A 60,948-nucleotide genomic window follows, 5' to 3' on the forward strand; every position below is an offset into this window, starting at 1 on the left:
AATAATATAATCGATAATATTTATTAAAATTATAATAATAATATTTTATTAATAATGATCAATTGATTATATTTACAATTTAAAAGTTTAAGGACATAAATCTCAATAGTTTAAACTCACTCTTTCATACTGTGTAGTTATTCTTTTATACCTCTTAATTGAAGAGTACACTATAAAACTAAGTTTTGATATCAATTCTCTGTATTCGACCTTGGATCATCCAAGAAAACATATTGTTTCACTTACACTTGGCCAAACAATAGAAAAACTTGTACACAACAAGAACTTAGAAGTATGTGAAAAAGAAAGACATCGAGAGCATTTTGCATACAATGATCATGTCCACTCGCATGATGAAGATAATCAAAGGGAGCATTTTGCATGCAATGATCTTGATCAATGACACATCATGTGAAATTAAATATACACATACATTTCATGAACATAAGCAACATCACTATTTCCCAACTTGCATTATCTTTGTTGCTTAGAATTAGATATGCATGCATGACACTGCATCTTATCTCACCAAGTTCATAGAGTTAACCAATCAGATCAAGTTGTAGGCACGGTTGATTGGAATTGACCCACAACAAGCGTTGACTCCAAACCACTAAGTAGTATTTCACCATTCAAGAAAAGGTTGTTATATTCTTATTAATCATATCACATAATGAAAGCAATGATATAGCAGCAGAAAAATTTCAACATTCAGATCATACTATTTCTCTAGCTTTTAACCTTGTTTTGAGGAATGTTTACAAGCTTGAACTATAAATTATTAGCCCACCCAATATGGATAGTGTACTAATGGAGATCGTATCAAATTCAAAATACTACCATTTCTTTAAGGTAATGTGTTAATGTTTTGAAATATTACCCTCTCTTGTACGGAGTTCATATTAATTCAAAGTATATTCATGTGTTATTAATATCCTTTAGGATTGTATTGGTGCTATTGATGACACTCACGTTGCTGCAAGTATTTTCCAAAATGAACAAATATTGTTTCATGAAAGAAAAATTAACACAACATGGAATATAATGTGTGTATGTTTATTTGATATGTTATTCACATATGTCATGTCTGGTTGGGAAGGATCGACCAATGATTCTCGCATACTTTTTGAATGTATCAAGAATACCGAAAATAAATTTTCTATACCTAAGAGAGGTAAAAAAATTTATGTGTTTTAGATCTTTAAATGAAATAGATGACTTTATAATAATTTTTTAGTTGCTTTATTATAAGCATATCAACATTATCTTATCGATTCAGAATATTCAAATATGCCAAAATTTTTAGCACCATTTCGTGGTCAAAGATATCATTTACGAGATTTTAGAAAAATGAGATATTGCCCTCGAAGTAAAGAAGAAGTGTTTAACTATTAACATTCTTCACTGTAAAATGTCATTGAATATTGTTTTAGTGTGGTGAAGGCTCGATTTTCTATTCTTAAGCAAATACCTCCATACTCGATCAAGACACGAAAGTACATATCGATAGCATGTTGCACAATTCACAAGGTCGTTAATATATCTATTCAATGACTTTAACAAGAAATCAACGATGGTTGAAGCTAAACAAAATTTGTGAGTCAATTTGGGGAGTAATACCAAAGGGCCGTTATAGTATATCCGAGAGGAACTCACATTTAAAGACCGAATAATATTTTTTTTCTAAAATTTGTTTAAAAATGTTCTCAGTAAAATAGTTGATTTCAAATACTAGTTTCTTAAAAAGTTGATTTAAATAGTTAGGAAAGACCTCAATTTCTGATGAAATAGTAATTAAACACTTCAAAATTTATAAGTCCACCTTGCGAAGATATTTTCAGCCATTGGTTAGCGGGTAGCTGAAGAAGAAGAAGAAGAAGATGGGCCAGGACTGTACTATGGAGAACTGAATCTTCATCTTCAATTACCACAAATCGTCTTTGCTCCGGCCATTTCTCCGAAGCTCCGATTTCTATTTGAGTTCTCAAAAGTATTCTCTTTATCCCGCTCCACTCATCGTCATCCATCGATGATGTCTCACAAACTCTTTGCCGCCTCTTCTCCGTTAGTACTCTTCATCTTCCATTTTTAAATCTTATCCTTCTTAGTTTTTTCAATTTTCTTTTCTCTGATTTTCAGTTGAGTTTTTTTTTTTTTTTGGAATTTGATTGTGTAACTGTGTTCGTTGCTTAATTTCTTCGTCTAGTTGTATGATTCGTTTAGCTGCTTTATTTAAAATGTTGCAGATGCCAAGTTGTTCTGTTGGATTGTAACTCTAATGGGTCGAAGTCGTTATTGGTTCCTCGGAATCTCATGAATTACGGCCTCACTAGAGGTATTATCCCTGGATTAACCCTTTTTTAGGTGCTGGTAGTAAGTTGGAAATGGTTTAAGTCTGAAATTCCCTTTTATCATTTTTGGTTATTGTCCGTTTCTCTTGTGTCTTTAGTGGTTGAATGAATCTCTATTGTTCCTAACCTAGGTCAATTTTGGATTTTGCTGCACTTTTTCATTCAATTGAGCTCTGTTAAAACGTGTCGCTCTTTTTTGTTCTTCCTTTGGGATATTGTGTATTTAAAAGGAGATTTTGAAGTATTGGTTTCAGATTTACGTTTTTTGTATACCCACTGTGTCTATGTCCCTTTACATACTAACGGTGGAAGTAAGATTGAAATGATTAAAATCATTTTGAAATATGTTTTTAATCCTTCAAAATTCTAATTAATTTAATATTTGATTTCACTCTTTTAAATGAATTTTCATACCATCAAAATTAATTTCGAATGACAAAAGTAATTTTAAATATTTAGAAATGACTTTCAAACATGTCCTAATTTTGCATCCTTGCAAATCATTTTGCAGTAAGCAGAAGGCTGAAGGTATGTCGACTCAGGGCTGGCTTCTGGGAGTCCATCAAATCCGGGTAATTGGAGATATGGCTATTGTGGTGTCCCTTTTGCACACACTGGAATTTTATTGTAAGCATGCTTGGACAGATTTCTTGGTAACACCATTTTAAATGCTCTTTTAGTATGTTAGACATAGGGTTTAGATTTTCTTTCGTTTTGTTTTATTAACCACTTGTAATTATCGACATTAGATAATCCCTTTTTTTTATGATGAGAAATTTCATGACTCCACATGCACCATTTGCTACTTTTCTTTAATCAATACCGGCTTTTTTATTTGGAGGGGGATAAAAACAAAAAGGGTTTGTATGCATATGCATACCACCTATGTTGATTAATATGTATTTTATGCTGATCAACCAATGAAAATATGATTAAAACAGTTCCTTAATAGGGAACATCTTAGGAGGACCTTATCAGATGACGCTTGTTATGTAAACAAGAACAATGAAAACTTCAATAAGAAAGCAAGTAAGCAGTGGAGAAATTAAAACCCTGAAAGGATCATCCTAGAAAGTCTGTCACGTGCAGTGGACATGAAAAAATTGTATAACAATGACTTGATGAGCAAGTTTATTTACCTTTAAACAAATAAAATTTTAAAATATTTGAGTATGATTATGGGTCTCTCTTTTCTAAACTTCAGTTTCATTGAAATCTCTTGGTGTTTATCTTTCACATCCTGAGTCACTGACAAGTGTGACCTACCTGTTCTATTTAAAATGGAGTTTCTGCTTCTTATTCCAGGATCTTGAATAATAATAATACCCAAGTGGTTGAACCTCCTTCCACGCTTCAGGAAGAGGAAGAAGAACCCTTGCCTGAAGAGTTTGTTCTAACTGAGACAACATTACCAGATGGAAATATTGAACAAATAATATTCACGTCAGGTGGAGATGTTGATATATATGATCTTCAAGCTCTTTGTGATAAGGTCAGTCATCAGATGTAGCAACCCAATAAGAAATCTTATTTTCGATGACCACTCTTCATTTATGTGCCGATCTGGCTTTTATTATTATTATTATTTTCATTTAGTTAAATTTGACGTTCTATATGTAAAACAATGTGTGTGCTACTTCATTTCATCCATCCTCTTAGGCCTGATGTTATTGCAATTTTGTGATGCTCGTTAGTACGAAGGACCAATCTATGAGTAAATGATATATTTTTGTTGACAGGTAGGTTGGCCACGTAGACCACTGCCAAAGTTAGCTGCAGCCCTTAGAAACAGTTATATGGTAGCTGCACTGCATTCAACACTTAAGTCCCCTGTTTCAGGTATTTTGTTATGATTTTTCATTCCTTTTCATTACTTCTGCGTCTGAAATATTTATGAACATCTTATTGTATTTTGAGAAGTTATTTGACAGAGGAGAATACACAAAAGAAGTTAATTGGTATGGCTCGTGCCACATCAGATCATGCATTCAACGCCACAATTTGGGATGTTCTTGTGGATCCTTCTTATCAGGTTATCATTTTTCCATACTAAAGTCTGACAAGTTACATGTATTTTTTTGGGGATATGTAATTAGTTAGCCTTGTGTGCCAAGATGATATACCCACATTATGAATTGAACTTTATCTGTAGATTCATGTTGGTTTGTATCTTTTACTACCATGTCCAGTGATCCAAAGTTGGCATTGGACTTGTGTGATGTATCCCAAGTAGGTATTGAGCGTGTGTAACAAGAAAAAGTTAATGTATTACATTAGGCTATATCTTTTCTTTGGTGAATGTGATATAATCTAGGAATTCGGGTGTATCAGGCATCTTCCTTACGATTTGTAATATAGATGGAAAAGGTAAAATGTCCCAGGGCAGTTCAAAAGTTCTCAGCCTGTTCAAGAGGGCTGGTAATCTCTCCCATTTTTTGGAACTTTCTACAGACAAAAAGCATAAAGGTTCCTACACTCCTCATTTTCTCATATAAATGTCACTCCCACACATTCCATTTGTGGCCTCTTGACCTCTAATTAATTTCCCCCTTGAATTATTTCTCTTACTCCTCCTCTTATATTGAATTAGGATCAGGGCCTAACATAGGGTAGGGTTTCATACACACACAATATGGCTATTGGTGGTCAAGATCATATTTTGTTCCTTTCAAGTCTAATAATAGCTTTCAGCTAGACGCATTAATTAGAATAATCAAGTGGCCATGAAAAAAGGAGTTTGGGTATTATATATTATATGCTTAGAAGAAACTGAGTATTGACATCAAAAGATTTGGGGCAGAAGTCCACTCTCCTGGTTGTACTAATCAGATAATTGGGGGCATAAATTTGATATAAAACCCATTCTCTTGGACTATCTTGTAATATTAGAACCTGAATTGATGTTATCTCTTATGTTGTACATATGCTAAAGACACTAATATCACTGATGATGCTTTTGAGATTCAGGGTCAAGGCCTTGGCAGGGCCCTAATTGAAAAGCTTATAAGGGCACTTTTGCAAAGGGATATTGGCAATATAACACTCTTTGCAGATAGTCAAGGTATAGTACTCTCTCTTAAGTGCTTCCGTAGAAAACCATTATTGCATAGATTTCTTTTAATATTCTTAGAATATTGCCTGGGCGAGGGTATCCATACTTGGACGTCTGACTAGCTATGTTTATGTTGGCTACTATCATAGATCTGTTGCACCATATCAAATGTTTTTTTTTTATGGTTTTTGGGTAAAATACTTTTCCCCCACCCCGATATCACAATTTTAGGACTTTGAACTTATTATGATTCCAGTTTTACCTTCTTCAACAATTAAGTTTGGATTTAGATTCAGCTAAAAGTTTGAAACCATGCGCTTGTTTCAGTGGTAGAGTTTTATCGGAATCTAGGTTTCGAACCCGACCCTGAAGGAATTAAAGGCATGTTCTGGTACCCACGACATTAGAATCTTTGCTTGGACAAGGTCATATTTCTTTCTCCATATATTCTGTTGTATAACGTAGGATCTTATATTGAAAATAGAAGACAAATGAGTTTTATTTGTATGATTATCGTGGAAGTTTGTATATACACTTCATATTATTTAGGAATAATATCCTATTTCTTGTGTGCCAACTTCTTTTAATGTTCAATATGGCCTCCTCTCCCATCATATTACTATTTTCCTTGGGCAAACGTATACATTGTTTAGATTATGTATTTTTGACACCATCTCTTCCCTATCTTTCTCCCTATGTTCCCTTCATTCCATTCCAGGATTATTTAGCTCATACATAACATTTATATGATCCAACATTCAGAAGTTTGATTCAAGGATTTGTTGATTCTACTGACTAATAAACTCATATTTATGAAGTTGATTTCTGTTTTTTTGTTTTGTATTTGTTAAGTTTTGTAATTGTGGCGTTCAAGCCAGTGTACTTAAAAAGTTCTAAGATGGTGGGACATGATAAATGTCAACTTCAGTTGTGTTTTCGAAAATAGCATTAGACTAATGAGGTGTCATTTGTTAGTGTTCTATACGGTCCCCTCTCTCAAAGAGATTATTTATCTTCCTAACTTAGGTCAATATAGCAGTAGAAGTAGGGATGAAAGTCGTTTTGGGGCCTAGGAAGAACTAAACTAAACCCATTCCCTTTTATAAAGGATGGATCCAACCAATAGATTGATTTTGTTTCGGTTGCATTTTCCTTTCTTTTCTTTAAAATCTTTATTCCTGCCTTTGTTTTGAATGAGTCCTTAAACTATTTTCAAATTGAAAACGGGTCAAATTATTTTCTTTATTTTTCTTCCAACTACAAGTATATATTTGGTATATAATAATGAAAATACTAAATGATAGCTAACGTTAGATTTATTTTTAAGGGTATATATATATATATATCCTTGATTTGGTTCGGTTTTGATTGCTTCTTTTTTTTTTAATTAAAAATCAAACCAAACCAAAATTTCCCCTCCAAGTACAAATTAAGATGTTCAATTACATACTAAGAAACAAGCCAATTTGCCAATCCAAATGGTGAATCAATTTGGTTTTTGACTTTTTTTTACACTCTAATGGGCAGTTTTATGGAAAATGGGAAAAATATTTACAGGCAATAGCTGAATTGTATGTAAATCATATCATTCTTGTACTTAGGTGATAATTTGTTATTATGTTTATATTTAATTGGTAAGTTTAAGTCAGACTAAACATAGCTTTTCTTGGACGCATGTTTGATTAGTTTCTTTTTCTAAGCTTAACATATTGTTAAATAACTTAAAAGTTTAACCTATAAAAGTTATTAAAAAAATATGAGATATGATTAACTTCACATGAGGAGGTATTCTTTGATAACAATTTAGGTGGATTTTTTAAATAATAACTGAGGAAGTATTCTTCTTAAAAGAAAACATCATGATTCATTTTCTTTTACTATTCAAACAAAATCCATTAACTCTATATTTTTGGATTTATTAGAATTGTGAGTCAAATATATACCTCATTCTTTGGATTTACACAAACCTCCAAATTTTATTATTATTCATTCAAATACCTATTTTTTCTTGATTTTCAAACACTAAATTTAATTTAAATAATTGTTTAAAATGTGTTTGATACTAACAAAAGAAAATTAGTCATTAGTTGAAGTTATTTGTTAATATTAAATTAACAGTAAACTATAACGATTTATGTTTTAAAATAAAGTATATGATTATTATTTTGAAATATCATATAATTATAATATTATTATCTAACACATTTTATATCTTTAGAATGATGAACTCAATCCACGAAAACGTCAAAGATAATAAATTTGATAAAATATTTAGCATGATTTTAGATTCTATTGAACGTACAAAAATAACCATTTTTTATGACAATGACCAAATTACCCTTAGATTTTGTTGGGTATATTATTTTATTTTTTTGTTGGATAAAAGAAAGCAATTAGTGAATGGGACCCTCTTTTTTTGGCCTTTCCCATTTCTTCTAAAAGATAACAATAATCACTAAATGATTATGAAATTAGGGTAAAGTGAAGATTTAGAAGACTTTTTAAGCACTCTCTTCATTATTATTCATATAATATAAAGTAAAAAGAATGTTTCATAATTTTCCTCCCACGTTCAAGACATCTTTTTTCTTTAAAACCTTTATATTGTCCCCCACGCGCCTTCTTCTTCTTCTTCTTCTTCAAATCCTCACCCCCATTGACCTACTTTCAACATTTGCTTCGAGTTTTACTTTACAAGTGTTCGTGGGTTCGGTTAGCTTTAGTTTTCCCTAAAATTGACTATACGAGTGTACATGAGTTGGGGGTAAGATATAGTTTATTAGACCCTATAAATTATTTCTTTTTAATCCATGATGAACAATAAAATCTTGTTTGGTGACACTTTTGTTTTTCTGAAAATTTTGCATAGCAAGTGATTTGCATCTTTCTAAAATGTAGTAGTTGGACGTTTGGCTAAATTCTCCAATCTTAAAAACTGCTTTTTTAAAATGTAAATAAACAAAGTAATAAATCTAAAAATGGTAGAAATGTTTATTGGCTTAATTTTAATAAACTAAAAATAAAAAGGCGAACACGATTACCACAAGAAGACTTAAATATTTGGGTTCAGTTGCATTGGAAAAACTTTTAATTTATAAAATAAATATGTATAAAAATGTTTTGTAAAAGTAAAATTTTCATTTATTTGAATGATAATGAAGTAAGATCAGTTGATAATGTAATTGGATGATTAAATTCTTATTCTTTTGAACACTCTAATTAATGATATGATGATCAAAAATTAATTAATCCAATGAATGGTTTAGCTAAAATTAATACAGATGTTGTTATTATTTGAAAAAACAGACGAACTAAATTGATTGTACTCATTTGTTGACCTTTTTTTAGAAAAAGTTAAATATCAACTTTTGTATTAACATGTTTTTGTTTTAGTTCTAAAATTTTATATTAAAAATATAATTGATTTTTAGTTCTTGTTTTCAACTTTTTTTTTCCCGTAAATTATTTAACTTATTAATTTATTTTCTCCATGCAAAAAAGGACTAAAATATAATATTGGAAAGTCAAAGGACTCAATCAAAATAAAAGAAAGCGCATGCAACAGTGTCGAAGTTGTTTGGACTCTTTAAAATAAAAGTTTTTTTTTAATGTAAAATCTATTCTTTCTAGTTGTTTATATTTTTGTTAGTGAAGAATTTGTACAAAAGTAAATTGTTAAGAATTATTGATATCTTTCTTAGTGGTTCCATTGTATTCAGGATAAAGAGATTTAAAAAAGACTTTTCTATTGGAGAAGTCTGACTATCTTCGTTAGATTTAAATACAATTAAGGGAGAGCTTGATTATTTTTAGTTTTTGTTTATAACTAAAAAGAATACTAGATCTAAGGGAAGCGTATGTATTATACTCAGTTTGAATCTTAATAAAATCTGTTTATTTGAGTTAGAAAAGCTCTCTAGATGATTGGTATAGGTGGGATTCGCCGAACTGGGTTAACAAAGCGTGTTCTCTTTTTTATCTTCTTCCTCCTCTAAATATTTCTCTAGTCATTAACTATAGTAACAACTACAGAAAAATTATTTCACCTTTTCAAATAGCAACAAAGACAAAAAAGAGTCGAATTCTTCAGTTCTTCAACTAAAATATTTTATGACAAAATAGTTTAATAAAAAATATGAATTTTAAATAAATAATATAATTTCATTAGTTCAACAATTAATATTGACCTTCTAAACGATAATAAATGCTTAGTGAGTTAATCTTCGAGGGAATATGTTGTTTTAAGAGAGGATATTGATATAGAAAGATGACTAGTAGTGTCCATCAATAAAAGAGAACTTGATCCTTTCACTAACTGAGTATTAATTACAAAAAGATATTTCTATATTACGGTACGATAAAGCAAAATCAAATTGGATTTTACATCTAAAGTGTGAATCCAATCAAAGTCTCACCTTGGTTAGATAATGAGATGATATTGGGTTTATAAGCAAGGACAACTATTTACATTGATACGAGGTCTTTTGGAATGATACTCAAAAGCAAAATCATAAGAGTGTCCAAAATGGACAATACCATATTCTTCTGGAGATATCAAAGGGTTGTTGTCCTAACATAAAGTACTCTTTGAAAGAATAAAAAAGTTTACGTAAATGGTAAAACGGTTAGAAAATATTTACAAAATTTAAAATTCTATCTTATTAGAAGTCTATCAATATTTATTAGTAATAAAAATTGAAATTTGGTAACATTTTATAAATATTTTAGTCATTTTTCTATATTTGAAAATGTCTAAAAAGAAATTAAAGGGTTGAAAATATTTAGAAAAGAAAATTAGTGTTTGAATGCTAAAAATAGGACAAATTACAAAAGAAACAAATAAAGAAAGAAGAAGAAGAAATCAACCCTAAAGTAAGTCAAACTTTACAATCATAAAATTTGATTTCTTAGTGACTAATAAATGTTTGAAAAAGAACCCAAAAAATATATATATATAATAACCACCAAATGTACTTATAAGTTATATATATACATACACATATATATCCTTATAAAATATAGAGGCTAATAGCTTGAGAACTAAAATAGTATATACAATTTGGAAACCAAGAAAGTAAAAAATGTATATTTATTTTTTGAAATGTCAACAAACAATAAATTTTGATACTATTTTTTTAATTCAAAAGTGTGACCATTTTCTCTCTAATTTAATACCAAATTGTTTTAACACATAAACTACTTTATATATATTTAGATTTAACGACTAATTTAAAACGTTGAAAACTAAAAATTCGTAAAATACTTCATTTTTTAATATTGAAAGGTTGAATTATAGAAAAAATAAAAAATTGTAAAAAACACTCAATCATATAAGAGATTATTATTATTATTTAGTTAAAATACTATTTTAATCATAATATTTTAAGGTTTATTGTATTTTCAATTATCTAATTTTAATTTACACACTTTAATCAATGGTATGTTATCTATTATCATTTTTGTTTATTACTTTTTAATAATAATAAAAATTAACTTTGAATGAGTAAAAATATAAGATTTATTTAAATATTTGGACTAAAATTAGACAATTTGATCATGATAGTAATTTTTTTTTTATGTTTAAACCATATTGTTATTATTTTATTTTCTAAACTTACAAAATTATTGCAACTTAAGTCTTAAATATTGCACAATACACAACTATCCATTGTTTACATTTTTCTTAAACTAAGATACCACACCTATCATTAGAACATCATAAATATTATTGTTAAAACATTTTCTACCCTATTATAATTTCCAATTATTTCTTTTGTATTCTTAAATCCAAATAATTGCTTAACATGCATGTGATAATCAAATACTTTATAGTAGTCAGAATTATGTTTTTCAAATGTATAGATTAAAAAAAAGTATGAATTATCCGATATTATACTTCATGACAACAAGTCTATGAATTTTGTATCAATTTTATGTTTGAAAAAAATTGATTATTTTCATCTACAATGTTATTGGAGATACAAAATTGAAAGTTATTAAACCTAGAATAAAAAATTTATGAAAGTTCATGAACGGATATAAAATAGTTTTCAAAATTTTAAAAACTTATAAGATTCATTACAAAATAGTAACCCTAACCTAGATATAAAATAGTTTTCTTTTGTAATGAGGACGTATTCAAATGTATGTTTAAAAGATTTATTGATTTTCATTTTTTAAAAATATTAAATATACTAGTGTTGTATTCAACACAATGATAATATTTATTAATCAAAATGATATTTTTTTTAAAGTTCATCGACCTATCACACCTAAACATGAAAATTCAAGACCAAACTTCTAATTTACTGTAAATTGATATATTAACTAAAAGTTGTGCGAAAATATAATTCTACTTAGATTTCTGGTAGGAAAGTTATATAACTAATTTTCAATTATTTTCATTCTTGTTTTATTTATGTCTTAAAATTGTTTCTTCTACCAAAATAAATATGTGACTACGTCAACAACGAATTCAACTTTTTTCAAACGCCATACAAAATAAACTAAGTGGAGAAGGTAATGAACTGGAAAGCAAGTTAAAACGAAAGGAACATTGTCCGAGAAATGACGGTGAAATTCACCTAACAAAAAAGGAAAGAAAGGAAAAGAAAAGGTTTTGTTAGTAAAAACTAAAAAAAAAAAAAGTTGTTGGAAATATAATTGTAAAATAAAAAAGAATGAAGGTTGGATTATATACCAAAATGGTTTGATATTTGAGCTAAAAATGGTTTAATAAAAAGGCACTTGGGTAAGAGCGCGTGGAGTTTACATCATCGTTTAGATAAAGAGAAAAGTCAACAACTTCCGCCGGTTCAATTTTCAAACTTCACTGAGAGAGAGAGAATCTGTGATGGTTTTGGTTGTTGCTGTCAATGGCTGAGGTCTGTTGTGAAGCAAAATCTCAAAATTATTAGTAAATTGGAAGCGCCAACCAAACCCTCCACAATGCTTTTTCTTTCTTTCTCGTCGCTTTCCCCTTTCATCATTTACCCTCATCTTCAAATTCACTATCTTCTTCTTCTTCTTCTTCTTCTTCCATTTTTCTTCTACTCCATCTTCAAATTCACTCTCTTCTTCCTGTTTACCAACAGGGTTTCTGACGAACACTTTGATTTGGGTTTCATTCTGCTTCCTTCTCCCACAGGTATTGCTTGTTTGTGGTTTGATTCTTTCAATCCGATGGATTTTGTAGATGGGTTTGGTGTTGAATTTCTAGAATGTGATTGGGTTTTTCTGATTTTTGGTTTGATATTGGGTAGGAGTTCGTTTGTTTGATTGTGATGCTGTTTGGGAGCTAATTGCTAGATGCCGTCGATGTGGAGGGATTGTGTGTGCGTGTTTCTGCTCTTGTGCTGTTCATCCATACTTCTTACTGGTGCTGCTCAAACAGAGCCATCTGATGGTAAAGTTTTCTCGGCTGTATGGTCTTTCATGAATTTGCTTCTATGGTCTTGGGTGGTTTAAGTGGATATGGCTGGTTTTACTTTTGCTATGGTCTCAATTTTTGTGATTTCATTATTGTAATTGTCATTTTTTGTTTTGGGATGTGATGGGGGTGCTATCGGTGTGTAAACATAGCCGGTTGCATCTATTGATCCTAGTTCTTGTTATTTATTGATCCTAGTTCTTGTTATTTAATAGTTTCTTTGTAATTTGAGTATTAGTCTCCTTTCATTTCATCAATTAATAGTGTTGTTTCCATTTCAAAAATAAAAAAGGGTTCTTGGTAGCATGGTATGTGGGATGGAATTCCGTGTATCAACTTTGGGAGCTTTTGAGCGTTTGACTTATATTAAGTTGCTTATGAATAATATTTTTGAGTTTGAATGGTTTATTCATCACCGAGTGCTCAATAAGGACTACTGTAAGTCGCAAAGGACGTGGAGGAAATAAATTAAAGTTGCGATGACCACATATGTACGTACAGATTTTCTTGGCAACCAAATGGACTCGGGTTGTGGTTGTCTTGAAGGAATAGTTGAGTGCATTGGTGTCCAGGAAACTCATTGATCAAAAGAAAAAAACTCTTATTATATGGTCTACTAAACAACGATATGCATCTTCCTTCATATACAATTTTTATGCATATGGTACAATTATTTTTAATATGAAATCAGTTCTCGGATGATCAAGCATCTGAACAATTTGATCTGGGAAGTTGACTACCCTCCAATTGGGCTCTCTCTCTCTCTCTTTCGGTTCTGGTGCAAATTTTTGTTCTCCTAACCATTATATAGAAAGGCCATGTAATGGGGGAAATATCATATAGAGTCTTTTTAAGTCTCCTCATCCTATCTTATGATTTATATATCCGCAGTTAAAGCATTGCTAGCAGTTAAGAGGAGTCTAATTGATCCTATGGACCAGCTTATCAGTTGGAGTAAAGGAGATCCTTGCAAAGATAATTGGATTGGAGTAGTATGTTCTGGTGGAGCTGTCGGGAACTTACGTGTCAAAGAAATGTATGTTTCTCCAGCACTCTATCCCCTTCCTTTATGCTGTATTTTCCTCCTTTCCTAAATTGAAACATAAGGAGGAACTCACAAGTCACGGATTTTCGAGAAATATCTTCTATTTTGTTGCACATTTTATTTTTGGAAAACAAAACAACGATAATTGGGAAAGTACAGCAGTTTAAATAATTTTCTTTGTTCTAATGTCACTCATAATATTTAGAAATCAATATAATGGCTTAAACAATCCTCATTTTTCTCCTTCATCTGTTGCAGCCAGCTATTGAATAAAAACCTATCTGGCAATTTAGCTCCTGAGATCAGTCAATTGTCAGCGCTTGAGAAGTTGTAAGTAGTTGACAAGAAGGTTCCATTATTCTATTTATACTCTCATAAACATTCTTTCTGTTATTGATTTTTTCCCCTTTTGGTTTGTCCCGAAAGAAATTTCATGTGGAATGACCTAACTGGTTCAATTCCAAAGGAGATTGGCAGTATGGTGTCGCTGAAACTTTTGTAAGTTAAATCTCACTGATTTCTTCTTGTTTATTTCTATCTCCTGCTTGGGTACCCCTTTCTTTCCTTCACAGTTCATGATTGGAATCTTATAATTTGACTATTTTAAATTACTTCTGCTTATTATTGAATATTGTTGCCACAAGAGAATCTGTCTCAACTTAATTATCCATTTTTTTCTGATCACCAACACCTGGGAATTGTTTCTGTTGTTTTTTCGTTGAGAGACTTGGTTTTGTTCATTGTGTGAGAGAGATCATTCATGAACTTGGGATTCAATTCGTATTAGTAAAAGATTATAGCAAGTTAAGTTACTTAGTTTGTTGTTTGAGAGAGAGATCATTCATGAATTCAGGATTGATTGAGTTAGCAAAACAGGATAGAGAAGTATTACTCAAGTACTAGTTTTTTTAATCTTAGTGTTTTCTGACAGTGAATTTTTATGATGCACAGACTCCTAAATGGAAATAAGCTATCTGGTTCTCTTCCGGATGAGCTTGGTAATCTTGTAAAACTCATCCGGTTCCAAATAGACGAGAATCGAATTTCAGGGCCTATCCCAAAATCATATGCTAACTTGGCCAGTCTGAAGCACCTGTGAGTGAATCTCTTCATCTCCTTGTGGTTTCAAGTTGACCCAAAACACTGTTTTGTTTCTTTAAATAAACTATATCTTTTTTCCTATTTCTTCATTTACTTTGCAGCCACTTCAATAACAACACACTAAGTGGTGAAATTCCATCTGAGCTTTCCAAATTACCCAAGCTTATTCACATGTGAGTATTTATGTTTGTATCTTGTATGAAGATGATCAGTAAAATATTTCTTATCCACAAATTCGTCTCTATGGAAGTGATGAGAAGGCATAATTCCTTTGAATTTTTATGTTCGTTACAGGCTTGTAGATAACAATAATTTGTCGGGTTCTCTGCCACCAGAACTTTCGACCATGCCAATGCTACTTATTCTGTAAGTTCATTTTTGTCATACAGGCAAGTTGCTTATTGCATATTCAAAACTTTATGTTCTCTTTCACTGTTTATCTGCTTTCTCAACAATTATATTATAAGACTGCAAAAGCCCACTGCTTGGAGACCACCTGGAGGTGTCAATATTGAAAAAGAAACAACTTCCATGGTTTACAATTATAAATAACCAAAAATCGCAAAGACCCTATACACTAAGATTCACATAGACGCAATCAAGTGCACAGGGCTCCTAACCTCCTAGGACACCTCAACATCATCAAACATCCTCTTGTTGAGAAAATGGCCCGTGACAAATGCTTGCCTTTTCCATGAAAATAAAATACAAAGGGACCTCCTCCATTGTGGCTCTACAATCCCTTTGAATAACCTAAGACAACCCACAAGAGCACAATTCATATTGAACAGACGCCTCCAATTTTTTTTATCGATATCCTTATAGACCCGTTGCAAAATGCACATAAAGAAAGGTCAAGCACCAAGGAAGAACGGTTTTGGGTGAAATCAATGGGAAAATAGTGTAAAACAAAAGTCTATTTTTTTTATCAAATGATTATTCTTCTCAAATGAGAGAAGAAGTGTTGTGTTTATAGGAAAATATGAGTACAAGGTCTCAAGGGATACTCAAAACTACCCTTCTAACTAACTTTCTTAACCAATCCCTTTTGTCAATTACAAATAACTCTCTCGTTACTAACTCTTAACTCTTGAGTACACCATATTCCACCCCCCTAAAATCAAACTCGTCCTCGAGGATGATTATTTAGGATGCCAATTGTGTAACATTTTGAAAAGCTCCAGCTGTCCATCTTCAATTTGTTGTAAGTGCTTGTAGGAAATCTAGCTTTGCATGGGTAAATTATTACAAGGTTCCCTTTCAAAGTTAACCACCCTTCAAGATTGTCCCAAGCCAAGGAATGGGTCATTTTACTAAATCGATGTACCACAACCATCACAACATCACACTCTCGCTGAGACTTTTGGAAACTCATCAAACAACTGCATTTTTTGATGAACTTCACTGTTTTTTGTACTTTCTACATTTTCAACTACTACAAGGCCCAATATATCAACCTCCCTTTCTTTATCAAACATTTTGTCATAAATTGTGCACATTGTCTTGAAAAGACGATATCTTTGTCACTTTGTGGATTAGACTTTCCCTTGGGAGTGATTAGCGCTCTTTGGAGGATGCAAGAAACTCTATCTTCTCCATTTGGCTCAATGCAATCAGTTTCTTCTATGTCATTTTCATTGTCTTGAGCCATCGAATTCATATTTTCATCAACGTATGCTACTGTTTTACATTGTCGATATTCATTGGACAAGTGTCCCCCTTGGTCACATTTAAAGCATTTGCCTAAGGTAGGTTGATTGTAAGGATCTTGAGCTCTCTTTTTGTAGGTAGTCTCTACTTTCTGCTTTCTCGTCTCTTCTTGCTTCTCTTTCTCCTTTAACAGCTTCTTTCCACTTATTGTGGTAAACGAATGATTGCTCCTCTTCGCTGTTGAATTAACACCTTCTTCATCCTTCTTGGTTAAAGGTAATAATACTATCTTCTCATCCATCCACTAAAATTCATAAATATTCTCTCTTCCCTTATGCAACACACAAGTATCATATTGCCGGTCTCCCCAACAGAATGTGACATACATCCATCTCCAAGACGTCACAAATATTTGATCTTTGTAGCTAGTTCCAATTGTCAATGGAACGGTGTAAATTTTATTAACTTGGACTTCTCCTCCTTTCTTCACCCACCCAATCTTGTAAGCACTTGGATGATGCTCAGTTTTTAAATTCAAGGCTGCCACTAACTTCTTGGAAACAAAATTCTCGCTACTGCCACTATCTATGATGACATTGCAAACTTTGTTGTTGATTGTGCATCTTCTCTCCCTCTCTCTCTTTTAATTGTTTACTTTTTTTTAGTACAAATTGGGGGCGGGGGATTTGAATCCGGGTCCTCTTGTCCTTAGGTAGATACAGATGCCAGAGGAGCTAAGCTCTTGTTGGTGATTGTGCATCTTGTTTTGAAAAGAAAAATGTCGTTGAGGGTGTGATTTTCCCTTTAGTGTGATCAAGATTCTTTGAAGAACACAAAAAACTAGATCTCCATCATCCAGTTCAATAATCTCTGCTGCTTCTTCGCTTTCTTCAATGTTCTCAAACGATTCTTCGTCTTCTTTATCAATAAATGCCACTGTTTTGCGTTAAGGACAAGCATGGAAGGGTGCTCTGTTTGGCCACACGTATAGAAAATGCCTCTGAAGGGTTGAACATAAGGATTTTGGTCATTCTTCATGCCATTTGCTTATGTTTTCTTCTCTACCACAACTTCTTGATTATCTTTCTCCACTTCCTTGCCTTTATTTGTGGCTGGTGGATTGACAATATCCTTGTTCTTGCTACTAAAGTTGGTTCTTCTACTTGTGCATGCTGCCTTTCTTGATTCATTCTTGGAATGAATCTCATTCAATTCCTCCACTATCTCGGCAAAAGCAATAGCATCAGTTAAAAAATGAAAAGCTTGGAGTTTACCTTTTCTTTGATATATGTTGGTGATATATGATTAAATTTACCTTCAACCACCAGCTTAAGCTTTTGGGTGAATTGGTGGTTTAATAATATCCATTTGAATGCTGCCGATTAAATGATGATCATTTTCCACCAAATTAGTTCATGCTCCCAACTGGTGGAATTCTTCTACTTAATCAACTACCGTCTTTTGATCCTTGTTGTCAATTTTGATATTGGCTGTGTTCATAGTTGGGAGGAAGAAATCTCTTCTTCATCAATTTCTTCATCTTGTCCCGAGAACGAATGGACCTCTTCTCTTGTCTTCCACGGTTCACTTCTAATTGGTCCCACCATACCGAGGCTCCTCCTTTCAACTTGAGAGTTACCAACTTCACCTTCTTATGATCCGCAGTATTCACGTCAAAGAAATTCTCCACATTTTTGATTCAATGAAGAAACACTTCAATATCTCTCTTTCCACTAAAAACCGTCAAATAAATCTTCGTTTTGTAAGCTTGAGCTTCAAATCTTTCTTCTCTTCTTCTTCTTAGAGTGTAAAAATCTTCTTCTTGATCATCTTCAGTTGATGAATTTGAATCTTGGGATTCTTGGGTGCCTTTCTTGATTTAGTTGTCTTCTTAGATTTTCTTGGACTTGTCTTTGAATTCTTGCCTCCAAAAGAGTGTGGGACATTAAAGAGTGAAAGAAGGCTATTTGCCTGAGAGATCGCTTGAGGCGCTCCCCTCTTCTCTTGGGCGAGAAATTGAGTCTGTCTTAGACTATTAGTTCTTTGGTATTCTTCCTGATTTCTTCCAATCCTTATCGGTCCACTGCCTTGTCTTCTCCTTCCTCTCCATTCTTGCTCAAATGGTTGATCATGCTCTCGAAAATTGCTGCCATTCTTTCAATCCTCCAGGCAAGAGTGTCCATGCTTTTTTGAAGATTGGTTAACGTAAATGAATTCCCTCCAAAGAAGTCTCAATGGACAGCAAGCGTCGTGTTGAAGTTCTTGGAGAGAGGAGTTTCTTCCACCTCTTGTTCTTCCTCACGATGAGCTTCCTCAATGGGCTGATTAGCTCTTCTATCGGTCATCGGTCTCGAATCTTGGAGTTGTTCTTATACCAATTTTAGTGTAAACCAAAAATCTAATTTTTTATCCAATTATTATTCTTCTCAAATGAGAGGAGTGTTGTATTTATAGGAAAATATGAGTCAAGGTCCTAAGGAATTCAAAACTACCCTTCTAACTAAATGTCTTATCCAACCCCTTTTCTCAATTGCAATTAGCTCTCTCATTACTAACTCTTAACTCTCGGGTAGACAAGAAAAGGAAGATCTTTGGATTGAAGTAAATGAAGGAGCAGCTTTCTTATTTGAAAGAGCAATCTATTTGGTTTGAGCGTTTTAGATAATATTCTTTGTATGTTGTTATGGGCACTCAGTAGTGCATTCCTAATAAATTAGTGTTGGAAGACATCAATCACATGCACGAAGATTTGGGATAGAATTTGAGACTTTTTGTGTTAAAATGACTCTGAATAGGGGATGTTGCTTTATGATGGACATGGTACTTCAGCATTTGTTGTTTCATGGTAGACTAGCGGAAGAGATTTTTCTGGAAGCATTTCCTTTTTTTTTTTTTTTTTTTTGTGAATATTTGGTTGGAAAGCAAGATAGGTTTTTCTACAAGGATGTCAGTGGGCTTCGTGTAGTTTCGTTGGAGCACCTTCTTGTAGTTTGGTTGTTTTTTGTGGTCTTTTTGCTTGTCAATGTATTTACTTTTTCCCTCAATGAAATCAAGTTTTTCTCGTAATATTTTATTTTTAAAAGTAGATGGGTGAGGAGGTTTGGGGTTTGACTTGCTTTAATGCTTCCCTTTAGCCATGTACAATTAATCTACTTTCTTTGTATTTTTATTCTCCTTTGTTGATTCTTAACTGTGGGAAAATTTCTTCAAATTTTCAGTTTCTTATTGACTGGACCTTCTGCGGAGAAATTTAACCGAAATTTAAATGAGATTTGTATTTTATGTTTAACTTCAAAGGCGTGGCATTGGAATAATTTTATTTGTTTATTATTATTTTACTTGATCACCTTGTCATAGGTTGTCGTCTGCTCTTTAACTTCGTTGTATTGTATTTGGTATGCAAGGAAAAATTATTGAGATGTATCTACAACTACATCAATATTTTACCCTTGCTGGCTGCATGTGTTTTTTCTTGGATGGGAAAAAAATGATGACATATGGTTTCCATAATGTTTTGTTTTTCAATACACACACACACACACATATGTATGTATATGTTTACTCACCTCTATGCTGGCTTTGGCAGGCAACTTGATAGCAACAACTTCGATGGGGAAATTCCAGCATCTTATGAAAATTTTCCTGAATTAGTGAAATTGTAAGTGTTCCTTTCGGTTTGCACCTTCCACACTATTCATTTCTATATTTCTACGATAGAACGGCTCTAAAATCTAATGATGTTCATACTCCTCTTTTTGAAAAAGGATATATGTTAAGGTGATCCATTAGGATTTTAATATTTTATTATCGTATTTTACACTTACATATTTGCTTTGGAATGTAAACCATGAAGATAGTATGCTTTTGAAGACATCCCAAGTTCTTTTCTTTAAACAAAAATATGTAAAACCAATAAGCGATTTGCTTCATGAATCTTCTCAATGGGCGCTAACGTTTTTCTCTTCCACCATTATGGTTCTCCCAGAAGTCTAAGGAATTGCAGTTTGAAGGGGCCGATTCCTAATTTTAGCAAGTTAGCAAACCTCAGTTACTTGTAAGTTACCCTCTGTAGGTTTTTACTTTTGTTCCAGTAAATTTTGCATTCTCTTTCTTTTTCTGGCTAATGATAATAGTTATGGTATTTGTTACCTTGCTTGTTCTACAGAGATCTTAGCTGGAACCATTTTACTGGACTCATACCCCCTTACAACCTCTCTTCTAGAATGACAACAATGTATGTGAATGCCTTGTGTTGATTATCAATTAACTTGCATTTGTAGGCTTTCATTTTAGACTTTCACTTAACTTTCGTGAAAAATTATGTTTTGTCTGGAAATTTTCTGACAGTTTCTTTCATGCTTAATATATCTGTTGATTTTGTAGAATTTTGTCAAACAACCAGCTGAATGGATCAATACCCAGAAGTTTCTCCAATCTCCCTATCCTCCAGAAACTGTAAGATTCAAGATTGTATCTGGTTTTTATGCATGGTCTTATAAATTCTTGTATGAAATAATGGCTACGTTTGTTAAAGCATCTTAGTTACATTTTTTTCATCTCAGCGATTTAATAATGTAGCATTTTCTTTATGCGGTCACTTAATATAATTCAGCATTATCAATTTCTCTTCCTTGCAGGTCACTTGAGAATAACTTTCTGAATGGTTCTGTACCTTCTGCTCTATGGGAGAAAATGTCCTTCGATTCAAGTGACCGACTTACACTGTAAATCCTTTATCCAAAAAAATAGGACACAAACTTTCAACTTTCTTGGAGTTTCATTTCTTTTTTAAGCATTAAAAGCTGCACTTCATGGAGTGAAATCTGAGGAGGGTAAATTTCTTCATGATTTATGAATGATGATCTCTCTTTTATTGAATCCAGCGATCTTCGGAACAATTCGTTTTCTGACATTTCTGGAAGCACAAACCCTCCTGCTAATGTCACCCTAAGGTATTCATTTTATTCATTTCTGGTTCTTTAATTGTTACTGATGTCTGTCGGAGAAGTTGAGAGTCCCACATTGGAAAAACCAAGGAGACTCATACTCCATATAATATAGATGGACTACTCCTCTCATTGCCAATTGGTTTTGAGATGGAATCAGAACCCATTAAACCCAAACGGGTATTTGGTCTAAGATAGGTGAACCCAAAGAGGCACCATCTTGAGGGGGCATATTGGAGAAGTTGAGAGTCCCACATTGGAAAAACCAAGGGGACTCATACTCCATATAATATAGATACTCCTCTCATTGCCAATTGGTGATGGAACCCCATACTATCAAATTTAACAATGTCCAATGAAAGCCCATGGAATTACTCATGTTTTTTTAATAACAACTTCCACTGAGAAAAAATGAACGAATACAAGGCATAAAAAGAACCAAGCCCAAAAAAATTCCAAAAGACACCAATGAAATTTCTCATGTATCCTACTCCACAGTCGCTAATCTAAGACTTTCACTAACAAAATCGTCACTTTGGTTAGCAGTGGTCTCTCGTAGGTGCATCCTCAGCTTTTGTTACCTTCACTCTCTATTTTTGCAGTTACAAATATTTTCATGCCCTATAGTGATGAAAGCTTTTTCCTTGATTTTATATTTTATTTTTTAGGTAGGAATTTATGTGTCAAACTGACAGTTTCTATCATAGGAAAGTACCGTTTAGATGCCCTACACAGATGAGTTTATCTTTGTCATTAGAAATATTGCTGATGTCTAATATACCCACTTAAATATTTATTGTAGATTGATGGCTGTATTTGTTTTTTAATAATGTCTCTTGTCCACAAAATTTAAGTTATTACTGAATTATATGTATGCATGGAATTCAGAATTTCAGATGTCTGAGTTGTCTTTTTTCCTCATTGGTAATCATCATGTTTGCTCTGTTAGGACTTGAAAGAGTTATTTGGCTTATTATTTTCAGAAACCTGCTTTCTATTGTTCTCATTCAACCATCTTTCATTCTTAAGGCTTGGAGGGAATCCAATCTGCAAAATTTTGAGCGGACAAAACACTGACAAGTTCTGTAAGTCAAAAAATGTAGAGGATGGGCTTCATAGAAGTTCAAGGAGTTCCAGTAAAACATGTCCAGTTAGCAGTTGTCCAACTGACAGTTTCTTTGAATTAGTGCCAGACACTCCTGACCCATGTTTTTGTGCATCACCCCTTGGGATTGGATATAGGCTGAAAAGTCCAAGTTTTTCCTACTTTCCTCCATATGTGAATTCATTTGAAGCGTATCTGTCTAAGGAACTCAGTTTGGTGAAGCATCAATTGTTAATTGATTCGTACGATTGGGAGGGTTCTCGCTTGAGGATGTATCTGAAGATTTTTCCATCATTCGATAGTGGTACTCATAAATTGGATGTAAATGAGACATTTCTAATTACAGAGCAATTTATGTCGTGGAGTTTTACCCGTAATAACGTGTTTGGCCCATACGAGCTTCTCAACTTCACATTCCCTGACCATTTTCAGACTGGTATGTATTTTGTTTTGCGATTTTCCTTTTAAATAATGGTGAGTACACCAATTAATATGTTGTTTAACTGTTCTTGTGAGCTAGTATTAGTCAAAAGTGAACATTTATTCTTTTGTATACTAGAGTCCTTAATTAGTAGTTGATCATCTTTTGTATACGTTGATATAATCTTTTGAAATCTTCATCAAGTGTTGAAGCCATCTGGTATACTTTAGACAAATTTGACACATCCTTTACATCTAACGGTTAGATCCTTTTAAGTTCACAAGTTTTATTTAACAAGTAATAAGAATCTAATTTTTATTTCACTGATAAATGTTGTAGGGTCAAGCGGGTTATTCCGTGAGATTAGTCGAGGTATGCGTAAGCTGGCTCGGACACTCACGGATATAAGAAAATAAAAAAAATAAAAAAAATAATAAGAATCTAACTTTAAAAAAGTCATTTGTATAAAAATAGAGGTCCACAATATTTAAGGACATCTGTGACTTAGTGTTGTGTCCCATTAGCTTTGATGAACCTATTTATGCTCAACGTATTTTGCCATAACAGAATCTTATCTAAGAAGAATTATATCCAGATATTTGTTGGCGTCACCGTCTCTATAATGCTGACTGAGTTTTGTTTAATGTGTATGTTTATTTCCAAATTTGTGTCCTTATTTGCTTGAAAATATGAGTTTCAATTATTATTATTTTTTTTTTTATTCTTTGATTTTCTGTTGCAGTATTCTACAAATCTAACCTTACAAGTTTATCAGTGCAGTCATTTTCCAGACAGAGAAGATGGGCATTAGTACGGGCGCTACAGTTGGCATTATAGTTGGATCTGTTTTTTGTATTCTTGCGATCGTTGCAGTTACTGTACTTCTGTTCACTAGGCATTCTAGATACCGTCACAACTTGTCAAGGAAAAATCTCTGTAAGTATGGTAGAACGGACGATCAAATTAAACTCTGATAATGGTGGCATAAAGTGCATTGAAAATTTCTTTTTATTGCAGCTTCAACTATTAATCTGAAAATTGATGGTGTAAAAGCATTTTCATTCAAGGACCTGCAATTGGCTACTGGAAATTTCAACCAATCAAGTCAAGTTGGCCGAGGAGGTTATGGCAAGGTCTATAAAGGCATACTATCAGATAATTCCGTTGTAGCCATCAAGCGTGCAGAAAAAGGATCCTTACAAGGCCAAAAAGAATTTTTGACTGAGATAAAACTCTTATCACGGTTGCATCACCGAAACTTAGTATCCCTAATAGGATATTGTGATGAAGAAGGGGAACAAGTATGTTGCTCGCTTTATTTTTCTTTATTTAGGTCTTATGATAGGCGTTGAGCTTATCATGTATCAAATAATATCTTGTTCTTTTATGGTTTCTATGAAGTGAAGGCAAGGTAGTAAGTTGGTTTCAGAAAAGTAATTCATTCTGGGAAGTAATTCTAATAGGGCATGTATCAGGAAGATGTTGCTATGCTTTTCATTGATTTCTGCTGATTTATTTTTTGCTGTCTTTCTACAGATGCTGGTGTATGAGTTTATGCCGAATGGAACTTTGCGGGACTGGCTTTCTAGTTTTGAATTTTCAGGTATTGGCCTTAGCAATTATTTTATTTGTTCTGAACCCTAATCTATGCCCAATTCCCCATGGGCCCCCATTGTACTTGATTAAAAGTGCTCTTGGGACTAGACATATCTGGTATCCCGTGTTGCCTCTTAGATCCGTAAATAGTATTGGTTCACTTCAAATTACCTTTTTTGGATAAGAAACAATTTCATGTATTAGTCCAATGGATGTACAAAGGCTCCCTATCAAAGGGAGTACAAAAGATGAGACCAATTTGCAACAAAAGAAATTCTAGGTTGTGGTCTTTTAGGGGTTGATAATGTTTACACCCAAAGAGAGCTATAAAATTAGAAGATTCAAGAATATGATCATTCCTCTCTTCCTACATCTTTGACAAAACCACACAAATGAAGCTAGTCATAGTTAATTATGACGTTCATTTTTCCTCAAGGTCACCGTGCATGGGGGTTATCTTTTTGGTTTCTAGATGGGATGTGATGGAAGCTTTTTTTGTAATTATTCCGTTTTTTTTAAAGAAAACCTATTCCTTGGTGATGAATGTCTTTACCCTTATTTCATATTCTTTTGGTCAAATGAAATTACTAATTTTCTGATAAAATACACACTTGTTTTCAAAACTTTCTGATGGTGAAATCAGAATGCTTTACTTTTTTTTATTTTGTGTGCAAAAGATGGTTCTGAACATTGTTCACCCATTCCTAATACAGCCGCTTGCTTTCATATATATGTTGATGCTGTAAGATTATTCAAGGTTTTCTTTTGCATCGAATTTTGGTTGCACCATTAACTTCGACTGTTCTATGGCAGATCAAAGTACATCAACAGTAAGTCTGAATTTTCGTATGAGATTACGAATTTCACTGGGTTCAGCTAAAGGTATACTGTATCTCCATACTGAAGCAAATCCTCCTATATTTCACCGAGACATCAAAGCTAGAAACATACTTCTCGATGCTAAGTTCACGGCTAAAGTGGCTGATTTTGGATTGTCACGTCTTGCTCCTGATCTAAATTACGAGGGGGACGTTCCTGGACATATATCTACTGTTGTGAAGGGTACCCCTGTAAGTTTATCTCAGCGAAAATGGTCTACATAAAGCATCTAAAATTTTTAGGAATGTCCTGTGGTTATTTATTGTCTATTTGGAATGAACACTATGTTTTTTGTTAGCTTTTCTGAGTGTTCTATATATCATGCAGGGTTATCTTGATCCAGAGTACTTTTTAACCCATAAACTGACAGACAAAAGTGATGTCTATAGCCTAGGAGTTGTATTCTTGGAGCTCTTAACGGGCATGCACCCTATTCAGCACGGCAAAAACATTGTCCGTGAGGTATATTTCCTTTCACCGTTCGTCTTTTACATCTCATTTTCTTATATAATCATAATCAACAGTCAACACTTCCACAGGAAATATCCTTGGCATTCAATTGGTTTCAAAAACTGCATTAGGCATTGGCCTCAGCTTCGTTATTTTGTCATCTATTCTCATTTTCTCAATTTTGATTCCTTAACCTTCACTTAATTCTAATAATTTTTCCGTGTACTTTCCTTGCTTCAAAGTGCACTATTGGTCTCCCATTCACTGTCCAATTAAATAGTAATTGAAAACTACAGGGCTCATGAGGAAACCGATGCAATATCGAGTTACATAGTTGCATATAATACAAATTTTAGAAGTGGCTTCATCCTAGCCTCCATCTTTTCTTAACTACTCTTTCCAAGATAGATAGCGTTGAGTAAACAGATAGGATGTTCACAAAATCCTAACAAATGAGGGGGCCTTGGCTCAAGGAGTTAGGAGAAGACCTTATTTGGCTCTAGATTGTGGATCCTACTACTAAAATACATCAATTTTATACTCTATTAACATTCTTACACTGTTGGTCCTAGAAGTTTAGGACTCCTCAAAGATGGGGATATTTGAGACAAGGTGTGGAATTCTGAACTCTTTAAATCCGTAGTGTACAGAGTTAATTTGAAATAAAATTGATGTATTTTTAGTTGTAGGACTCAAACTCTATGGATCAAACAAAGAGTGGTGTTCACAACTTCACACCTCCTAACTTCCTACTCTCCAACTAAGCACTCCCTTTATAGTTCACAACTCCACTCTTTGCCTCAAATGCCCTTTAAGTGGTTTAAGAAAATTATTGTTAGTGTAAAAAAAGAGAACAAAGGGTTAAAAACTGCAAAGTAGATGAACTAATATTGTAGTCCTAACTTTTTCTTTCGACATGTTATGTTTACATCAGGTAAAATTGGCTCATCAAATGGGAACAGTTCTTTCAATTGTAGACTCAACGTTGGGTTCTTTTGCACCTGATTGTTTAGAGAGGTTTGTTGCTTTAGCCATCAGTTGTTGCCATGACAATCCCGATGAACGGCCGTCCATGCTGGTTGTGGTAAGGGAGTTGGAGAACATATTGAACATGATGCCTGACGATAGTGGCGCATTGTATTCAGACTTGTCAACAAAATCAAGTGCCAGACTTCCATCCTCACCGACATCAACGTCTGGCTTCAGCCGAGATCATTTTGCATCGGGAAGCATTTCAGGGAGCGATCTTGTCAGTGGTGTCATGCCAACCATCAGACCTCGGTGACATCTTGTTTGGCTTCTGCTTGATGCTTGTTAGTTCATAGTTGTGTAACCATGTTCTTTTGAATCTGAATCTGTTTAGCCAATGTTTCTGATACTAAGTAGTAGGATTCATAGGAAAGAGGCCTCTTCAAAACTAGGAAGAGTAAAGAGAGTTCTGATTTTTACTCATTATATATGTATATTTAAAATTGAAGAAAGCGCGAAAAGCGTTAAATTTGCATTTTGAATTGAAAATTGACTCGTATTGTACAGATGATGATTGGAATGTAAGATATCGAAGAAAGTATTTATCCTAAATCGAGTTTTATGTTTGGAATAGCATAGAGATAAAGATTCTAGCTTAGAGAAAGTACACATCATTAAGGAGTAAGATTTTTCTAATTCATTTGATCACATTAAATCATTTGAAAATAAAACTTTTGTTTCTCCCTCAATCTTAAGAATTCAAAGCCAAATAAAGTTAGAATATAGAGATGAGTGAGTAATTCTTGTTCTTTTGTGTCAAATCTCTTGGACTTTCCCTCAATTCTTCTTTATGAATTCTTTTTCTCAAAATATCAACAAAAAAATTTCCCATGAACGTTGTACCATGAAAAACCCAAGGTCGAGGTATCGTTTCAGCCATCATTTGATTAAAGATTATGAACTAAATCATGTACTTTGTAAAAGCTTATGAACATTCAATCAATTGGTTGTGCCAACTTGCTATATGACATTCAGTTTAATTCTCTATATTTATTGCCAGTTTGCTATTAGCCACCTATATACTATACCTTTAATATGAAATAAGAAATTGCAATGTAAGATAATATATTAGATTCAAAAGGGAGAAGACATCAGTGGAATTATAAATTGAAGTAAAAAAAAAAAGGGAGAGAGAATGTCTTTAATTTTAGGTTTTTTCTCCAAAATTTTTAAGCTAAATGTTGAGATAAATTACAAGTTTAGTTTCTATTTATAAACCTAATAAATAAAATTGATGGATATATTGAATACTAATTTGAGTGAGTTTGTGTTTATGTACAAACCTACACGTTATGTTAAGAACCTATTAAAGTAGCTCATTTATGGTTATTAAATTGGTAGAGTTTACCAATTGGTATGCATAATCCAATAATAATTGATAAGGATAGTTGTAAATGTATCAATTACAATAAAAATATCAGCATATATAACTACGTTAAAAGAAAATTACAAATATAATACACTCCATTTACTTTTAATCTTTCACTAAATATTCTTTCTTTTGTTTGGACTAATAATTAATTATATTGTAATTTTATTTTTCATCCTTATCTAAATAAAAATAAATATGCAAATCAAGAAAAATTTAAGTTACAAATAAAAGGATTGAAACTTAATAATCAAATTAAAACTAAACTCAAAATTGGACGATTAAACTTAGAATACCAAATAAATGTATGATCATATTAAAGTAAAGATAAATCATTTTGAATGATAATTTTTTTTTAAATATTTATAAATACAACAAAATATCACAACTTATATGTAATAAATTACGACAAATCTAGGTAGAATATTAAATTCAAATAGATACATATAGTAGTTTATTTTATTTTATCTCAATCTACCATTGATAGACTCCTATTAATGTACTGATAAACATTGAAAATCTAACCATTATCAAATGTATATTAATATTTACATAATTTTCCTAAATTATCTTTTATTTTTTTTAAATAAAAAACTAAAAAGAGGAAAAAGGAAATAGAGATTTTAGGTAAATGGGATATAGAATGGATATTCTTTGTATAATAATCCGTTGACTAAATACAAAAACACAAAAAGGAAAGTTGTTTGTTTTCTACCAAAACAATGGGCTCTTCTCTCTCTATCTCTCTTCCCCATTTCCCCTTTTTCTTCTTCTTCTTCTTCTTCTTTTCTATTCTTACCTTTTTCTTCCCTTCAAAATAAGTAATTCCAATTTTAAGATTTTTCATTCAAATTAATTCTTCTAAATATTTATAGACTTCTACCCATTCATTTTATTGTATATGTAAATATTTTGGTTCATTTTACTATACTTGAAAACAACTATAATTTTTATTTATGCATATTCTTTTTTCATTTTGATGTAATGTTGTACTTTTAATAATATTTTTTATTACATGAAAATTATTACTCTTACTTAAACAATTTCAATAAAAAATAACTTTTGAATGTGATTAAATTTAAGATTTTAATTAAGCATATAGAAACTAAAATTTAAGTAGTATTTTAACAATGATGTGTATAGGTATGCTTTTCTATTTTAACAAACTTCGAATATGGAACTATTAATTCAACTTTGTCATGGCATTTTCTCCACCCAAAACTTTTATATATTCCATTTCAAGTTCTCTATCTTTCAATTTCTTTTACTTCATTCCATTAATTGAAAAGAATTAAATCATTTAATATATATATATATAAATGTAGATAGATTAAAGTGATATGTTAGAAAGTGGTAGGTTGATTATTTAATCATGGAGTTTAACTTTAAACATAAAACTCGAAAACATTAATTAAACATAGGATCTATATATAAGATGTTGATTAGTTATGATGTCAATTCAATTAAAATTCATACATTAAGAGTTTATAAATGAAACTATAATCCAAAATGGAGGGATGTAATTGAAAAGGTTGTAGAGTGAAAGGACTAAAGCATAAATTAGTGTAATTTTAAACAAAGTTCCAAAATTTTGAACCAATTGGACTCTCCAAACCAATTTAAGATCCAAAGTTTGCTATTATTCATTCCACCAACCACCTCAAGAAAACTGCTGCCTTCTCTCATTCGCCCAACTCTTTAAGGTCTAGGGAGCGCCTTTCTTCCTCTTCTTTTCTCCAATTCTTCTTCGTAAGTTCTATTTTCCCTTCTTTTGATTCTTACTTTCTTCTCAATTTATCTCTTCTTTTTTTTTTTTTTTTCTTTATTCTTCTGTAATTCCCATGTCTGCTCTTGTTTCAATTTCAACTTCTTAGGGTTCTCTTTGCATTGTGTTCATTGTTCTTTAAGAATGCGTACATACCTTTCTTTCCTTCTTTGGTTATTCTTAAATGGGTTTTGTTCTAATTTCGTCTTCAATTGCTTGAAATGCCTCTCTCGTGTTGGAAAGTTCTATTTCGTGGGTTTTGATCAATGAATTTGTTGATTCTAGTGTTGCTTTTGTTTAATGGGAAATTGGGACATCATGGAAAATATCTAGCAGTTTGTTTTTTCTTTTAAAAAAAAAATGTTTTTGGGTATTTTTATTGATGGGATTGTTGTTGACTTTGTGGTAAGCGTCCATTCTTCATCCCTTGTAGATAGACCATTTCTTTTTGAGTTTAGTGGAAGGGGTTTTAAATGCAATGGTCATTGACCTTCGCATGGTGCCTGCACTTCCTTTGTGATATTTAATTCGTATTTGGGAGAAGATTTTTGCGAATTTGTAGGAGTCTGTTGATTTCGAGTTCAGGAAATTGCATCGTGGATTGAATTGGCTATATTTTCGGTGAATCTATCTCGTCTTTGTTTAGTTCTGGAAATTATCTCATATCTTTCTATGGTTCTTTTAATTGCTCTTCTTTCTTTATCTTCGTTTTCTCAAAACAACTGGATCTGCTAATATGTACATCTTATGATTTAGAAACATGATTGTATTTCATGGTGTGCCTATATTTTGATTTATGTACTCAAGTTACATCTCGGTTGTTATGCTGTGAAAGTTTAAAGCATAAAATCATGGTTCTATGGTAGGAGAAGTTTTGCATTTCTTTTTTCTCATTTTTGGTAGATAATGTTGTAACAGATTTCTGATTCTTATGATCATTCCTTGATTCGCAGCATAGCTGCAAAGGCGCCTCCCTGGTGTTAGTCTAACAAGAAAAGGTGGTTTTGTAATTTTGAAATGATAATCGCCTGCAGCTCCTGGAAGTTATATGCTATAAGCTCCGTGGCTGGGAAACAGTGTCTAACGCTCTTTTAGGATTTTGGTGAGGTAGTAAAGTCTGTTCTATCTGGTGCTTGAGAAATTGGACAAATGTGCTCCTAATTGTCTCTGTGAGAAGAGTTCTGTTCATTCGTCCAATTCATGAAGTTATAATCACTGAGTGAAATCTGGTTGAGAATAAAAAAATGACTGTGAGTTTTAAGCAAGTTCTGTTGTTTTCTCTACTGTTCTTGTTGTTCTGTGGTGGTGCTATAGCAGAAATTGAACATGAGAATTCACAAAAGATTATATCTGCTCCAGATAAAAATGGAATAAAAGTTATTGATGGTTCTGGTACAGAGAATTTGATTGGTTTTGAGGATACTAACTACTTGTTGCATGAGAGAAAAGGAGGGAGCAGAGTTTCAGTGTCGACTGTTGCAGTATTTACATTGGCCATGGCTGCTGCTACAGGTTTAGGTGCTGTTCCATTCTTCTTTGTGGAACTCGATCCACAGTGGGCTGGTTTATGCAATGGAATGGCTTCTGGGGTGATGTTGGCTGCTAGCTTTGATCTTATACAAGAAGGGCAGGAACATGGTGCCGGTAATTGGGTTGTAATTGGGATTTTAGCCGGTGGAATTTTTATTTGGCTTTGTAAGAAGGTAATGGACCCGTTTTTTCTACTTAATATTTTCTATCCTATCCCTTTAGATTTTCATATAAAGTCAGTTGCTGCTTCTTGGGTATTCTTTACTTTTACTGAACGTTAATGTGGAGTCTAAAATTATCCTGCTTTTTCTTCATTTTATTTATTTTAGAAAGATGTAGGATCTTGTGTTCATAACTTATCTTTCCCATAGCATATTGAAAGTTTTCTGCTCAGTATACTTTCTGTTTTGTATTTAACCCATGTGTTCACATGCATTTACATAATCATTGCTGCTTCAATATCTCATTGCTTTGTTATATGTTGATTTTCAGTTTCTTGAACAGTACGGTGAAGTGAGTATGTTAGATATAAAAGGTGCAGATGCAACTAAAGTTGTTCTTGTAATTGGGATAATGACTCTTCATTCATTTGGTGAGGGCTCTGGTGTCGGTGTTTCTTTTGCTGGGTCTAAGGGTTTCTCTCAAGGTCTTTTGGTGACTTTAGCTATTGCTGTGCATAACATACCTGAGGGATTAGCTGTAAGTATGGTTCTTGCCTCAAGGGGTGTCTCACCACAGAATGCCTTGTTGTGGAGTGTGATTACATCATTACCTCAGGTATTGCTTTGACAGATTGTTAAGCTAGTTCCTTCCACTAGTTCACTTCAAATTAGAAAAAAGATGTCTGAGATTGATTTAAAAAAATGTTATGCCATGTTGACAAGAATTTATATGTTCCAAAGCACTAGCATCAAGAGGAGCCCTATATTTTCATTAGTCTTCAACATCATCTATTACTACAAACAGATTTATAAGATATTTTTTGAGCGATATTGTGGGTATGCTTATACATCTTGGCCAGATTCAATATCCAAACATAGTGGTTTGATCTTTTTTAGGACAGTTTTAGTTATTCTTCATAATGATGGTTCATGTTGGGTGGGATGGTGAAATTTATTTTCATTATATTTAATCTATTAATCTCAGTTATCTACGGGTCACCTTAATAGATCATAATAAATATGACAGAAATATACAATTTTTTATAAACTGTGCAGTTTGACCCAGTAATAAATTTATTGTGCTGTAAGTTACGGCTTAATGCTGTGATAGATTTGCTACTTTGTTACATGAAAAGTTCCATTTCATCCTCCCTTCATACAGTTGTATAATTTTGAGTTTCCAACTCTGTTATAATATAAATGTCTCAGCCCATTGTAGCAGTTCCCTCGTTCATATGTGCTGATGCATTTAACAAGTTCCTTCCCTTCTGTACGGGCTTTGCTGCTGGATGTATGATATGGATGGTGGTCGCAGAAGTACTCCCTGATGCATTTAAGGTACTATCAGCTTTAAGATCCTCTATTTCATTTTTTCCCTATCAACTGGAATGTAGACTGAGAAAATTGAGGGGTCTAAATTATCTGCCTAAAAAATGATTTACATTTAAATTTTCTTCTAAGTAGAACCTGGATGGTAAGAACTTATGAATTATAGAGATACTATAGCTATTCAAGGTCCCAAGTTTGAGCTCCCTAGTTGGAAACTCAATTACTCAAAACTGGCCACGGTGGGTGAAGCCTAACCGTAGATCAAATGGAGTTGGCCAAAAGTAGATGCAAGTGAGAGAGGCTCCAGATGCCTGGTTATCCAGAGAGAGAGAAAAGTTTTAACTATGAAAATTATATCTTTATGTAAATTATAATCATTTTGTTACTTTAATAGTTAACAGGAGCATCTATTGGACTGACTTGTTTCTTGAAAATTACCTGGTGTTTGTATACCATTTCTTCTGCCATGTCTTAATTTTTATTTCATTTATTCAAGAAGTTCGTGTTCAATTAAAAAAATTTGGGAAATTGGAATAATGTGAAGTTGGTATATTTCTATAGAGTTGTTTTAACTGCTAGGATTGTAATTTTAGTTTTATCTGTTTCATGGTTTCAGGAAGCTTCACCATCACAAGTTGCATCTGCAGCCACACTTTCTGTGGCATTCATGGAAGCTCTAAGCACCTTGTTTCAGAGTTTCACCCATGAATACAAGTGGGTTTGATCCTTCTTCTAAAACATTAACTTCATTTTTTTTTTCTCCTGCTTGTTTTTCTTCAGTTCCTAATTTTTGTGAGTAAAGATTGAGTACATTCCAGGAAATGGATATTTAATATGAAGTTAGCTTACATGATGAAAATGATTTGATTATAAGTTTAGCTAACGTGAATAATTTTATTAGGAATTGTATTTCTATTTTTGTTGTCATTGCTATTTTCGTCCAATTGATCGATTTGATATTTTTGTGTTTCAGCTCTGGGGATGTTTCTGGCTTCTTCGTTTCCTTACTTTTTGGCGTTGGCCCACTACTCGGTGGAGTTGTTCTAGTTGCATTTGCTCATGCTTTTCATCTTCAGCATGCTCTTCTCATGGGTACTGCTTCTGGGATTGCTTTCATCCTCGGTGCTTGGCGACCGTTGCAGCTACTATTTTCTTCAAAAATGGATTTCATCCCTCTCACAACGCTCCTATCGTTGGGAGCGGCATTCATCCACTTCTCAAGTTCCAGTCTTCTGAAGCTCGCTGGACAGAAAAGAGCTTCAGTGAATGATTTAACCACTTCGACCAATTTTTCAGTAAGTGTGCACACCCTTCAATCTTTCCTATCATGTGGAGCAATTGCATTCCATGCTTTAGCCGAAGGACTTGCACTAGGAGTTGCTGCACCAAAAGCATATGGATTTGGTCGTCACATAGTTCTCCCTGTTTCTCTACACGGCCTCCCTCGGGGCGCAGCAGTAGCTAGTTGTATATTTGGGGCAACTGATAGCTGGCATGGATCTCTCATGAGTGCAGCCCTCGTTGGGTTCGTAGGTCCAATCTCTGCCATTGGAGCCATACTTGCAGGTATAGACTACAGCGGTTTAGATCACGTGATGGTTCTGGCTTGCGGTGGGCTACTTCCAAGCTTTGGAAGTATAATCAAGAGAGCAATGCGATTGGATACCCAGAAAAGTAGCAGCGGACTTGTGATTGGTTTGGGTTTTGCTATTTTGTGTTTGATGTGCACCAAGTTGGTTTGCTTGCACACACCTTACTGCAATTCTGCACCTGAAGCCGTTAGATGATGAATGCGAGCGTGTTCGTCTTTGTAATTAATTTGACAGGTCGTTGCAGCGTGCTGCTGCTCGCAAAGGGATACACATTTTGAGAGTTGCAGATATGAATGAAAAGGGCACACACATGAGTTTAAAGCAAAACTGATGGCAGAGCTTTCTACTCATATTTGCAATTGAAAGAGGGGAGAGAGGAAGCACAGCCAATTTCTAGAGGTGTATGTTTAAAATCTTCTTTTATACAATAGAGAGTTGTGATTTATGTGTTATGATAACTTTAGGAATTTTGGTTGTATTATATTTTATTCTCACAGAAAGAGGGAGATGGATTAGGATAGTTTTAAAATGGTCAAAGCTTTTGATGTTACTATTATATTACATGACATGTTATAAATCTTGGTTTACTTTTATACTAAAAAAGAACAGAAAAGAAAACATATCTTTTTCATTTTTTTATTGTGTAAAAAAAAAAAACAAAAAAAACTCAATGGAATCAGGAAACATATATAATAATATTTGAGGAGTTAATTGGGAAAAATGAACTAGTGGGAGTTTGTAGTGTAATATTTGTACGTTGATACAGTGATAGTTGAGTAGATAAGACACGTTTGTTGTAGATCTGTCTAAGTTTTTACTTCCTGTTTGGATTTTATGTTATTTTGGTCACATCTCTCTCCCTTTTTTTCTTTCGTGGGTTTTGGATTTGGGTTTATATGCATCTTACATCTGTAATGCCTTTTGTTCAATGAATTCTTGAGTTTCAATTTTATGAGACTATGTTAGATCTGTGGGGTTCTTTTGGGCTTCTATTTCCTTATTCGGGTTTTCTTCTTCTTTGTGTTTTTGTTTTGTTTTGTTTTGTGATTAAAATTAAAAACGTTACGTTTTTAAAAAGAGAAAACAAAAATGTTGTGTAATTCTTAAGATTATTTGGTGTTCACATTTGAGTGCTAAGTAGTTGCGTATAATTATACTTTATTTGGAATACATTTGTTGTTTAGAAAGAAAGGAAAAACATGTAATGTAATTGGGTGTTCAAAAGTTGAATTCAACTTTCTGTGTTTAGTAGGAAAATAGATTTATAGTTAGAAAATTAGAATTAATAATTTGAAAGAAAATTCTTTTACTAAAACTACAGCATATACCTAAACTCAACTCTGAACCACACACAATTTAACTCTCCAATAGTAGTTACCAACTCAAATTTTCTTAGACTAAATCTTCTTAAATTACAAAGGTTGATTTAAAAAGAATGGTACCAATCATAGAAAGTATTTCAACATGAACAGTATGTTTTCGAGAACAATAAGTCATGAATTTAAATCTTCCCCTACAATTATTTTAAAAAAATCATAAAAAGTATCAAATTTTTATTACAATTTTCTCTCTTCCAATATGTTGATTTTGAATTAATTTAGATTTGGGTGATTTTGAATTAATTTAGTATAAAATTAAATAAAATAATTGTAAATTACCCATAAACATTTCACAAAAATCTCTCTCTATCACCTGTTTTTCTCATTTTAAATGGGTACAGTTATTAATAAGGATGTTTTCAAATAAAGCAAAATGAACTAAATTATTTATTAATATAGCAAAACAGTGTTAATATATACTCATAGATAGTGAGACTATCATCATCTATTTGCCTATCTATTACTTACTATTAAATTTTATTACATTTCTAAATATTTTCAAAAGACATTTTTAAATATAACAAAAGAAAATTACAACTAATTTAAAAATGTAGTAAAAACTTTCAAACTCTGGCCAATTAAATTTTTTTTTGTTACATTTGAAAATAGTTTTTTTTTATTCATAACAGTTTCTCTATTTATAACGACATTTAAAAGAATTTTATTTATTAATTTGGCTTCTAATAAAAATTTCATACGTAGAAGGAAGTAGATTTTGACTTTTGTTTTAGGAAGAAAAAGAAAAAAATAGTTAGAAAGTGTTTTTTTGAAAGCACATGTTTTTCATAAATGACAAGTCCTACCAACGTACCCTCTCAAGTCTGATTTGGACAACTTTTGGTACATTCAATAATCAATAACCTCACCCATCTGATTTCTAACACTTTCCTGTTCTTGTTTTTGTTTTCTAATGGTATCTTATACAAATTTCATATTTTTGTCTTGGAATATTCTTCCAACATTATATCTAACAAATTCTTATATGTTATTTAAAAATTAAAATTAAAAATATCATTTAAAATCTTTTTCACATGCTCCTACATCCCCTCTATTCTACATTTAGGGTTTCAAAGATTTGACAACCCAAGTCAAACTCAACTTCACCTTCACCTTCTCCATAGGTGTAGGATTATTCCCAAAAAAGGTAACTGGCTCAACACAAGTATTTATTTCCTTCTGTTAGACCTATAGAATCTCACCAAAAAATAAAATAAAAGTCAAAGCAACTAGCTCAATCCAACCTGAGGATGGACTCTTTAGTTTAGTTAATGTATTCATATTGGTTAGTGGAGATCTATGTGAAACAAATGCATTAGATATACATAAAACACTTGTGGGAGTAGATTACAAAGATACATAATATGACAATAAGAATATAAGTGTAGAATACATCAAGCTAAATTTTTTTAAGCATAATACATATAAATGTTTCAATCATTTACTATGAACTTTCTTTTATATGTCCTAAGTCATGTTGTGTTCTGAATTTTTAAAATATAACACCGTGTATGTATCATGAGTGTATGTATCATGTCGTATCTATGTTTGGTAGGTTCAGCCTTTGCCTACAAATATGATCCATTCATTAAAAAAAAGGGATGTTATTGTCCTTCAGATTTAGCCAAGAAAAAGTAAAGCAGCTCATTCATCAATGAAAACTCGTAGTGAAACCTAAATTCAGAATCCTCACAGCACTTTGAGCTTCTTATTGTTATACAAGCAAACTAAAATTATCCTTACTCACTCAGAGCTTGAAGCATATATTAACAATGGAGAAAGTTAAAGCTATAATCATACCAACCAAATTCTTTCATAAAGCCCTTTCTCTTTAATAATCTCAATCATCCATTGTTTATCACTTGCAAGCTGTTTGGTTGCTCCTTAGCTCTTCCTCTTTATCTCCCTCCAACAATTTCTCTTTCTCATCACCAGAATCCAACTCCACTCCTGCTGTCTTCGGCCCCTCGACGCTTTGTGAACCTGTCATCCGCGCAAGCACGACAAATGACATCCCCCCAAGAACGTTGTTCAAACATCTCAACACCACTACAGAGCTCTTAAATGCCAGAGGAGGAAGCCCCTTGGCCAACACATATTCAACTCCATTCAAAGTTTGATATCTCAAGTTACTGCTAACCCCCATGTGAATTGCCCAAGTCATGGCATTCAACAATGTCGGAGGCGCCTTATTCGGTGTCTCGAATCCAGGATCCATTTTCTTCCTTAGCATGATCAAACCATTCGAGAGTGCAGTCCCTACAAGCCCGGCTGCTAGTCCAACTGCGGCGAAGACGGTTCCTTTGTAAACAAAGGTTCCCACTCGATCTAAGAGTGTGAATGCGCCGGGTTCAAACATATGACTAGTGGGGCAACTTGCAAAGATTGAAGGTAGCCGCTGGGCTGCAACACCAGCTGCTGCAGTGGGAGCTAAGAGATACATGAGAGTGAAATTCAGTATAGATCCGACGACAAGAGTGGAGAAGACAAAGTCGAGCTCATTGAGACCGAAGTTGGGACGAGACGCCATGTCTCCAAGAACACAAGAACTCACACCAACCAATTCTTCCATCAGTACCTTGAAAGGAAATTGTGGATCTGCAGCAACTCTAGATCTCCACCCTTTAAGAAACAATCCCAACACTCCAAAACTTGATGAATCATCATCATCACCATGAGTTCGATCATCACTCCAACCACCATCACCACCACCTCCACCACCTCTTCCGCCATGGCCAACGCCGTTTCCACCGTCGCCTCCAGCCAGAGAAAGCTCAGATTTTGCTAAAAAACTAGGCCTAGTTAAATCCGCATTAAAAAGAGAAAGAGAAAGAGATCGACTCCTCGATTCAACAGCCGATGAATTAGAGAGAAAAGAGAAAGCCGGAGTGTTGTTAAAACCATGATTATTAGGAACACTGTAGTATTGTCTAGGGCGAACAGAACAATGCAGCTGAGCCATAGCCGCCATGGTTCAAACAAAAATCCCACAAACAAAACCTACCCAACTCCTCAAATCTGAAAAGAAAACACGAACAACAAACAAAAATTTAAAAGAAAAAAAAGAACATCATAAACCCATTATAGAGAAAAAGAAACAGAAAGCAATCTAACAAATATTCACCAGATCTGAAAGCAGAAAAATGAATGAAAATGGAAACAAGCCATAACAGAGATCATATGATCAGCATAAAATACATGCAAAATATGATGGGAAATTAAAATTACCTAAAGAAGCAGAGAAGAAAGGGGAAGTTAAGAACAAATTAGAAAAGGATGGTGAATTGGCGCAGCAGAAAATTGAGAGGGAATTGAATGGAGGCGTTGGTGGGTGAAATGAAATGTGTCAAAAACGGCACCGTTGGACAAACGAATCAATATATAGATATACAGTATATGTTTGTATATATATAGAGAGAGAAGATTGTTGTTATTCGTCAGACGTTAAATCTGTGTCATCATTTCTCTTTCTTCCTCCGTAAACCCTAACGAGGTTTTGCCGTAGACATGAACAATTTGCAAAATCACAATAATTTTGTTAACTCCAAAGAAACAAATCCGACCTTAGCTCAGTTGGTAGAGCGGAGGACTGTAGTGGGTTAAATTGCCTTCATAGCCATCCTTAGGTCGCTGGTTCGAATCCGGCAGGTCGGATCTTTTTTTTCCCCAAATATATATTTATCCATTTATTTGACTGTATAAAAACTACCCATTGAATATTTAGAAAATGCTTGGCTCATTTTAGAAGTCAAGAACTTTTATTTTAAAAAATAGTTTGGAATAAAGTTCATTGTTTATTTATTTAGATTTAGTAATTTTCTAGTTTGAGACACAACTGTTCAACCTCTTAGGAGAGTATATACCTTTAGGCCAATTTCGAATTATGTAACATTAAGTTTGTGTTTAATAGCATTTTAATTCTAAATTTATAAATTTATCCATGAAGTTGCTCATTCATTTTAGTAGCATTTTTAGCCTCTCTGTTAATTTTTCTTTCGTTACTTACAAAATGTAACTAATACAATACCATAGGAACAATAAACATATTACTGATTTAAAAATCCTAAAATGTCCTTTTCCTGAGCTTTTTTTCTTAGTGTATAACATTTTATTGATATTTTCATCCACACTAACTTCCATATTTCCATCTATATATTTATCTTTTAAATCTTGCTCATCCATGATTGTCACCACCATTTGTCATCATTGTTGGCCCTCTTTACTCACTCTCTCTCTTCTTTAACATTTGATCTTCTTCGTTCTTTCCCCTTTCTCTTGTTGTTGCACAACCCAATCTGGAAATAATCCAAAACCAAGGGGCCTCTCCTTTCGGCCATTTTCATATCACATGTTGGGATTCTTGTTAAGTAGGAGAAGATAGAGGAGGAAAAAATAGCAAAAAATAAAGAAATGAGAGACTGCGGAGGGGAGGGAGGAGCCATGAATGGTTGACGTTAGTAACACCAGGTCCTTCGACATCGTGCAGGACATGATGGAGATGGCCACAAGAAAGAGGGATAAAATTAATGAAGATACAAGTTGGTCGATATTGATTCATGTTACCTTTGCAAGTTCATCCATCCAAGCCAACCCGCTTACCCTCCTAAGCGTCGAAAAATTAGAAAACATCTATGCAAGACATGTTGTAATAATAGTCAAAGGCATAAGTTTTCAACTTTTCAGGAAATGAAAAGACAGAAAGGAGAATCATATTCTGAATCTCGAAAAGCAAACACAAACTGAGCAAGCACTTTTGTATGAGTTTTTGCACTGTTCTTTCATATATCAGTCCAAAAATATAATTGACATTGACATTGCATACACCTAACAAATATCAAATAGTATTACATCATCATCACTTCCTAAGGTTTTTGCATCAATAATGCAATAAAACTACACACTCCTCAGCAGTCACTAGCACAAGAATAAATCCAATGAATATATTAACTTTGTTGGAAAAACTGACCTATTCAAACCTACACCCAACTTGAAAAACCATCCCTACTAATACTAACAATTTTTTTTCCTTTTTACCCTCTGTTTTTTTTTTTTTCTTTTTTTTTCTTTTTTTCAACTTTTTTCCAGTCTTTCTGTCAAGAATATTAAAGGGAACACAAAGAAAAAGCCAACAGAAGGCTCGCCTGGAACTGAAGTTAGCCTCCCCTTTCTCGTAGCTATGTCACATGGTCGATCATGATTCACTTCAGTATATAAGTGACCGAAATTTGGACTGGGGTAGAAATTGTTTAGGGTATGGAATGATATTGCGCACTTACCGACCTGTTTTGGCACGTTTCATACCACTTGAGTTGAAAGGAGAGACACTGCCACCAGGTCCTGGACTCTCTTCTCTGAAACTTGAATTTAGCATTGCGAGTTCGCGTAACTGCTGCCTTTTAATGTAATCATGACTCTCATCCTGCAAATGAATTATTCAAATGCCAAAAGAACCAAAAGTTTGTTAGTACACACCATGTTCAGGGAAAAGAAAAAGGGGAAATCTGAATCGACTGCACAAAAGGATGAGAAATACAAGAAATCCATGAGAGATTGAAAGTAACTTTAATCTCGTAAGCAAGTAAATGAGTTATAGTTAAACAGGTGTGTTTTACCTACATAAATAGAATAAAACTCAAGTAGAATGGTTATAAACCATCATAGGTTGGGTTAATGGTAAACAAAGGACATGTGTTGATGATAAAGGGCTAAGAGGGATAGATGGGCCACCTATCTCAGATTTGATATCCTATAAGTTTTCTTGACACTTAAATTTTTTTAGGGATAGGTGGGTTTTTTGTGAAAATAGTTGAGCTATGCATATCTTTGGTCCGGACACATGCGTATGAAAATAAAACAAAAAAAAGGTATGTATCAGGCCGCATTTAAAATAAGTATGTTTAGCAAAAACATTAAACACTTCAACAAACAGTGATGACAAATAACTTCGATAGTTTCTCTACACTCTCGAGAGATTCCAAGTGGTCCCTAACAATCACTTTGGTAAAAATACAGTTCACAAGAGCTTCTTTAATAAATGCACAATTACTTATAAAGCTCTCGAGTGAAGAAATATAAAGGTGCATATGGAAACACTTTCAAGTGCTCCCTAACAATCACTTTGGTTAAAAAAAATTAACAAGATGATGATTTTGATAGTGAAGTTCTTTTTAGCATGTAAATTTTGATTTTGGCCAGCCTAAAGCATTCCAAAAGCATATCCAAGGTTGAAAACATACCACAGGTTTGAGCAGTTCTTCAATAATTTCTTGTGCCTGTCTGAGTCGTATATCAACAACATTGGCTGGCAAGTCTGCCTCAATCAAGATGTGCAGTGGTTCGTTCAAGTGCTCATAGCCAGGTCGTCCCCGTAATTTTTCTTCCTTGATAATGTAAAAGTTTAACAAATTAAGTAAGAAAATGATTTATAACCAATACTACTACTCAATAGAATGATAACAATCCAATGAAAGAAGCACAATATCGCTTTACTATTTTTAGACTCTTGAGAGATCCATCATGTGAATCAGTGTTAATGGCAAATATCGATTCCAAAATAGCAATATCCATATAGTACCTTGTCTGGATCCTTTATCGACCCTTTCCCTCGAATGTATACACGACAACCGGTAGTAACTTCCACTCGTTTCAAGGAATTGCCGCGAGGTCCCAAAAGCCGCCCTACAAAATTGAACTGTCCACAAAGAGCAGAAACTTCAAGTATTAATATATATCCTCGCGCACGTACAGGTCAGACAGGCCAGGTGAAGTATAATAGGAAATAAAAAGACATCTGTGCTTTTACAGAACTCACATTGGGATAAGTATCAACGGGTATTTCCAAACGCAGAATCCTCTTTACGGTGAGTGAACTAGGACTTGCAGGTGCGCTTTGCCAATCCATTGTCATCCCAGGGGCTCTACTTAATCTCTGCTGTGTGTTTCAAAACAGTTATAGATCTTAATACAACTAAAACAAACCAAGAGATATCAGTTGATAGAATTCTATATGAATATAAGAGGACCAGAAGACTAATTAACATAGATAGAATTCTATATGAATATAGGTGGACTGGAAGCACAGGAGATATCAGTATGCAATGATAAAAAAACAAAAAAAAACCAGGGGATCCACAATGAAAATGGAATGGGAACATGAAAACTTAACTAGGTAAAACATTTTCATAATACAATCTATATACTGTTGTTCCAGTAATAACTTTGACTAAGGTTTCAGTAAGATCCAATTTTTGCAAGAAACGTTGGGTTTATCTGGATTTGTTTACACACTTCTACAGATACTTGACATATTTTAATCAGTTTTTGGCATTTCATCTAAATGGGAACTCTTTGGTCTTAAAGATTGGTGTTTCAGTTGAACTTTAATGTGAAGGACCAACAAAGACAACCAGTGCAAGGCAATCCTCAAGCCTGACAGAGAACTTTCTGACCACTTTTTTTTCAAAGTAGTGGCATTTCAAGAACTTTCTGACCATTCACACAAATAAACTAAGAAATAGTAAAATATCATTATCACAAGCCTAAATTGGAGAAGTCAAAGAAATACTCTCTTGAATCTTTCATTTCTGAACGAAGTCACCGGAGTGAGATTTTCAACATTGGAACTTCACATGCTACTGCGCTAGTAAAGTGCACCAGATGATAGGATCTTAACATAGGCAGGCTTCACTTTTTGTAGTTTATCCATATTCCCCTTCCTTCGTTGGGCCAGTTTTTTTTTATGTCCTTTGTATATTTCATTTCTCTTCATGAAACCTCAATCTCTTACCCTATGTGTGTGTGCGTATGGAGAGAGAAAGAGAGAGAGGGGTTTCACGTTTTTACCTTAAATGCATGGGCATCTATGAGAGCAGATAAGATCTCAATAAGCAAATTAAATAGTACTACAATCATATGGAACATGAAACGGTCTTATTAACAAACAAACACACAAAATAAGATAATCCACAAAGTGGGGAAGAAACTAACAATTTCATGGGGCATGTATTCTATTCCATTCCAGAACAAATACAGAGTCAAAGACAAAATCAAGTCCCTCCTTCTTTCACCACTTATGCTCCCAAAAATTCATATTAATAAAAGTGATAAACAAGCTTTTGTAATTAGCTATAAATAATGGCATACTGCAGCATCTCTAGCGTTACTCAGGCTATGTCTTAGGAGCCTACTTTAGAGGGAGCATTACAATGTTACCTTCAAACTATCATGTTGTAAATTGTAATTACAGCATATGGTCAGTCCATATATTAAAACATAGTAAAATTGGACTCAAAATTTATGGGAACAATAGGTATCACGTATCAGGAGCCAGTTACCAATGAAGACCATTCCAGCCACTTAAACCTGTACTAACAAAGTAAAATTGGACTCAAAATTAGGCAAAAACAGTAAATACCTCCTGAGGAAGACCATTCCAGCCACTCAAACCTGTACTACTGACATTAGTCATAAGGTTTGAAGAAGCCATTGGACTAGGGCTTCTATGCCGAAGCCTATCAAGGTCGCAGAAACCTTGGTTGGACATCATTCCAGAAACCCGCAATATTTCTGCATTTAGAGAGCATATAATGAGAAGTTGCTGACAGAATTGAAAAGTAGAAATATATAGAAAGGAAGATATAGAAGTATATTTGGGCATTAAGTAGAGAGAAAAATGCTTATAGAAAAAACTGCAGTCTATAACAAGATCAATTTGGAAGGGCAAAAATATCTTAACCACTCAGACAGGATGAAGGTTCATCAACACACTTTGGCAATTTAAATGGAGGTTGAAACTTGAGCCTTGGAACATTACATGACTATCACATGGTAAAGACTCCAAGGAGAACTCCTGAAGTTCAAATAGCACTAAAGTCATAACCTTAGAACTCAAGAATCCAGAGGAACAACCTAAAGAACAGATCCTAATCGAGGAAACTCATATAGGAGAATGACTAAAACCACCATGTTTTTCGCACATTGATTTGTAAAACTACGACATATCTTTGTGACCTTGAACAAAACCTTCACTTGAAAAGCTTTTCCACAATAACATCCAGCCGTCAATTCTCCTGTCACAGACCAAGGTATTATGACTGACTGAAAAATAACAGGTTGTCACCACGAGATTACAGCATGACCCAAATGATGAATTAGAATTTCGACTACTGTTTGGCTGTTAGTAGCATTCTAAATCAAACTTGATGACCTAACCTTCAATTTGAATAGGCTCCAATTACAGTAATGAGAAAGCAATTACAATAACTCGAAAGGCTTGAAAATTGCTTTCTCATTACTGTATCGACATGGTTTTTAGTTTTTCAATGGTCTAGTGGTTCATGGCGATGATACCCCGGTGGAGATTTTTGTAAAAATAAATTAGAACAAAAGAAATTGCAAATTATAAGAAGAAAATTCTACTAGAATGGATATGCATAAACAAGTGGGACGTCATATGCTAGAAGAATTAAGCACCCTACAGACGTATGCTGAGTATAAAACCAATTAGAAGAGCAAGGAAAACACCACATGTCAAAACAAAAGTTACCAATATGCAAATGTCTGCTTGGTTTAAAAACGTGAAAGTTAATAAGATTAAATTGACATTTCCCAACAAATATACACTCAAGCCCAGTATCTCAAGCACTCTAGCATGAACAAGCTCGATAGATAATGTCCTCACTCACTGATTTGAATTTCCTGCACCTAATTTCGAAAAGGATATGCATTTGATAACATTTTTTATCATATGTATATCATATGTATTTCTTAGTTTTTGTTTTATAAAACATTAACTTGACGGAAATGTTTTTTTTTTTTTTTCCAAATGAAGGACTTATTAAATATAAAACTAAAGAAATACCCCATTCTAATATTTAAAAATATGTTTTCCAATGATATTTTCAAGGGAAATTGGTAACTTTTTATAGTATACTACTAAAGTAGAACAAGAAATTAAAAGAAACACTTCTACCTTTTCTAAGTAACGAAGGAGAGAAAAAACAAAGAATTGAAGAAAGATAAGAAGTAATTGCCAACACACACATCTTTCTTTCTTCAGCACATAATGAAAACAAGATACAAACAAACTTAGAAGGCAGATGAATCATTACTCAAGCCACCCCCCAAACAAATCCCAAGTAAAAAATGTGAAAGAATTTATCCTTGACTGTATGCACAATTCAACAGTCAAACTCAAGGGCAAAAACAACAATCGCTGTGAAGACTGAAGAGGAAAAGGAAAATTCCCTATCAGCTTCCCCGATCTAAACACACACATATACATCACCACAGCAATTAAACACTTAAAGAAAGTCAAGAACACCAAAAAATCATAGAAGAACAATACCTTGATTCAAAAGTCGGCCGCAGATCGGAAGAACTTGCATGAAGGGGCCGAACTTCTGATGCTCCGCTAGTAGCTCCGACAAGTACTGACTAAAGATTAAATAACAAAGAACCAAAGGGGGATTGATTTTCAACGATTAATCAACTTTTTGTCGAGTTAAGTAAACTTCAAAAATCCTAAATTAAACAAAAGAACAGGAAATGCGAAATTCTGGGAAGTGGGTTATCAGAAGGGATACCTGTCGACATCGGGAGTAGTTCTGATGTGAGGAGAAGCAGTCCTTGCAGGGGAGAAGTTGGTACTGTACATACCGGACATAGCTGTAAGCTATTGAACTATGAGCTGAAATGGATGTTCCAAGAATTGGGGGATTGGAAAGTTGCAGTGGGGTTTTGGAGATGAAGGCGAGCGGATGTCGCCGGAGAAGATGGTGGATAAGGACAACTCCGACGAGGGAGGCGGGGGCGGAGCTAAGGAGTAAAAGGGTGGAAGCTGAAATGAGGAAAATCTATGATTGTAAATGGTCGTCGTTTTCTTTTCTTTTTAATTTCTTTTTCCTTTTTTTTCTTTTTCTTCTGTGAAATTTCTCTTTAATATTTAGGGTTTTTCTTTTTCCTCTTCTAAGTTCTAAATTAGGTTTTCTTTTTAAATCTTATGCAAAGTAAAGTATATTATAGAAGTGGGTGAAATAAAGGAAGTTAAATTCACATTTAGTAAACTTATGAAATGATGTTAAATTAAAAGGAAAAATATCAAAATGTTTTTTATTTATTCCAATAAAGTAGGAGAGGTAAATTCATATCGGACTTTAGATAACAGAACAGTATATTTGTATCTAAATCATTAAATTTTTTATTTTTGTACAGACATATTCCAATTTTAAAAAGTACGATATGTTTGTAAATTAAAAAATTTGTAAACACGAAAACTTTTAATATCGTATCTAATATGCATTTAATTTTTTATATATTTTAACTTTTATGAATTTAAAAGGAGCATTTTCAAACTAACTAATGTATTTGTAAAAATTTCAAATGTATCATGTAGCTATCAATATCTCTAGTTTAAAATTTGAGTTTTTGTCATATTTTATAAATAGTTTCAATAATTTTGTTATTTACGATTATTTTTTATTTAAAAATAAAATTTTTATGTTTTAAGAATGTATTAGACATAAAATTCATTTTTATTTTTATATGTTATAGATTTGTTCATCTACTATTTGGATTTCATAATAAGAATGAAATGAATTTTAATTACAGAGGGATGTATTACACTTTCAAAAGAAATATACCATTCTTCAAAGTTGAAATTTCAAAGCCAAGTTGTAAATTAATCTTATGATATTTAAACTTTAGGAGTTTATATGCCCGTTATTCAAAGAGAGAATTGGTTCTTAGAAGACATCTGCCCTATCCAAAATATTAATAAGAGAAAGATTTATGCCTTTATTATTCTTTTTTTAATTGATTACTATAATATTTAAATACAAACATATAATAGATGTTAATCATCAAGATTTTCGATCATAGTTATTTTTGTGTTACCTATAATATATATTAGGTTTGAAATTTCGGTAGCTTTTAAAATAATTGTAATCAATTATATTATCTTGAAACTTCAATTGTAGTGTGAAGTAAATTGAGATTATTGTGATTTTCTTATAAATAAAATACTCGTCAAAGTTATGATATATTAGTCACCAAAATATTTCTTTTCGATCTCGACAACACAAGAAAGTTAATCAAAAGAAAATATATATGTCCACCTTTGCGAGACACAATATTATGTCAAAGCATGTTTGGTCAACGAATGAGCCACCAAATTACAACATCTAGAAGTATAACAGTAACATAATCCTCTAACATTTAACCAACTAATAAGAGAAACACTTCATCTTAAATAACTCCAAAGGGTGAGAAAGAAAAATAGAAAAAGAAAGGGATTTAACAACACCAGCATCGTCAGATTTAATCCTAGCTAAAACCCACGAGACCAACTCCTTGGCATAGTGTAGACCTTCAAGAGAACTAGAGATCTTGTCGGCTTCAGTCACAAAGAAACCCTACGAAAAAATAATAGCAACAACAACAATATCCTCTTCCTCATTCCTCAAGATGACACTCAAGGTCGAACCCAATATGGAAAGTGGAGCATGTGACATAAACGTTAATTTTCACAAGGTTAGTTTCCATGTGAGACTCCAACGGGATAGATACAACGTAGACACCTGCCACCTCAGATTCGACACACTTTGATCCAACAAACTACGAACAGTCGTTTGTTCAGACTCACTATTGCAGCCACAAACCTAAGTTATTAGATTGTTTTATCATTATTATTTTGTTTAAATTAGTAGGCAAACTTGTAAAAAATTGGAAAGAGATTGTGTGAACATGATAAATAACATCGATTCTATTACAAATATTATTAAATATATGTTCATTATGTTTAGTATCGAAATGTCATGTGGTGTGTAGATCTTGGGTGAGATACTAACTTTTATTGTCCATATAATTCATCTCATGTTTGCCAAATTTTCTATAAATAGTGGAATTTTGTGGATTTTGTAAAACATATACATATCGGTGGAAATTCTAAAGAAATTGGAGACAATGGATTTTTTCTTTTGCAAGACATACGCGTATTCTTTTTTTTTTTTTTTTTTTTAGCTTTTCCTTATAATTTTCATGATTATAATTGCAATTTGTGATGTAATTGCAACATAGACAATTGGGCAAATTTTTGCAAAAGAAAAAGAAAATATCAGATTTCTATACTAAAATCAACTCAATCTCTTTAGTGATTTTAAGGCTAAAAAGATGTTGAAAAACTATAGCTTGAAGGTTCTAATTAAATAGGACATGAAATCACAGGTTGGAGATACGACGATATTCCTAACCATATTAGACGTTTTCTTTCCAATTTTTTTCGATTCAAATAGTTTTATTCTTTTTTTTTTTTTTAATATTCTTGAATTCTTTCTTCTTCATTGTTTGATCCAACCCTTATTGAAAGATTTTGGGTGTTAAAAACCAAACTTGACAAAGAAAAATTAAGTTGATTGAGAAGGTTGTAGTATATGAGAGATTCCTAAAGTAAACTTTAGGGTTTTGTCTTTACTTTTATTTATACTGTTACTTTACAACATTCTTAACCAAATTTTTCTTTCTACTTGAGGCTTTTATTACATTTATTCCTTTACATCTCGTACTTGGAATCCTTCCTATTGTAAATAAGCTTGTTGATAATGTGCACTTGCGACTACAAGAATTTTGGACTCTATGACATTTGATATTGACAATGTGTCAACTTTGGGACTGTACGTAATAAGAGATGAATTTAGGGTGTTAATGGTGACTCATATTGTCTTTCTTCAAGGGAGATTGGAGAAGAAGGTGGTGGAAACCCTTATGCGTTGTTGGAGGGCTTGAAATAATTGACTTAAGCTCGCGAGAGTTTTTTTTAGTGTAAATCGAGATTAACGTTGAAATTATTGTTGAGAAAATACATGTATTGTGTTTTCCCTCTCTCCTTCATAGGTTATTTATGCAAAGATGAATGATTAAACGAAGACTCACTAGTTTAAGTTTTACCTTTACTATTAGTGGGCTAGGTATTTACATCTCATACAACCACAATGTTTAGTGGAATTATCTAACAAAATGTTAGATTTTTCCACTAACTTGAGTCAAAGGGCAAATTGGTCTTTTCATCATTATAGTCAAAGTCAAACTTTGACTTTTTAAGTTAAAAGTCAATTTTTTTACTTTTTACGTACTATTTTATTCCTCTTGACCAATTTCGACCTCTCGCACAAATATGCATTCATTTTTTTGAACTTCAAATCATATTTAAATCTAAAGCTGATCAAAGTTTGACTTTTCAAAGTAAAAAGTCAAACCTTTGATTTTTTACCATTTTCATCATTTTCAAGCTTTCGAATATGAATTCGCGTTCATATTTTTGGTATTCAAATCACATTTAAATATAAAACTTTATGATAACCGATAACTATCATATACTTCAAACTATTCGAACTAATTCAACATACTATTCTAAGTTTATTTCATACGAGCTAGTAGGGGAACCTAATGAACCTATAAATCATAGGCTTTAATGATCCAAGATTAATTGGCTAAACTCTTTTAGACTGAGCTAATCATTATTCGTTAATTAATGAATTATTCCTCTAAAGTCTTGTAATTGCATTCCTTTCACTATATATATATTTGTACTATATTGCTCTGTGATTAGTAAGTTAATCCTTCATATAGATTGTTTTACTCTCGAGATTACGTTCTTTTTTAGTCACAAAATTACATTTTTCTTACTCCTGAGGTTACATTATGTTTCTTAAGTCCCACAGATCCACTATCGAACAATTAGTTTAAAACCTAACCTATAAAAGAAATCCATCTCGAGCCAATGAGAAGGTGGAGCTCCTTGTTCAAGACTTGAATTCGGTGTATAAGGGAACAACCTATTTACTGACTCTAAATCGGTCAGAAGTGAATTCAGTATTGCATTATATGTCCCCAACTATCTACCCGATCTTAGCCCTAAAATAGGAGGTTTATTAGGCTAGCATTGATGAGTTGTCATCACCTATGCATATCTAAAGATAATCTTGTATGAACAAATTGAGTTTATAATTACCTTAGGATTAAGATTAAGTTACATAGGTTATCAATAAAACAACATAGTCAGTTTTTTTACAGTAAACGGTATTATATATAAGGTAAAAATGACTATGATGCCTCCACATATGATGCCTCCACTTTCATGTCTCTACATGAATGATTCAGGATCACATCGTTTGTACTAACTACAAAGCGAGTTGAATCTGTAGTGTCCCCATAATAAGGTATCCAACCTTAGATTACTTAGACTATTATTTGAACTTGATCTATGTTTATATCTTAACCTAAAGTTCAAGTCTACACAAGATAACCTTAAGACATTAGTTTATTAGATTCAAGATTATAGTATTCGTTTTCACTAATAAGTCTTCAATAATTCCTTTATTGAATAAAATATGATTTAAAATTACAAACAACGAGTTTTATGTCATAAATTCCAATACATTTGGTTTATCATTAAATGTTTTGTTTAAAATAAGATCATAGATTATTATTATTATAATGCTTAAACCGTATTTAAAAATGCCTTTGAAAATTTTCAATTATTTAAAATATGTTGTACTCTTAAAAGTTTCAATATTCCCTCTAGAAATTCTCGTAAACTTTTCAAAACTATTTTTGGAACGACATTCTTTATAATTTCGATAGGACAATGTGAATTGAAATGGTGGGGTGAGGTGAGGTGGTGACCTAAATTGTGTAAAAATTCCAAATTTTATATTCTAAATCAACTGCACAAAACCTTTCATGTTCCAATATTTTGGGTTAAAATTCTAAAGGAATTTTCACTGTGAAAGATCAAAGAAAATATTGCTATTGATGCCAACAACAAATTTTACATATAGTTTAATTCTAATTCGTGTAATATATTGACGTACATGTCTATGATATGATCATACAAATTTTATCTACTTTAACATTCAAGTTTCCATTTTTCGTTTTTGTTTTAAGAAAATGTTAAATATCCCATCTCAAACTCACATATTATTATTATATATTATAATAAATTATAAATATGTTTTAAAAAAAATCCTAAATCATAACTTTTCATCTAATAAACAAACACCTTTTAACAACACACAAAATCGTTAAAAGACTAAACGAGTTTATTCATGTTTAAAATGTGTGATAATGATAAAACCTAAAGAATCTGATAAATAGTTTGGTACAATAATTATAAATATTTTATTATCTATTATTAATGGACATAGGTAAGTATGGATACATTTTTATTGATACAAGATATTTTTAACAGTTTTGTTATTTAGACGGAAGTTGTAAAAGATTTTGTTAATATTTCAAGTTTATAGACATTTTCAAGTAAATTAATTTATGTATATGGATGATATATATATATATATATATATATATATATATATATATAATTTATTGTTAAATTTGAGAGATAAGGGAGCAAGAAGGTTTTTTATTTTTTTTTAAAGAAAATGGTTAGTCGGTGGTTTAAAAAAATTGTGGCCGTTCATTTCCTTTTTAATTCTCTTATAAATTTACGGTTGTAATAAATGTTAGGAAGAGAAACGTATTTATTAATTATCCTTCTCTAAGTGTGTCGGATGGACGACACGTGTACCCCATGCACTCTTTGGAAGTTGCGTCTGAGTACAGTGGATGTCTTATTTGCAAATATTGCAACGTGAAAGGGTCTGTTTGTAAATAAATCTAGTCTTAGACCCTACATGGAGAATAAGACAAAACTGTCCCAACTGTTTTAAAATATAATTATATTGAATGTTTAATTTATAAATCTTCCAGAGGGAAGATGGAGTGTTCAACAAAATCGATCAACTCAAATTTATTATTAACATTTATTTAGTTTTAATTTCGTTGATATTTTAAAATATTTTATACTTCAATAATAACTTCTAAAACTAAATTTTTAGTAAATTCCGATACACAATTCAACATAATTATATCAAAATTTTAAAATATTGATGTTTTAGTTGTTTTCAGAACAAAAAAAAATTAAATAAATTACTCGAGTAACCCAACCTAATATTTTCACGATTGGGTTGGGTTCATTTTTTAATAACGAATATTTGAATCTAAAAAGTCTTCTCCATAAACCAATCCAATTTAACCTACAAACATTAAATGTGAGGTTTTTTAGCTCGTTCATGATTGATGACTATGCCATCATAAAAGTATGATTCACTCGTATGTACAGTAGTCCTAACATGATCTCAATTGGGGTCTCCATTTATATTCTTGGAAAAATCATAACAACAAAAGGAAGCTCACGTTAAGGTCATATGTCCATCCCTAATGTGATAAACTTATATGATACCTCACATGAAATAAAATCTAACAAATTGTGATTTTGATAAACTATGATAATATATATATAACGCTTGTAATGTTCGATTCTGATTGTTGTTTCGTTTTTAACGTGATGAATTGTAAAAACATTAGTGTGATCTAATGTAATTGTCAACAACATTTAATAGATTTTGTCTCGTAAAACAATCACCTTTTTTAATTTTCTTTTAAGACTTCTTATGAAATATTTGAACTCAAAACCTCTTTTATTGGAAACATACAGAGATGCTAGTTGAAGTGAGCTCACGTTGGCTTAACCATCTTTTTTGGCTGCATCTAAAATTGCATCCTAGACGAGATCATCCACATAAGTTTTCTTTAAAATATTAATAAATTTCAATTAACGAGGATAATATAAAATTATTGGCGCACTCAAAAATTTACATGTGGAATATTTATTTCTTTAAATCGAAATCAACAAAATTGATAGACAATATTAAAATTATTTCCAAAAGACACCATATAAAATGGGATGGAAATCATATAAAACAGTATGTGTATTATATGAATTAGGAGTATTTTTTTTTTAAGGTTTAGAGTATATATTTTTAGCATATTTGAAAACAAATTACTACGTTCATCCAAAACTATTGATTAAAATGTGTTTTACAATCGAAAACGGATATTGGAAAAATATAATATTAAAATAAAATATAATATAAATAAAAAATAAAAAAATAGTTAGGAAAACAAAAATCTCAAATTTATTCACTTTCATTCATTTATTTGGATTTCTCTTCGATGCTAGTGTGTCGTTACAAATCAACCAAAGTGACAAGTAGGTGGTAGATATTGATCACTAAGAGTATATGGATGCTTGACAAATTCATAATAAAGGTGACTTTATTTGGACGAACACCTCTATATTTATCTAATATTTATAGTACTTTTACTATTTTCTTTATTGAAGGGTACTGTTTAAAAAATTAAAAAGTTCAAAAGAGCAATTTTTTGAAATGTATTTTCTATAGTTAAGGCTTAAATCAATCTAATATGAAGAAGTAGAAGAAAAAATACAAAGTAATTGGGTCGTTCCCAAAGAGTGGCCCATATTTAATTAGGCCTTCAAACACGTCGAATACAAGCCCAATAGAAGGCCCATGAGCCAAGCGAGATATATCGTCGAGCTCTGTGTACCCATCGGAGAAAGCTTGAGAGATTTTCAAAGGCAGAGAGAAAAATGGCAGGATGGAGATGGCTGGAAGCGGCACTTCCTCTCGGAATTATCGCCGGAATGCTTTGTGTAATGGGTAATGCTCAATATTACATTCACAAAGCCGCCCATGGCCGGGTAATTTCCTTTCTATTGCTTTCGATTTCAGCGTTTTCCCCTCTTCTTTGCTCAGTGGATCTTCTTTCTCAAAGTTCCGATCAACGATCTCTGTAATTAGTCTCTGGATTTTATTTATGTGGTTTTTGTTTTTGTAGCCTAAGCACATCGGTAATGATATGTGGGATGTTGCCATGGAACGCCGGGACAAGAAACTTGTTGAGAATTTATCCGCCGCTTCTCATAGTTGATTTTATTTTCGACCTGCATCCCGGTACATGTTTATGCGACTTTATTACTATTTTTCCTGTTTTTAAAAATGTTCATCTTAGGGATATGAAACTATTAGGACGATCATCATTCTATCTCTTGGGCTTGGAGAATGTTGAATTTTAACTGTAGTATGATTTTTTATGCAAGGCATATATAGATTTACAGTGACATTTTTTCTTTAATTAGTTGTAGACAATTGGTAGGCACTTCTTGTATAGTTTTGTTGGGAGGGGGGGTTCCCTCTACCCCTGCCCTTAGGCTATGCTTTTGTTTTTCTTTTGCAATATACTCCCCAATTTCTTATTAAAAAAAGAGTGTACATTCATGTTTATAAGAATTGAAACTCCATCGATAAATCCAATATACAAAAGGGTAATTAGATAATCTCACTAACATATAAGCCTACGGAGTTGTGGAAACACATTCTCCCAAACTGGTGAGGAGATTACTAGTGATAAAACAGGAAAAGGCACCGCAAGAGCTAGTTCAGATGGTCCTTAAATTCCCAAGCTACCAAAAATTGTTTATCTGTTCCTTCAAAGGCCCTTCTTTTCTTCGTTGCAGAAATTTAGCGCTGGTTTATGTGTTCATTTTGTTGCTATGCTATTTGAGTCCATCGTTGATAATCTGCTGTGAGTTGGTAGGGTAATTAACTATAGTCTATAGTAAAGTAACTTTTAAGCCCCTACATTTGCGATGATGTTTAGTCTAACCCCGTTGCCAAAAACTGGGCTTTAAGTTTACACTTAGTGTCAATTGTTAAAGTGACAGCTTCAGGTGATTTATTAACCAACCATGCAACTCTTGGTTTAGTTGGTTCCGTTTTGGCTAAAAGTAAAACGAAAATGAGATGGAACTCTTCAGACTGAAAATGGCGGAGGCAATGGTGGCTTGAGTGTATGAAGTTAAGGTCAAAGGGCTAATGCATGAGAGAATTGTAAATAAGAAAGGAGGACTTGAGGGGGGGCGGGGGGCGAATTAATAGGGAGGGAGATTGGAGGCATGGAACATGGCATGAGTGAGCTAGTGCTGGTTGAGATTTGGGAAGTGAGAGGGAGGAAAAAAACTAATATTTTGGCCAAAAAAATCTCAGTGGTTCATGAATCATGTCTATCTCTCCTTCATAGTGTATTATGTGTCAGAACCATGCTGAATCCACTGACCATCTATTTGTGCACTATTTTTTTGCTTCCCATTTGAATGCTCAATGATATTTTTTATGTCCTTGCATATCTTTTGGTGGTCGTTCATTTATGAGCACAAAGAAGACAGTTTGGTTGGCTATTTTTTCAAGTTTTCTTGTGACACTTTGGGGTGATGTAACAAGTCTCTATTTAGAGGCTCTTTCTCTTCTTTTGATTCCTTTCTTGATTTGGTTCTGTCTACAACTTCTTACTGGTACAAACTGGGCATCTTTTTAAGAATCATAGTCTTTCTTTTTTAGTATCCAATTGGAAATCACTTTTGTAATCACCTTTAGGTGCATGGGTTTCTCCATATTTCATTTATTTATTCAATGTATTGTTTCTTATCTAAATAAATATATCATGGTATTGGGCAAAAATACTTGATTTCATTTTCATTTGCCACTACTTCGTGGGGACATCTTTTTTATTTTTTTGATGAAATCGATGCCTTTCATTGAGAAAAAAAATGAAGGAATACAAGGGTATACAAAAAAAAAAAGAAAAACCAGCCCAACAAAACACCCCCATTAAAAGAACGGGGACTAACTAAGTAAAATGTTTCCTATGGAATAGTTGCAAAAGCTCTTTGAAATCGAAGCCCAAAGACGAAATCTCACTATGCACCCTCTCCCTACCCCAAAAACACCTGTTCGTTTCTCACCCCAAATGTCCAGATAACCGCACCCTGACAAGTCATAAAAAGCCCAGTTTATCTTTGAAGGACTGATAGAGGAGGAACTCTTTGATTGTTGCTCTCACACTCCACATTAGCAGCAAAGCTAATACTGAACAATGGAGGAAAGAGCTCCACACAGCTCGAGCATACTGGCAATCCTGCCAAAAATGATGATCAAGATCTTCCTCTGCCTTTTGAAAAAGCATGCAACAAAAAGGCCCAAGAAGCAAAGTTCTCCTCCTAACAAGCTTGTCGATGGTATTAACCCAACCAAGCAAGACTTGCCAAATGAAGAACCTAACTTTCTTAGGAACTTTAATCCTCCATACCACATAAAAAACAGACTCCTTAGGGGAATCCAACAAAAAACTAAACAAGGATTTATAAGTATAACCCCGATTAGGATTAGGGTTCCAAACACGAGCATCGCTTCTCCCCTCCCTAGAAAAGCACCCCTCAAGCAAGGAAAGAAGAGAGGCTACCTCTATCATTTCCCTACTAGTCAAATTACAGCGGAACCCAAAATAAAAAGACACAAGATTCTCAGAACCAACCAAAAGATCTGGAATCGCACAATTTTTGGAAGTGGATAAATGATAAAGATGTGTAAATAAAGAACAAAGGGAATTCTCCCCCACCTGTTGATCCTCCTAGAAGTAATTTTCCTTACCATTCCCCATAAAACAACGTGTAAGATAGTAGTGAGCTCGAAAGAGATATCCTTCCAAGGATTTCAGAATGTGCCTTTAACCCCTTTCGTCGTCCACTCAAAGGGAAGGGAGCTATGATTGCTCACAACAATCCTATGCCATAAAGAATCAGGTTAGAGAGAAAAGTGTCAAAGCCACTTTGCCAACAACGCTCTGTTGCAGATTTTAATATTAACAATCTTTTAACAATCTTTTAACCTCCTGACTCATAGTTAGGCAATTGCATTGCCAGGAAACTCTAACTCTCTACTTGCCAGTGTTTTGATTATCCATCCTTTCAAAAAGTGAGAAGGGATTCTTGTAACTTATTTTTGTTAGAGCCTCTTTTTGTCCATTTGGAATGAACAAAATTTTTGCATCTTCAAGGATAAAGAATAGGATAATGATAGTTTGTAGATTTTTTTAATCATTTTTGGCTCTCTATTGGTGTAAAATATCAAATATCTTCCTACTTTCATAGCTATGGCCTCACTTCTCTTGTAGCGCTATAGAAGGAAATTGGTTTGTTCTGGTTTCATATTGTTTTTGTTTCTGTTTGTAATCCCTTTGGATGGGTTTATTTATTTTGCCTTTTTATGTAATTTTTTAATGAAAAATTGTTATAAAAAAACTAGTATAATACTTAAATAATAAAAAAGGCTTACTTAACATGACATACAAGTTAGAAAGACACTTTCTTGCCCCTCCATCTGAAGTGTGGTTCAAGTCATTGATTGATGTTGGTTTTAGTTGGTTATCTCAATCTGGATTCGCTCGTTCTCGCCTTAGGAGAACCACTTGTGTGTGATCTTTGTAGATACCTTATTTTGTCATTTTTTATTTTTTATTTATATTTATTTATTTTATTTTTTAAAAATAAAATTGGATTTGAATTTAACTTAAAGAAAACAAAAAACAAAAAACAAAAAAAAAACAAGAAAATAAAAACAAAAGAAAAAAAACCTAATCTCACGATTCCCCTCCCAATTTTCCTCAACTATTTCCTCCATATATCCCCATTTTCTCTCCCACAGTTTTTTTTCTTTCCCACTTCACTTCTCCCACTCTAAAAAAACCAACTAACTGATTACCCTATAAAAGGATCCCAAGAGGACTTAAGGAGATACATTGAGATTTGCTTTTAGGGTGAAAGGGAGGTTGAGATTTTCTTAGGAAACTTTTCTCCCAAACTAAGGTCTTCAAAGGTATTTTTATTTTTATTTTTTTCTGAATTTCTTTTCTTTTCCCACTTGAATGTTGCTTCTCACTAATTTCAACTAATTTGGTGATTAGAATTAGGGTTTGCTGTGGCTTAAAATTTATTATTACAGGTTTATTTTAGTTGAATTTTGTTGATTTTAGTTTGAATTTGGATTTTATTAAATTTGTTGTTTATTAATTAAGGCAGAGTTATTTGATATTAATTGGTCATCATTTCTAATATTTCTAATATTTTGTTTTGCTATTATTATTATTATTTACGAAGTAATGTTTCTTCATGGGTTTTATGATTTAAATTCCACAAGTACATGAAATTTCTCTATTTGAAAATTAATTAATAAATTGTCTTTTAAACAATATATAACATATGTTTTCTATGGAATTTATTAATTCTTTAGATATATGGAATTTCCTAAACATCTATTACGGAGATCAAAATATCAAAGTTTAATATTTTAATATTCTTCAGGAATGAAAAACCATCCTTTGAAACAATAAATAAACTTAATGGCTCTTTTGCCACCCATAATCATCAATTCATGCTTTTTCTTAGATGTGAATTGAGAACAATGGGACATTTTTAAAAAATCAAATAAAAAACTTTGTTTTGTAAACCTTTGTAATTTAGTTTAAAAGATAAAATTTGGTAGGTTTTTTTTATATATTTTTGGGTGACCAATCGGTTAGTGGAGATTTCGAACCTATTTATGACGTTGGCATCGTGCTGTGATAATTTTAATCTTAATGCTCGAAGTTTATGTAGAATTCTAAATCTGTAACAGTTCCAGTGCCCTTTTATTACTTAAATTCTTAAAAGTTTTCAGATAAATTCCATTGATATCTAAAGCCTAATCTTGTCTCTTCTAAACGTGAACAGTTTTAGCCATTACTTGACTTGTATTCTTTCTTTGAGATTTTTTCGTTGGAATATTTCTTCATCTTTTTAGTGTGAATTTCCTGGTGCTACTACTATGGATGGATTTCCTTCCGAAATAAGTATTTCCTTTCATAAATCGAGGAAGCTTACCTAAACAAATCCAAAACCCTTTCCTACATAGAACCTTGACGCTAAAAAGTGTCGTTTGAAATTTTTACATTTCGAAACTCCTTGCTCGCATGCATATTTGCACTTGTAGGTTTTGTGCAAGATTTCAATTTGAGTTCATGGGTCTTTCCTACGAAGCTTGTGTAGCTATTAAGTGGACTCTCGGTCTTGCATAGAGCTTCCGCAAACCATGGAAGTCGCCTAAACAATGCCCCATTATCCTGCTACATAGAGCTTTGACACTCAAAATATACTTTTGAAATTTGCACATTTTAAAACTCATCGCTCACATGCAAACTTACGTTTTTGTCCATAATTTAATCTGCATTCTTGGGTTTCTTCCCTACCGTCTTTTCACTTATTAAATGGACTCTCAGCTTTCCTTCTGAGGCATTTGGTCATTTTCCTTATCTTTTAATTACTCACTATTAGGAGACACTTGAATTTAGAACTAACACTAATGTTGTCCTAGGTACAGGAGCTGTGGATGCACTCTTGATGAAGGAATAAAAGCTTTTGTTGCAGAATGCAGATATCTATGCAATGATGATCACTGCCATGAATTGTCAATTTTCTTCGTTGTTCCTATGTTGATCTGAACATATGTAAAATTCATCTTCAAGAATTACTTCTTTATATCAAAGTAGATTTTCTCCAATGTGTTGACTAGTGAGTTTCTGTTTATCTGGAACTAGCTCTTGCCTCGAGCAGGAGGAAACCCTGTACTCAATGATTGATGAACAGCTTTGAATTTTTGTAAGTTTCTGTCTTCTGTCATCCTTTTCCCATATGAAAAACCATGATATGGATGTTTGTTGCAATAAAAACAAGAATTAAAGTTGTAGAAGGCATAATATTTTGATGAAGCTGAATCATATGTCATAATTTTTGAGACACCTGGTTTCTTTCAGGCACCCGTTCATTAAAACATGTACGGTTAATCCCCAGTTCTCTCATAGCTTATTGCAGTAGCTGTTTACAGAGAGGGTGACACTATAAATCTAGAGACATTGAAACCAAAATTATGAGTTCTCTTTGTGTGTACTTCGAGTCTGTTCATGAGTGGACCTTGCATTAAATAATGGT

The 60,948-nt window shown here is 32.9% G+C and overlaps 6 protein-coding genes and 1 non-coding gene across 11 annotated transcripts; 5 read left to right on the forward strand and 2 right to left on the reverse strand.

Moving 5' to 3' along the window:
• The first annotated feature begins 1,767 nt into the window (after positions 1-1,767).
• LOC101204410 (histone acetyltransferase TAP1) lies at positions 1,768-6,017 on the forward strand. The gene is made up of 8 exons (XM_011655429.2): positions 1,768-2,064; positions 2,247-2,335; positions 2,863-2,923; positions 3,657-3,843; positions 4,091-4,190; positions 4,283-4,383; positions 5,319-5,412; positions 5,731-6,017. Exons 1-8 carry the CDS (start codon positions 2,030-2,032, stop codon positions 5,808-5,810), a joined length of 747 nt encoding a protein of 248 aa, XP_011653731.1. The 5' UTR covers positions 1,768-2,029; the 3' UTR covers positions 5,811-6,017.
• A 6,210-nt stretch (positions 6,018-12,227) lies between these two features.
• Positions 12,228-27,606, forward strand: LOC101210187 (probable LRR receptor-like serine/threonine-protein kinase At1g06840). Of its 2 annotated transcripts, none has more exons than XM_031884291.1 (21): positions 12,228-12,550; positions 12,666-12,808; positions 13,774-13,868; positions 14,136-14,207; positions 14,304-14,375; positions 14,829-14,972; positions 15,080-15,151; positions 15,273-15,344; positions 20,215-20,286; positions 20,614-20,682; positions 20,794-20,862; positions 21,012-21,083; positions 21,266-21,352; positions 21,512-21,580; positions 22,604-23,115; positions 23,881-24,036; positions 24,118-24,401; positions 24,637-24,703; positions 25,510-25,766; positions 25,903-26,037; positions 26,960-27,606. In XM_031884291.1, the coding sequence occupies exons 1-21, from the start codon at positions 12,352-12,354 to the stop codon at positions 27,308-27,310; spliced, it is 3,069 nt and encodes a 1,022-aa protein (XP_031740151.1). In that variant the 5' UTR covers positions 12,228-12,351; the 3' UTR covers positions 27,311-27,606. The 2 variants fall into 2 exon arrangements, with proteins under 2 accessions (XP_031740151.1, XP_011653732.1); XM_011655430.2 differs by having other exon boundaries at positions 12,351-12,550; positions 13,724-13,868.
• Positions 27,607-30,018: 2,412 nt separating this feature from the next.
• Positions 30,019-35,431, forward strand: LOC101209937 (putative zinc transporter At3g08650). 2 transcript variants are annotated; one of them, XM_004142624.3, is made up of 6 exons: positions 30,019-30,172; positions 31,142-31,891; positions 32,211-32,495; positions 33,089-33,217; positions 33,825-33,922; positions 34,182-35,431. In XM_004142624.3, the coding sequence occupies exons 2-6, from the start codon at positions 31,433-31,435 to the stop codon at positions 34,993-34,995; spliced, it is 1,785 nt and encodes a 594-aa protein (XP_004142672.1). In that variant the 5' UTR covers positions 30,019-30,172; positions 31,142-31,432; the 3' UTR covers positions 34,996-35,431. The 2 variants fall into 2 exon arrangements, with proteins under 2 accessions (XP_004142672.1, XP_031740201.1); XM_031884341.1 differs by lacking the exon at positions 30,019-30,172 and adding an exon at positions 30,283-30,809.
• A 2,308-nt stretch (positions 35,432-37,739) lies between these two features.
• On the reverse strand, positions 37,740-39,633 carry LOC101209534 (protein RETICULATA-RELATED 3, chloroplastic). The gene is made up of 2 exons (XM_004142622.3): positions 39,405-39,633; positions 37,740-39,194 (listed from the first exon to the last, which is right to left on the reverse strand). Exon 2 carries the CDS (start codon positions 39,145-39,147, stop codon positions 38,035-38,037), a length of 1,113 nt encoding a protein of 370 aa, XP_004142670.1. The 5' UTR covers positions 39,148-39,194; positions 39,405-39,633; the 3' UTR covers positions 37,740-38,034.
• Positions 39,634-39,734: 101 nt separating this feature from the next.
• TRNAY-GUA lies at positions 39,735-39,830 on the forward strand. The gene is made up of 2 exons: positions 39,735-39,771; positions 39,795-39,830. It is a non-coding gene; the product is annotated as a tRNA-Tyr (tRNA).
• A 1,039-nt stretch (positions 39,831-40,869) lies between these two features.
• On the reverse strand, positions 40,870-47,067 carry LOC101208958 (KH domain-containing protein At2g38610). Of its 2 annotated transcripts, none has more exons than XM_004142620.3 (7): positions 46,760-47,067; positions 46,522-46,610; positions 44,590-44,741; positions 42,988-43,104; positions 42,751-42,867; positions 42,413-42,556; positions 40,870-41,595 (listed from the first exon to the last, which is right to left on the reverse strand). In XM_004142620.3, exons 1-7 carry the CDS (start codon positions 46,837-46,839, stop codon positions 41,449-41,451), a joined length of 846 nt encoding a protein of 281 aa, XP_004142668.1. In that variant the 5' UTR covers positions 46,840-47,067; the 3' UTR covers positions 40,870-41,448. The 2 variants fall into 2 exon arrangements, with proteins under 2 accessions (XP_004142668.1, XP_011653733.1); XM_011655431.2 differs by having other exon boundaries at positions 42,988-43,107.
• Positions 47,068-54,623: 7,556 nt separating this feature from the next.
• On the forward strand, positions 54,624-60,728 carry LOC101209202 (NADH dehydrogenase [ubiquinone] 1 alpha subcomplex subunit 1). 2 transcript variants are annotated; one of them, XM_004142621.3, is made up of 3 exons: positions 54,624-54,792; positions 54,930-55,045; positions 60,335-60,728. In XM_004142621.3, exons 1-2 carry the CDS (start codon positions 54,682-54,684, stop codon positions 55,020-55,022), a joined length of 204 nt encoding a protein of 67 aa, XP_004142669.1. In that variant the 5' UTR covers positions 54,624-54,681; the 3' UTR covers positions 55,023-55,045; positions 60,335-60,728. The 2 variants fall into 2 exon arrangements, with proteins under 2 accessions (XP_004142669.1, XP_031740619.1); XM_031884759.1 differs by having other exon boundaries at positions 60,341-60,728.
• The last annotated feature ends 220 nt before the right edge of the window (positions 60,729-60,948 follow it).

Source organism: Cucumis sativus, chromosome 4 (genome assembly GCF_000004075.3).
Source record: "Cucumis sativus cultivar 9930 chromosome 4, Cucumber_9930_V3, whole genome shotgun sequence".
Taxonomy (NCBI): Eukaryota; Viridiplantae; Streptophyta; class Magnoliopsida; order Cucurbitales; family Cucurbitaceae; genus Cucumis; species Cucumis sativus.

Coding starts and splice junctions, on each gene's coding strand:
- LOC101208958 (XM_011655431.2), bottom strand. CDS start 46,839: ATGTCCGGTATGTACAGTACCAACTTCTCCCCTGCAAGGACTGCTTCT. Junction 43,108..44,589: donor GGAATGGTCTTCCTCAGGAG/GTATTTACTGTT, acceptor TGAAACACACAG/CAGAGATTAAGTAGAGCCCC. Junction 41,596..42,412: donor AAGAACTGCTCAAACCTGTG/GTATGTTTTCAA, acceptor ATTCATTTGCAG/GATGAGAGTCATGATTACAT.
- LOC101204410 (XM_011655429.2), top strand. CDS start 2,030: ATGATGTCTCACAAACTCTTTGCCGCCTCTTCTCC. Junction 2,924..3,656: donor TGGGAGTCCATCAAATCCGG/GTAATTGGAGAT, acceptor TTCTTATTCCAG/GATCTTGAATAATAATAATA. Junction 5,413..5,730: donor ACTCTTTGCAGATAGTCAAG/GTATAGTACTCT, acceptor CGCTTGTTTCAG/TGGTAGAGTTTTATCGGAAT.
- LOC101209534 (XM_004142622.3), bottom strand. CDS start 39,147: ATGGCGGCTATGGCTCAGCTGCATTGTTCTGTTCGCCCTAGACAATAC.
- LOC101209937 (XM_004142624.3), top strand. CDS start 31,433: ATGACTGTGAGTTTTAAGCAAGTTCTGTTGTTTTCTCTACTGTTCTTG. Junction 32,496..33,088: donor TGATTACATCATTACCTCAG/GTATTGCTTTGA, acceptor TAAATGTCTCAG/CCCATTGTAGCAGTTCCCTC. Junction 33,218..33,824: donor TACTCCCTGATGCATTTAAG/GTACTATCAGCT, acceptor TCATGGTTTCAG/GAAGCTTCACCATCACAAGT.
- LOC101209202 (XM_004142621.3), top strand. CDS start 54,682: ATGGCAGGATGGAGATGGCTGGAAGCGGCACTTCCTCTCGGAATTATC. Junction 54,793..54,929: donor ACAAAGCCGCCCATGGCCGG/GTAATTTCCTTT, acceptor TTGTTTTTGTAG/CCTAAGCACATCGGTAATGA.
- LOC101210187 (XM_031884291.1), top strand. CDS start 12,352: ATGCTTTTTCTTTCTTTCTCGTCGCTTTCCCCTTTCATCATTTACCCT. Junction 14,973..15,079: donor TTGGCCAGTCTGAAGCACCT/GTGAGTGAATCT, acceptor TTTACTTTGCAG/CCACTTCAATAACAACACAC. Junction 15,152..15,272: donor TTACCCAAGCTTATTCACAT/GTGAGTATTTAT, acceptor TGTTCGTTACAG/GCTTGTAGATAACAATAATT.